This window comes from Phragmites australis, chromosome 7, assembly GCF_958298935.1.
Source record: "Phragmites australis chromosome 7, lpPhrAust1.1, whole genome shotgun sequence".
NCBI classification, from domain to species: domain Eukaryota; kingdom Viridiplantae; phylum Streptophyta; class Magnoliopsida; order Poales; family Poaceae; genus Phragmites; species Phragmites australis.
In genome coordinates, this window is record NC_084927.1 from 27,094,719 (window position 1) to 27,157,155 (window position 62,437).

Consider the following 62,437-nt stretch of genomic DNA (forward strand, 5'->3'; position numbering starts at 1 on the left):
GATGCGGCCATTTAAAAAGCTCACCGCTATCACTGCCGTGCTTGATAGGAGCTGGCAGATGGCCTACGGTGCAGCGCCGAGAAGGCTCTGGCAGGTTTCATTGCTCCCCCACGCTCTCTCCTTCCACAGTTGCTCAACCTGCTCGAAGCTCAAGCCCTTCGTCTCCGGCACGAACAGGGCCACGAAGATGAAGGCCAGCACCGCGATTCCGGCAATGATCAGGAAGGTCGGGCCGGTCCCGACCAACCTCACGATCGACAGAAATGTCTGCGCCACAATGAGGTTGGAGATCCAGTTGACAGTGGCTGACATGCCCCCGCACATTCCACGGTATGCCTCCGGGTAGATCTCGGAGTTCACAGCCCATGGGACTGGCCCCATGCCTGGAGAGAAGAAGGCAATGTACAGGGCGAGGCCTGCCACTGCAAACCAGCCTAGTGCGCCTTGGCAGGTGCCGTTGATTGCATCCATACAGAGGCTGGATGATGACTGCAGTATGAAGGCCATGGCAAGAATGACAAGGGAGATCACAACGCCAGACAAGCTTGTAAGGGCCAGACGGCGGCGACCACAACGGTCGATGAGGTAGATTCCAACAATGGTTCCAGCAGCGTTCATGGTAGCGATGATGAGGGAAAGGAGCAAGGCTAGCTTGTTGTTAGTGAAACCAGCCATCTGGACTATCGTGGGGCTGTAATACATGACAGTGTTGATCCCAGTAAATTGTTGGAAGGCCTGCATAGTTTGGATAGCCTATGTTAGAAAGAGACATGCAGTTGCCTACTCGATGCATGAATTGAATCTAGATGCAGAACTTGTAGCAAAGTAGAATATCGGCTTCACAGACAACTGAAAGCGATATATCATGAGTAACAGAGGAAGCCAGAGGCTGAACACCTGAAGACCGGCTCCAGCGAAAAAAGCTAGCCTTAATTCCTTCGACTTGAAGATGTCCAAATAGCTTCCAGTATTGTCAGACTGGAATTCATGCATGGAAGACGAAGCAAGCAGCTCTACTTCTTCCTCTAAACGATCGGAGTCGTAGATCTTCTCTAGGACAGCAATAGCTTTTGCCTTCTCATCCTGTAAGAAAAATTGTGATAAGATGCCACATGAAAGAGACAAAACATAACTGGACCAAAAAGCAATAACCTTCCAGTAAAGCCAACGGGGAGATTCTGGCAGAAAAAGCATCAGCACAAACTGTATAATGGCAGGCACAGCAGCAACTCCAAGCATCCAGCGCCATGTTCCAGGAACCTATTCCATGAAGCATGCATATCACCACAACAAAGTACTAATTTATTGACAGCTTATGAATAACTCCAACAGAAGTCTCTTCATAAAGAAGGTTTGATATTCGCATTTTATTTTACTTGATAAAAGTTTGTTTACTTAACTATAGTGATTAATGACATTTAATGGCATCCCAAGCTGCAAACCATAACAATGGTCAAGGATGAGAGTTCCAATCCTATTGGCCGATTGGCCATTGCTATGAATGTTTCACATTAACTACCCAGCACAAATAGAGACCATGCAAATTCAAATGTCTCTTCAATTTTAATCCTCTAGGTACATTAATGCGTAGTTATTCACGAGCAAGCTGTGGAATAGGCCATGAAAATCGCTGTAGTGCCAGGCCTCTTTTTGGGGGGCAAAAGCAGTAGAGGATGAGAGCCAAACAGTGCTAACATATGCATAAGCTGAGTTATTCACCAACATGCTGGAGTTATCGACAGAGAGGAAATATCAGGTGCACAAGACTATATTGGTGAACATATGCACAAGCTCAATCACACTCCTCGAATCTAACCTGAGCGGCCCTTGTTGGAGGTGGAGTTACCTCATTCCACTTGGGCTGTCTTAGGCCCAATATGACTTGGTCAATTGAAGAAAGTACATAAGTGGAGTGAGAGAACTTCCACCTTCAACTTGGGCCATTGTGATTAGATCCACCTTCAATTGAAGAAACTACATAAGTAGCTGAGTCAACTCCTCGGGATTTCCCGATCCAGAAATCCCGAAGGCGATTTTGAATCGCCTCCGCGCCCAGTGTGCTCCTCTCCCTAGCGGCCGACGTGGTTCTTATGAGTTTGTATCAGCTTGGTAAAACGATGAGAGTCAATAAAGCTTCCATTATCGAAGCAAAGATGAGATTAAGTTTGTGCATATCTTCACCAATATAGTCTTGTGCACCTGATATTTCCTCTTGACAAAAATACAAAATAATGATGCAGCTAGTTCAATGCACGTCCAAAGCAAAGAGATGGAACATTTCACCAACACCAAAGTTTTTTTTAGACCAACACCTACACCAAAGTTGGTCACCGAACAACACCTCGTCGGTAATACATCCATTGCTGCTGGCAGGCAAAGGCAGACTCTTGTTCATTGACAGTAAAGAGTGCTATGCAATTAACTAGCATAAACAAGAATGTTAACGCCATGTTAGGATAAATTTGTCACCAATGCTGAAAACATTTCTCATGAGAGACAAGAGTTCCATCTCGTATATAGCATAACAGATGCAGCTTTTCTACATGGTTCTTGTGCAAGCGCACCACACTCAAGTATCAGTACATGTAAGGAGATTGTCTTAACTTGCTAGCAGTGTGTACAGTGTAAAGTCGCATTCAATAATCAGGATAGCTAGATCCTGCAATGCAACTGAAACAAAAGATAGTTGCTTTATCTTACCAAGTTTAAAGATGAGATGCAAGCTCCCTTAATTTCCAATTGTCTCTAAGTGGGAGAGGCTAAGGCTGAGAACTATTTCAAGGGAATAATTGAATAGAGGATGATGAGCGGAGGTTGAACATTACCTCAGTAAAGCCGAGATTGATAAGATAGGAGAAGAATTGGCCACTAGTAATCATGAGTACATTAGTTGACACCAAAGCTCCCCTAATTTCTGAAGGAGCAGCTTCAGCAATGTATACTGGTGCTGTGACTGATGCTACACCCACACCCAAACCAATGAGGAGCCTTCCGAGAATCAGAATGTAAGGACCGCCAGCAGCACACATGACAAGTGAGCCAAGTGCAAACATCATATCAGCAAGAAGAGTAGACTTCTTGCGACCGTATGCATCATTTATCCAACCACCCCCAGCAGCTCCAAGTATAGCTCCAACTAAGGCCATGCTAACAATTGTTTCCTGAGGAAGAAACCAAACCCAGACACTCAATACATATCGGGGAGTGCCATATTGTAATGACTAGTAATTGGTAGACTTGAATGAACCTGTAAGAAGTAATTGTCTCTGACAACTGGAAATTCATCGCGGATATACAAAAGGGCTCCAGATATGACACCTGACAATAGAAATTTCTCAGCTACAAGTGCAAAATTATAATGTTATTTCAGTGGAGTTCCGCAAACTCTAAGTTTTCCAAGTATACTTAGCCAAGGTGGTGCTCAAAAAGGCTCACACAAAAATTCGCTTCAGCTCCACTCATGAGCGGACCTGCCATGATTCATGGGTATTCAGCTGAATACCCATTATTTTCACACAAAAAAACAAGTATATGTAAGGTATATACATGTGTATAAACTGAGATTGGTCGGATTCAGTTTCGAGCCCATCTTAACGGTCCAATCTCATCCAACCAGCCTGCCCATAGGCCATGAGAGGCTCCACCGGACCGGCAAACCATGACCTCAACTCCTCAAGTCGTATTCTCGTCGTCTCGTGACTCGCCTCCATGCACCAGACCGTGTCACCGTGAGCTCATGCCTGGAGCTAGGGTTTTAGAGGCGGGCAGTAGGTAGCTAAGCGTCCAAGCGGAATCGCAGGCCCGCAGTGCGCCCGACGTTGGCGGGCGGCGGTTGGACCAGCCGAGTAGCGGGCAGGCAGGCGACGTTTAGGCGTCGGCGGCGGGCCGCAGGCGGACAGACGATGTTTGGGCGGCGCCGGCTGGTGGCTGGCAGCAAGACTAGGCGTCCAGCCAACCAGTCGTGACACGTCCTGCCGTCCAGGGCTCCACTACTACATGTGGGGCAGATGGGTAGTGCGGCGAGGGTGCACGCCGCAGGCAATTGGCTAGGCGCTAGGTCAAACTCCAAAGCCGAAACGAAAAGTGAGCTGGTTTAGCATCAACACATTCTTAAATTTTCCACTCTAATGTTTGTAATTTTTTTATGCTCATCTGAATACACGAGGTTATTCAATTAGATAGCTTACTTTTGTGCTGAAATTTCAGTGTAACGTGCTGAAATCAGATAGCTTACCATAAAGACCAGTCAAGTTTTGCTAAGATCGCTAGTTGTCAGTGCTGAAGTTTCTATGTAACGTGTTTATACAGGGTGGTTTTTTTGTGCAAGTCAAGGAAAATGATATCATCGAGGGTTTCCAAGCCATAAAGAAACGCTAAGTTGAATTGTAGTTTTCTTAATTATTTTGTAATTTCTCTAAATTAGCTAAGATATCGCTACCATGAATAATTTGTGTACTTCAAATATGCTATTATAAATTTGTGATATTTTCTATTAAACATTTTTTAAGTTCTAATACCCATTTTGCGAATCCTGGGTCCGCCGCTGTCTCCACCTCCACTGGGAAAATGCAATCGTGCATCTTAGGAGTAACAAATTATTCTGAAACGATATTTGCTGTTTTAAAGGTCCATTTCAGTGTACAATTTATATATTCCAATCATGTACGAGGATCTATCTATCTAAAGAAAAAGACTTGAAGCATTAAATTCAACGAAACTAATATTTACGACAAACTCCATGCCAATTTTTTTTTATCATATGTAATGTCCCAAGATCACGTCCCTACTCCCAACCAACCACAACTGTCATTTCCTACAATGAGAAGATTCCTAATAAGAGCGACCCCGCAACAGCCGTTAATATCATCGATTGCTCAAGCAAAAGTTGCAAAGAAATTGCACCGCATGTACCTGTGTCGTAGCCAAAGAGGAATCCGCCGATGCCGGCGGCGCCCGTGAGCGTAAGCACGTAGTGGTTGCTGAAGAACTTCATATCCCTCTTCCCCACGGCGGTCAGGAGCCCGGAGCTCCCAGGCATGGACATGTCAATCGTCATCTTCGCTCCCACAGAATCTCAATGAACCATCAAAACTCTCCCCAAAATCCAACCCCGGCCCTTACCTCCCAGAGGTCCCGAATCAAGGAAGCACCCCCAAGAAAACGTCCCCCAAATCGCTCAAAATCCAATCTTTATCCACCAAGATGCAAGCTCCGGCTCCAAAATCAAACCTCGGGGTTTTGGAACGGTGGAGCCACCGGACCGAAAGAAAAACACGACAGAAATTTCTGGAACCGGAGAGGGGATTCATGCAATGGACCTAGGGAGGAGACCAATATTTGAAGCCAACGACGCCGGTCTTAAATAGGGATGATTTTGCTCATACGGCTGGGCCGGGTTGGTGGATGGATATCATCGGAGGAGAGGGAAGCTTGTAAGTTTGGAATAAATTGTTTCTTTGACGGTGGTTTCCATGGAAACCGGAAGCGGAGAGCTTTCTCGGTCGTTGTCGAGCTTTTTCACTTCGCGTGTTTCGCTCGTGCGTAGTAAAAATAGCACATGAGCCTGCTAAATCGACTCCCTTTCCTCTTCTTTCGCGGGTGGTAAAGAGGGTGAAACTACAAAAAAAAAAGTTGAGTTGTAATGGAGATGATCGGCTCTTCTTTCATGCAGTCATGCACAAATATTGCCATATGGCTAAGAAATCACACGCGAAAAAGAATACAAAATGAATGGATGATGTACCAGTCGTCCTGGTCGATGCGATGAAAACTGATGCGGTCGCACATTTGAAGAGCACTAGTGATTTGCGCGCGCCCTCGCGCGCGAGCAGTAGCAGTGCTGGGAAGTGTGAACCTTTATATTTTTTTTATATGCTGTTTTTTTGACAATAGCGCATAAGTATTTTCTGACAGTAATTGTGTAGAGTTACAAGAGCAGCATTGGTGTTCAGATGTTGGTGCAAGCCGATTATACATTATGTAGCTGTACATGATTATGGCTGGAAGAAGCCGGTGGGATCCTGATGTGAGTATTTTGTTATAGGTGTACATGGATTTCTTAGTACCATCTACATGAGTATATTACATGAAAGGTAATTGCAGCATTGTTTCAGTGTTTGACAGATCAACAGGCTGGTTAACACAGTTTCAAAAGCTTGAGCAAAAAGGGAGAAGATGGTGCTTCATTGTGTGGCAAAAGACCAGCAGTGCTTCAAAAGCCAAAAGGTGCTCGTTGTGCCTGGAATTGGAAGTGGAAGAATCAGCAGCTTTTTATTTGTGCCAGTTGTAAGACAGTGGATGTTAAAAAATGGCATGTAGCTGGAATTTACCTTCAAGTATTGTTTTTCTGCGTGTGTGAAGCAAATGGATCGGCTGTTGGTTTTGGAGTGTCATTCTTGGTTTTTTTGTGGGTGTGGCTGTCCTCCTAGGCAAGGAAACAGGAAGTTAAAAAAACAGAGAGATGTAGGTGTGAAAAAGTATGGGAATAGAATTGAATGTAACATAAATTCATAGAGAGTAATTGGTTGTTGCAGTGATAAAGAAAGGAAAAATGTAAGGCAGTGAAAGTTTTAGGTTTTTATTTTATTTTTTGTTTTGTTTGTGTGTAAGTGTATGAAGTGAAAGCTTTTTTTTTTTAATTATTTCTAGAGGGATGAGGCACCTAATAGGAGTATAAAGTTTGTTGTAGTCTGGTGTAAGAGTAATTTTTAAGTATGGTTGAAAGCTAATGGATTTGGAGGCTCTAATAATTGTTTAGGAGGGCTGTCTGTAGGAGAAGCAAAAAATGAGGTAATTTCTGTAGAATTGACAGCTTATTAGCCTATTTTATCTTTTTTCCCTTTGTTGATGATGTTTATTATATGCAGCGGAATAGTTTAGCACTTTTATATGGGAAGCTGTCTAGTATGGGGGAAAAACATTAGACAGTAGCTGGTTTGTGTGTGTGATGCAACAAACATAACAAGCATGATTCCATAATATAGCTGTTAGAAGTATTATGTTAATTGGTAAAGTATGAATAGTAGTTTGCAGTAACAGCAACAAAGGGCAAAAAATTGGTTAGTAATATCATGCATAAGATTGATGATAAGGTCTCTATGTTATTTTGCTATGTGTGAGAAGCATTTGTTTATCTTTATTGTGCAGTTGTTAGCGTTTATATTGTTTTGAAACCGCGGTTTTATTCTGTAGCTAAGATAGATAAACTATTATGAGTCTGTAGATAATAATAGATGCTGTTTTGGTATTTAAATGATGTCACATGGTTAACTATTTTACCATTGAAATATAGTAAAAGAAAAACTTGTGGTTGGATTGGCAAAGCTAGTATGTTTTAACGGCTTTCATCGAATTATGGAAGAATATAGAAGTTGATAGTAACAGTGTGTTCCACCGTTGGTTAATTTAGAATCAGGAAAATTTAGCAGTGAACTAATCTTGTGGCAAGGTTTGTAGTGTATTTTTTGCTTGAAGTTGTATTTCAGTGATCAGCAGCTATGCCATTGTAGTTCTAATATTGTATCTCTTGCTATTTAATATTCTGAAAATTCTTTCATGGAAATAACTCAACTATGCATTAAGGATAAGTTGTATGAAGGTTTTAAGGATTTGAGATGGTCTGTGCCTGTATAGGCATTGATTTTTGGTTTTTTGTGTTGATGACGATGCTAGATACATGTATGGTGATTTGACACCAGGATAAGTGGTATCAGGTATGGTTTTAGCAAAGATTGTTGTTGATGTTCATATTGTTCGTTTGTAATTTTTCTTTGAACTTATATTTGAGTGATTACCAGTTATGGTATTGTAGTTCTAGTATTGTATGTTTTGCTATTCAATATTTTGAAAATTCTTTCATACAAATAAGTCAACTATGCATTAAGGACAAACCTTATGAAGATTTTAAGGATTTCAGATGGTCTCTGCCTATATGCACATTGATTTATTTTTTTTTTGTTAATCAAGATGCTAGATACAGGATGCGGTGATCTGGCACCAGGATAGGTGGTATCAACTGTGATTTTAGCAAAGGTTGTTGTTGATGTTCATATGGTTTGTTTGTAAATAATGTTCTAAGCTATGTGGCAATTTTCTAACATGTGAAAGAGAACAAAAGGGTTATGATATATAGAGTATGAAGAAACATCCAAGAATATAAGATGACATATGTGGCACAACAGTGAGGTTTTTTTTTTAAAAAAAAAAACTTTTTTGTAATACAGCATCAGGTGTAGTTTAGGGTATCATTAGTTATTTGGTAGTGTTATAATCATGAGCAAGAAGCAGTTTACATAGCATATGAAATAAATTAATTGAATGTTGAAAATTATAAGCAAAGACTACTAATTGTGAATGTTCTGAAAATAATAAATAGCTTTGAAGGTAGTTTGTTTATTAGCAATTAGAATGTTAGAATGAAAAGAATGCAATGTGTTAGTTTTGGGAGTTTGAAGTGTACCATTTTTGAAGTATCTGTGCTGTCTTGGAATAGTCTCTTGCGGGTAGCAGAGTGTTTAGCCGCAGTGGTAGTGTCTCTGCATGTTGAATAGATAAGTAATTAGGATATCATATAATAGGTTTATAAATATTTTCACTTTGTACGTATTGGCAGTCAGTAGATACAGGAATTCAGTTTTTTTGAGTGGGGATTCATCTTGTGATAGTGAAGGTGGAGGCGTCTGCAATATCAATTCAATATATAGTATGATTAGATGATAATAAGATAATATTGTATGTGTTTGTATGTATGCTTAGTAGACTTTGGTAAGAAATGTATACTTACAGTGTTTCCTGGTGTGGCTTTGGCACTTGTTTTTTCAATTGGTTCTTGTGATGGAGACGCAGTATCTCTCGATCCAGATTGTGTGGTTGGAACAGGATTAATGGCATAAGGATCGATTGGATGACTGTGTGTTTGAGATGTTGCCTGGGTTGTTGATGATGTTGGATGAGCTAACAGATGCAGTGGTTGTTGGGAAGATGATGAGCATCTATGCTCGTGGCTTTTTGTGTATTGAAGTGTGTGCTGTTTTCCATAGGCGGTAATGACAGAATTAATTTGGTATGATTTGTGGGGGTTGTAATAACTTTGTTCTGTTAAGGTAATTCCAAAAGTAAATTTCAAGGATACTATGCCTGCAATGTCTGGTGGGGTGTCACTTGCAAATCTCGCTGTTCGCAGCAGTTGTTGGACTGGTTTGCCTACAATGCGGCGCCCAACCTCTCCAAAAGCTATCATTTCAGCCTCAGCTGTGCCATCATTTGCAATGAAGCACAGCCTGTACCTGTGCAAAATCGATTGGCATAGTGTATTAATAATTGACCTTTTATTTGTATGCAAAGAAAAGGGAAAAGCTGCTTACTTGAATCGGTATCCTGTGCAAGAGCATGTATTGCATTTGTAACCGTCGCCATCTGGCATGCAAGCTCTACTGCATCTATTACATGATGGAAACCACCAGGGACTCGTTAGGACCAAGCGACTGATAGTCACAGTACAACGGCATCCACCTTCCTGTTGTTGTAATTAGTTAGTGATTGTTAAAAGACAGATGTAATAGTAGAAGCAAAATTAGTTGCGTTGTGTTGTTGAGAGATAGGTGTTAGTATTATGGTAGGGAGAATGACTGCGAATAGGTAGGGAGAATTATAAAATCCATGTTGTGTACCGGGAAGTCGTATGGATCGATTGCTTCTAAATCACTGAGATATTTATCTTCTAGCTGAAGTGGTGCTCGCAGTGATGTTTTTTCTTGCGGAGGAGCAGCGATACGATTGATTGGCAATCGGTGATTTGCAATACTGGGCACTCATGTGTTTGAACAAATGTGTTAAATATGTGATGAAAAGTGGAAGCTAAAGTGATATCATGATGTTACAGGATTATGTCTACTGATAGTAGCATTGCATACCTGCTGTAAATTTCTTTTGCCTCTGGAATTGTAGGATTGAAATACCACCGACATGCAGTGTTCCCACTTAGATATTCTTCTCTTGTTTAAATAAAGCAATTAAAAGCAGTATTATATGATTTTCAAGTAGCAATTTTCCTTAAGACCTAAATCGTGTTTACCTCTGTATGTTTTCATAAGGGTGCCAACAATAAGGACGATAATTGGGGTAGTTTCTTCTTCATTGTAAACTTCATCAATGTTGAATTCAGTGGCTCGCTGCCCCCATAAAGTCAATTTGATTTCGGCGCTGCTGCAAAGAAAGAGGGTTTTTTTTTTGTATCTTCATTGGCTGTATTTGTGGTGCACCAGTTGAGGAATCGACATATAAAGTGTAAAGGGCAAATTGGTTACCTGAGATCCTTGAGCATCACATCTCTGTTTAAAGTTGGCTTTGTTTGGTTTGGAAGCTGCACCAAGCGCGTGTCAGAAACAGCAGTGATTATGCCAAGGACATCTGAAGCAGTTGGCATACCAATTTGTCAAATTCTTGTAAGAAAAGTCAAGAGATAAAATCATTGGTTTGTAGATACTAAAATACTGACCTAAAATTTTTTTGTTCTCACCAGCATGGCTTCGTAGGTCACTGATTGTTGTAAGTTTGTAAATATATGCTGGAAATGTTTCTGTCACTTCTTTTGCCGGTGTTATCTTGGTGAAGCAGGTGAGTTCTATCATGTAGGGTCCATCAACGGGCCTGTACAGGGATTTAGCCTTCGATACTCTGAAGCGGCTGATTATATAGGTGCCGCCCTCTTGGATCAAAGTGCTTTTAGTGTCAACCTCAGAGTTAGGTATTTCAGCATAGATGGCATTCCCCTGTGTGTCCAAAGTTACAGTAGGGAGTTAAAGTATCAAGGAAGCATTTTAAAACTATCTGTGCAAATCGAATGATGATTGTTGTGAAAGGTACATTCATATGTGTGCTGCAACAACATGCAAAATATGTAAAGAAGTATGCTAAGTTGCGTAACTGTCATAGAAAGCAATGAAAAGTTTGCTTTTTTCATTTTTTTAATTTTTTGGATCAGGCTAATATGAAATTGTTTTGTAAGCAACAGTTATAGTTTCTTCGTTTTTTGTAATCATGGGTTGTTTATATTTTGCATATTGTTGCTGTTGCTATGTTTTTTATATCTGTAGTGTTTTTGCTGCAGAGGATAGAATCAAATGACAGTCTAAAAATGGATAGAGTATACTTCCTTGCTATAGTAATAATATATTTTTGCTATTGTCTATTTGTAGGTAAAGAGAGGAAAAGTGTAAGGCAGTGAAAGTTTCTCTCTGTTTGATTCAGAGGTAATGGATCTGGAGGTTCTAATAATTGTTTAGGAGGATTATTTATGGCAGAAGGAGCAAATGGGATTATTTCTCGAAGCCTGATAATTTATTAAGATATCATATTTTTGTGATTCGTATGAGTTTTATTGTAGGGAGAAGAATAATTTTGTGCTTTCATATGAGAAAGTTTTCAAATAAGATGACAAGAAATACTATACGGTTGCATTTTTTTAACTAACATGTAATAAATATAATAAGCATCATTTCATAGTATGATTGGTAGAAATATTTTCTCCATTGCTATACTATGCATAGCAGTATGGTGTGATAGGCAGCTATAGAGAGAGAGAGAGAGAGAGAGAGAGAGAGAGAGAGAGAGAGAGAGAGAGAGAGAGAGAGAGAGAGAGAGAGAGAGAGAGAGAGGGAAAAAGTTAAAAAAGGGAATGCATAAGATTGCCAGACATAAAGTTTTCTATGCAATGTTGCTATGGGGAAATTATTTAGGGATTACAATAGAAGGAAGTTACATTTTATTGTAAATGATCATCTAAGCCATGCGGTAACTTCCTAACACATGAAAGAGAAGTAAAAGATTTTAATGTATAGAGGTACAAAGAACATCTAAAATATAAGGTGATATATGTAGGATAACAATAGTGATTACCAAAAAAATATTGTTGCGGTATAGTATGAAGCACAACCTAGGATTTTGTTATTTGTTTGCCATTATTATAACTACGAACAAGAGTCGGTTTGCATAACATATGAAACAAATAGAAAGAATTGTGGAATACAAAAGCTAATTAGATAAGCAAGTCTAGTGGTAGAAGTTGCTTGGAAAGAACACTGTTAATACCATGGAAGTTGCAAATTGGCGTGACACTATTCAACCATAACGAAACATTTATCATTCCTGTTGGCATGTTTTTAAATCATGAAAAGTTTCCTTGTTAATATTGTAATTATGAGCAAGAGTTGATTTTTTTGCTGTTGCTACATTTTTATATCCAACGTTTTAATCTGTGATTATGGTTTGTTTTAATTAGCGTTAATTAATAGTGTGGAGTACAGCGAAATTTTAAGCCCTAGAATTTAGTCGCTTCTGAAGTTGAAGGTTTCCTCTTTGCTCCTTCTTGTAAAATAGTGTATTAGTGTAGCCAGTTTAAAGCGTATCATGTGTGAGTACAGTTGCTACAATGATATGATAATAAATTTTTGTGGTCTAAGAAAAATAGTGTGTTTCCAATATTAGAAAGCGTGGTAAAAAATAGTATGTATTCAGCGATGTAAACACGCTGTTTTTTTTTTTTTGAAGAGTATTTATAAAAGAGTTGATTAAAAAAAAAGCTAGCTGCGGAGAGAGAATTGATTTGATACATTTTTCGAAGCTAGTAATATCTAATGAAATTTGTAACCCAAGTCATTTTAATTCTATAAAAGAAAGGCGTTCAAGATATTATATGCATAAAAACATTGAGGAAATGATATAATTCAATAGGATCTGCACATTGTTGGTGAAAATGTTTATGTATCTTAAAGAGGCTCCTAAAGTAGTTTTAGTATATGTTTTAGAATTAGGTGTGCTGGGAAAGCCGCCATTTTATTTTATTTTCAGATCTGTTCTAAGTGATGCAAATTGCTGATAAATCGTTTTAGAACGTGCATATACATTCAATTATAATCGTAGGTAAAAGGAGCGGTCAATTGTGTGGTAGAAAAGTGTGCTGATTATGTAAAAGCATATGGTTATTTTATCTATAAATGTTATGGAAATAATCTAAGTGTTAAGCAATGATTCTAAACCTCGCACATATATTCGACTAAAATGGTAGATAAAGAGTATGGGAAATCATATGGTAGAAACAGTGTGCTGAACATGTAATAGAATGTGTTGTCACCTTTTCATCTGCAAGAACAAGATCCACGTGCAGTATAGGGCCATCATCAGTGCCACCACGATATTCCCATTTACGCGAAACGCGTACACAAATCACCCAGTGTTTGGATTTTGGGTGTAGTGTGGGAAGCAGATCAAATGCCATAGTGAAGGCCTGTAGGTTAAACATCATTGAAAACATAAGATTATAATAATTGTGCTGTAATAACTAATGAATACAAATTATGTGCAGCAAGTAAATATAAAGAACAGGCATGGTTGAAGAATATTGCTTTATAAATATTTGTCGAGGACAATGTTTGCTGGATCAGTAGTTGTATATATAAAAATGGCTTGTTATTTAATTTACGATGCTGCAATATACAATTGTAGATAAGAATCATAGTAAGGTTCAGTTTTCATGCAAAGCTACCTTTTATGCGTGGTGGGAGAGGGATAAGTCTGCTTTTTTTTTCCCTTGAGCGTTTGTTGTGTGTTTGTCCTTTTTCGCTTTCTTCGCTATGCAAAATATATGCTCGTTTTATTAATATATGTCAATACTTCTTTGTAAACTATATTGCGTGTTGTGGCACTGCAGTCCCCATCGTCATCTTGAATTAGTATTTTCAGGCCACGTTTTGAAGTAACGCGAGATACTGCGACATATAATTGACCATGAGTAAATACAGGTTTTCTTAGGTAAACACCTACTGTATCCAGTGTTTGACCCTGACTTTTATTTATAGTCATAGCATAGCATATTTTTATAGGAAATTGGCGACGTTCAAGTATAAAAGGCAATTTAGGATTTTTTTTTTAGTGTTAAAGAAATGCGGGGGATCAATACAGTTTGATCTGTGTGAGTACCAGTTATTATCTGTGCTTCAATAATCATATCACCCATATTTGTAACTATTAAACGTGTTCCATTGCATAGACCACCAGATTGGTTTAAATTGCGAAGCAACATTATTGGTACTCCTTTTTTTAAGATTCAATTTATGTTGTGGGAAATTGTTTCCATTCAATGAGTTCAAAAATTCAATGGGATACAATAGGTCATATGAATCGTGGACAGCCTGTGCTTTGGATATTTTGTCGCAGCTTAAGTATTCTTTTTCATCACTGGAAATAAGTGATACTATATGTGTGTTGATTTGATCAGACAATTCATTTGTTGGAGTTAGAATAGCCCTTGCACGAAGGTATCCAATATCAGAATAGTTTTTCTTTAGGTCTGTGTATACAGCATCAACTAAGCAAGTGATTTTATCATCATTGGTTATGAGCAATAGCTCTTGAGGTATTTTTATCCATGTCGGCTCTAGTTCACCTTCATGTGCTGCTGCCTCTAATTTGCCTTCACCCAGGTCTAGCACCCATTTGCTAAATTCAGCAATTTCTTGTTGAGCCTGCGGTTCTAAGTTTGAAGAGAGGAGCCTCATATTTTTTGTTAATGTTAAAATAGTAACGTTGTTCCAAAGGGGCGAGTTAATTATCGTTGCATTTACGATTTGTGCCCTAGTGCCACCTTCAATGACTGGTAAGGTTTGCCTAAAATCACCTCCAAGCACAATAATTTTACCACCAAAGGGAATTTGTTTTATATGTGGTGATTGGTATGATAGCAGATCTCGAAAGGTTCTATCCAAAGTTTCAAATGCTGCTCTATGTGTCATTAAGGCTTCATCCCAAATTATTAATGAGGCTTCTTCAATGAGTTCTGCAAGCATAGTTCCTCGTTTAATATCACAAATGGTTGCATCATCTATATCACCAGGAATTTTAAATCGGGAATGCGCGGTTCTACCACCTGGCAATAGTAATGATGCAACACCAGAAGAAGCAACTGTAAGAACAATTTTTTTACGCGCTCGCAAGTATGTGACTATGGCATTCCATAAATAGGTTTTACCAGTACCTCCATAGCCAGAGATGAAGAAAAATTCAGGAGTATTGTTGAGAACCGCGTCTGTTATACGTCTAAAAGCATGTTTCTGGTCATCATTAAGGCCTGAGATTAGTCTATCAGATTCAAGTTGTAGTTCATCAATGTCATATGATAATTCTTCATCTATGAATCTATTGTAACACGTTGTTTCAAAGTTGTTTGATTTGTGCGGTAAGTTATAATCTCTAATTCTGCCACCATTCTTTGCAATTAGGGTTGAAAGGTCGTCAAGTAAATAATCTTTTAGATCAGAATCACGCATCTGATAGTTTTGATTACCAATGGCCTCTCTAAATCTATATTGGATATCATCAGCTAACGTTTGCCAAACCTTTTCAAAAAATGTGTATTCGTCATTGATCTCACAAAATAGCAACATTGTAACAAATAACTGTCTAAGCTGCGTAGAAGTAGCCCAGGTTGCTGCCTCATCAAAAGCATCATACCATTCTTGATCATCACCAAGAAGGCCACGGGAATTGCATGCCTCTTTAAATGTTGTATGTGTAATACCATTGTATGTTCTAATATCATCATAACTTTCTGCGCCTTTGACAATCATTAATAACATTCTAAGATAATACCGCTCGCCAACAGATGGATGTACATAGTATAAACAGCCTATCTTTGAACCTAGTTGCCTAGGTTGCCACGTTCTTGATGTGTCATCCCACCGCCACTTTGAAGGGAATTCACAGTATGTCAAGTTTTTTGCTTGAGGATATATTTGGTTAGCACTGAACCATTCAGTTAACATGGTTTTGCGCAGGAATTCTTGAGAAACTATATCAGCTAAATCAGCATCGGCATTGTATGTTATATTATTTTCATGTGGCAAATGTACAGGGAGTCTTTCTACCGCTGGAAAGTGTCTATGAATATCAAATCCAAATACGCGCCAACATGCGTCTTGCTCACAAATATAGCGACAATCCAAATATTCTTTGACTTCATTTGTAGTTTGAGTGTTATTATCGTATGGTGCATCTTGGCCATTTCTTATTCTTTCAATGTATACTTTGGCACAATCTGGACCTTTTGTTACATATTTAAATAGATATTTGATAAAAATAGTTTTATTGCACCACTCTACATTGATATGAGCCTGGAATTTTTTAAGCAAGTATATGTTGTAAGGGACTATCCATTGGTTGTTCAGCTTTTCATTTCCTTTTTTAATGTATCTGTCATTGATTTGTCTTCTATATATTGCAAAGCCATTTTGATCAATTGTAGTCTCAGGTTGGAAAGCTTTAGGGTATCCTTTGGAACATTTGTTGTTTTTCATGCATGGACTATCACGATGATTTTTACCACAAGGGCCATGAGTCATATGCTCAGCGACTAATGCATATCCTAGGGGATCAGTTTTTGGATCAGGAATTTCTGCCGTTATATATGAATCGATGAATGCAGCCATTGGTTGTGCAGTATCTTGAGAAACCCATACAATAATGTGTGCGTGAGGGAGACCACGTTTCTGGAACTCAACAGTATGTAGAACTGGCAACATGCGGCGACGTTCGAGGTAATAAGGGAAAGAGTAAACAATATGAGTATTGATGCAACCTAGGTGTAAGAAAATAGAAAGGAAACATAGGCGGAGGTAGAAGAAATTGGCTTTAACTGTAATACATACTTGCAACAATGCCGCCGAAAACTACACCCTTTTTTATATCTTCTAAAAGCTCCTCGAGCTTCATATTGTACACTCGCACAACAATGTCAGCTCTATCTGTTGCTTTTTGACCTGGTTCGAAACGCAGGGCTTCAGTAATCTCTGGCCATTTTGAATCACATGTGAATGTTATAAAAAAATCTGGTGGGCCATATACTCTACATATTGCTATACTGTCGTGATAATTTTGTATCATGTAGCGTCTACCACCAGTGTGTGATGCTGGTAGTATGGTTTTGCCAACGTGATTACCATCTGTGCAACCGCGACTAACAGCATCTGCTATACCTTGTAAGTTTTCTATCCTAAGCTTACTTTGATTCTTAAGAATAAACCATAATCTTACTTCGTCTATACAAGCGCGGCTGTCAACTTTTGCCTGACTGGATAAAGAACCATAACAGAGATATGGATTTGGTTGATTTTTCTTGTAGTGAAACATATAGCGGTAGTAATCTTGCATTGTCATTTTAGCACGGGCTCTTCTGTCAGTTGCATTGGTGTCGTTGTATGGTATTCCAATTTGGAAACCACGTTCACCATATGGGAAAAGGAGCGGATACTGAAGTGCCATAAAAGCAGGATGTAACGAAGATATTTGGTGCAGTTGGCCAGATTGAGCTTGTATTACTATATCTCGCTTGAATGTGTCTAGTGTGAAGTCACCAACAATAAGCATTGCAAGCTGATCAGTCGTGGGTAAATTATATTGCACTGGATCACCTTCTCTTGCGCCTATGATTCTAATGATGAATTCCTCGTTGTCATATTCTTGTAGCCTGTCTCTAGCAAGCCTAAATTTCATTGCAAATGGGTTGTGACTATCTAACATCTTTATTAAATTTTCAATTATTGTTGGATCTAACGGATGAGTGGGCATTTCATCTGTATCTAAAGCAGATAATCTATTTCTAACTTCATTAGCAGTATCATATATGTATAATTGGATGAACTTAGGAGGCGTTTCATCATGTGGAAGTAGGGATCCAATGCGATGATGAACTTGACCATTGATTTTGAAAACAGGGGGTCCTCGACCATCATTCATAGAACGGTCTATATGTGCTCCCATTGATGTAAAGGCGAATAAGCAATTGTATTGGCGTATATTTTTAATAATTTTTTTGCAAAGAGCATCGCCATTGAATCTGGTCAGGACATTGAGAGGATTAGGGCGGTCTCTAAAAGCTGGTATACAAATTTTGCCTCCTTTGCAGCAAGAATTGTAGATGATTCTATTGTTTCTTATTGATGAGTCAGATTTAACCCTTTCCCCAAGCCAAAATATAGCATGGCAATATCTGCATTCGTAATCAGGTGATCCAAAATAGGAGCGTTGAGGGTAAGAAGCTATGTAGCGACATTTTTTATATTGGAATATTATGAATGTCGCACCATTGCAGGGCCACGTCGTAGTAGAGCGCCAAAGAAAAGTAAACCTGATTAGCTAGCTAATAAAAGGTGTTTCAAATATGCATGATATTCTCTTTTCTTTTCTTTAGGGTGGGAATTGTGGAGGGAGGAGGGAAAAAGACGGGCAAGGATTTTTTTTTTTTTGGTTGGGGTGGGTGGGGGAAGGGGGGGGAAGGAACAAAAATAAGAAGAGAGGAGTAAGGTACATAACAATAGTATAGAAAATAATGGTATAGGGTGATGAGCAGTCGTACCTTTTAATGCGTCAATATAATCTTGACTAAACCGCCCACATTCTATTGATGCGCTATCGTTATTTAACGGTCCTAAAAAAGATGGCAGCAAACATGACTGAAACGGTGAACAAGAGTATTCTTATAAGTAGCAAAATGTATTTTATTGTGCTAAAAGTTCCTGTTAAGTACCTGTAAGGGCTAGTCTTTGTTGGTCTAATAGTCTGCGACGCTTATGACGGCGTTCAGCTGCGCTTAGAGTTAATGGACAGTGGTATGCAGCGACTTCTTCGGAGCGTCCTATTTACCAACGATGAATGTATATGTTTAGTAAAAAAATAACTGTGTCTGTTGTAATATGTAGTAACAAATAGAAAGAAAACATACTTTGTTTTCTCTGAGCTCCACTTCTAGGTTGCGTGTGGTCAGCAGATGAAGATGCTGGATGTCATTAAAGTGGTAGCCATGCAAGACATAGGATCCAGAAGGAGGGACGAGAAAGGTGGTGGTGATGGAGGGGGCCAACTTGGTGAGGTTGGGAATAACATCTAATAAATATTCTTAAAAAAGCCAAAAGATGGAACGAAAAGATGTCTAACGCACATGGCACATCATCGGTGGTGTTATGCGGCTGGGTTGTGCGTGTCTCCATCGGCTACCAGCGTGTGCAGCATCAATTCACATCGAGATTGTTCAGAAGAGGAATTAAAGATTAATTAAAACAAGCACAACAACTTAGACTGGTTACTGAGATAGGTAATTGTTTTTTCACTTTTTTTTTTAGCATTTCGCCTGCTTCCCCTTGTTGCCTTCTGTGGTTGCCATTTCTGTATTTCTCTGGTCATAATTTTTTTTATTTTCCCTTTGGTTTTTTTCCTCCTTCCCTATTTTTTTGGTGTGTGGAAGCGTATAAGCATCCTGTTATCTACTTAGCAATATTGCACCTTTGGTATGGAAGCGTAAGCATCCTCTTATTTAATTATCAATGTTGTCACAATGATCAACAGGCCATATGCACAGAATGCAAAACAAATCACGGAAATTATAGTTTACAAACAGTACCTAAACAAGCAAATCTAGTAGCATAAGCTGCTTTTTAAAACAGTACGGCTGCCATGACTCTACAAAGCATTGAATGGAATGGTTGCATTTACACTTGTTGCTTCTACAAATTAACGCAACACGGTTTTTTTTTCGCAGAGGACTAACGTTTCAAAATTATAATCAACCACTATGAAACCGTATATGCTTTGGAGACAACAAACAGCCTCAAAGGCGGCTCGGTCATAAGCAGCCATACACTCTACATTAGTACATGACCAGAAAAAGAGCCGACGTGGGACAGTTTGGAAACTCAGCAGGGGTAGTTCTATTTCTACTCCGCAAAGCACACTTCCATCATCAACCAGCTCACAAAGCAGTGAGGTGTATGGCAAGTGGCATCTAGCCGCGACAGCTTGCAAGAGGGAAATATAAGAGGCTATAATAACTAATATGGCTAGTGGTTGTTGATCTAACTATTGTATCTATTTGTTTTTTTTTTTTTGGAAAAAAATTTGGTTCCCGCAACCACATAGACAAACAAGCAGTGGGCAATTGGAAAAGAGATGGAAGAAAAAGCGAATGGGAAAAATAAAAGTTAAGGAGGAAAAACAAAAATAAAACAAAAAAGGGAAACATGTCAGTTCCTGTATAATCTATATTAGCATAATGTAATAAGCATAACACAAATATGCGTAATAATGTCGCATATAAAGCAGTTGGTAATAAGATCTTTGCATAACACGATACAGGGAGATGGAGCAAGGAGACTACATCGTACCAGGAATAGCTAATTGAACCGTGCAGTGAGGTCGTTATCGCCGAAACAATATTAAAAACTTCAACAGTTGGAAACCTGTATAAAAATATACAATACCTGTTAGTTTAATTACCACATAGTAGTCAGATAATGAAATTAGAACAACGTCTGTATGTCTTATTCAAATATCAAACAAGGATAGAGTGGATAGCAAATAAAGAGTGTCTAACACTAGGGGGGGAAATATGGCAAGAGCAGTGAGCGAAAGATGACTAAATTGTATCGTCTGTCAATACTCTTTTGCTGCACCAACCAGAGCAGCATAGGAAAAAAGAGAAAACTTAGCCGTAATGCGATATAAACATAAGATAAGCATGAGTAATAATCTCGCAGATAAAGCATTCGCTAATAAGATGTTAGCATAATACGATAAAGGAATATGGAGGAAGGGGCCTAGAACTTACCAGAAAATAACTAATTGAACCGTGCAGTGAACTCGATATCGCTGGAACAATATAAAAAACTTCAAGGGCTCGAGACCTGTATAACAAGGTACAACATCTGTTACTTTAACTGACACGTAGAAATGAGGTAATGAAATTAGAGCAATGTTTGTGTGCCTGATTCAAATATCAAGGAAGAATAGAGTGGATAGCAAATAAACAGTCTGTATAACAAGGTACAATATCTGTTACTTTAATTGACACGTAGCAATGAGGTAATGAAATTAGAGCAATGTTTGTGTGCCTGATTCAAATATCAAGAAAGAATAGAGTGGATAGCAAATAAATAGTGAATAACAGTGATGAAAGAAACATACCAAGAGTAGCGAGCGAAAGATGTTTAAAATGTATCCTCTGTCAATACTCTTTTGCTGTACCAATGAGAGCAGCATAGGGGAAAAAAAGAGAAATCTTAGTGTCAATTTGGATCGCATTCCTCAATATAAGAGATAGATATAGCATATCAACTATTATTACATGGATGGCAGCATCGTGTGCCAATATCAAATTGTTTTTTTCCCCTCGCCCTTTCTTTTTCTTTTGTTTTGCAAAAAAAAAAAAGCAATGCTTAATAAAGTCATGCATAAGATTCCTGATAATCAGTTGTTTAAGTGATACATATATCATAGTAAGAAAAAATGAAAAAACATTGTTATTATAACATAATAGCAGGTATACCGCAGTAGCAAAGAGGAAGTCTAAACAACCAGTGCAATCTGTATACATCCAGCACAATACAGATAACAAAAAGCATTGGCATGGTAAAATGTGGACCACAGCACAACAGGGATAATAAAAGGGCAGCATAATTTAATGCATGAATCGATAATCCATGCGGCACAATGTATTGGAACCACTATAGAAAAAAAGTTGACAGCACAATGCACAACCTAATGGCTGATAAAATGTCCGCACAGTATACATATAAATCAACTGGCATAAGCCATTGCAAGAACGTGGCTACCTTTTTTTCAGAATTAAAAATATTCGGTACCGCAGCGACTAAGTAACGTAATATGATATAGATCATAACAGAGAGCAGCAACTCTCTAAGAAAGAAGACGATATATTCAGCATGGAAAAACAAAAACGTTGTCGCAATAGAATCCAAGGAACTGTATAACAGGGATAATACATGGATGGCAGCATGATGTGTCAATATCAAATTCTTTTTTTCCCCTCACCCTTTCTTTTTCTTTTGTCTTAAAAAAAGGCAATGCTTAATAAACTCATGCATAAGTTTTCTAATAATCAGTTGTTTAAGCGATACATACATCATAGTAGGAACAATAAAAAAGCACTGTTATTATAACATAATACCAGGCATAGTGCAATAGTAAACAAGAAGTCTAAACACCCAGTGCAATCTGTATACATCCAGCACAATACGAATAACAAAAAGTATTGCCACTATAAAAAAAAGTTGACAGCACAATGCACAACCTAATGGATAATAAAATGCCCGCACAGTATATATATAAATCAAGTGGCATAAGGCATTGCAAGGACATGGCTACCTTTTTTCACGATTAAAAATATCTAGATCATAACAGACAGTAACAACTCTCTAAGAAAGAAGACGATATATTCAACATGGGAAAACAAAAAACCTTGTCGCAATAGAACCCAAGGAACTATATAACAGGAATAATAATAACGCAGTGAAATCTAACATATACAATGCTGATATATTGATCGCGATATAATATACGACACTGGGAACAAATTACTGACACAGCATACAAGCTAATAACCAAATCGCTGGAAAAACGATACAAGCAAGTGGCCACATCGTACCTGCAAAAGGGGCTCAATCTCACCACAATTTACTCGGGGATCAATGAGTGCGAAGAGCTACAAGAAGTAGACACCTGCATGAAAGAAAGGATGGCCGCTTGTATAATAAGCCGACACTAATATATCAACTGAGTAACCACGATGACTTGTATATATCAGTGATTTGCTCCTTTTCCTGTTATGTTCCTCTTAAAAGGCACTAAAAATAAGCGAAAACAAACAAAGGAAAACAAGCCAGAAGGAATTAAAAAAAAGAGCTGAGGGGAGCCGGAGGGAGGGAAGAAGACCACAAAGAATAATAATCAAGCAAGATGTCAGTGAATCATAAGGAGGCTGCGATCGAAGAAACAAAATCAGAATATAGCAGAGGTGCGCTATAGCAGAGCAGCGCATATAAAAATGTTAAAGGAAGCCAGAATGCATCAACTAATCCCATGATAAAATAAGAATCAACAATCAGGACCATGGGGAAAATCAATGAAAGGAACCACTTAGAACCAATTCCAGGAGAAGAAAAAAAGCAAAAAAACAACAAGCAACATCATCTCTATATATATTTTTCTTGTCCCCTCTTTCTAATGACAGAAGAACAAACAAACCGAAACACCGATAGAAAAAGGAACATAGATCTAGCGATTTTTCAAAGTAAACAACAAGAATAGCTCAGATCTCTGTATGCGCGTATGCACACATGTGAAAGAGTAAACACCGATAGAAAAAGGAACATAGATCTAGCGATTTCCCAAAGTAAACAACAAGAATAGCTCAGATCTCTGGATGCGCGTATGCACACATGTGAAAGAGTGCGAGGAAGAAGGGGGGGGGAGCGAAGAAGGAAGAGCGAGGGGCGAAGGAGAACCGAAGGGTCCATGACCGAAACACTCCCAGTAAAAGCGACACAAATGCAACCGAAACACTCCCAGCGAAAGCGACACAAATGCAGCCATTTTTAGAAGGAATCACCACAGTAACCGGAGTCAAACAGAAGAGCACGAAGAAGAGAATGGTAGAAGGAAAATCCCACATAGAAGCACATCCACCAATCAGAGGAACCAAGCGAAAGCAAGAGAGCAAAAACCAGCACTGAGAATCCAAGGTCCGGACCTTGCGGACAGCAGGAAGACGGAAAGGGACGAAAAAGCAGGAGGACCCAGGATTGTATCGACCAACGAGCACATTACCAAGTAGGCAAAACGCAACCGGCAGGAGAAGGTAGCCTGACCGACGCGTGCCCGACGCGAGCAGGTCTCACGCGCGCGGCTTCCAGAGATATCGATGGGCAAGGTGCGCAGGAAGGACCGGTCGGAGCGCTCCGCGCGCGATGAAGCTTCCACGATGCGCAGCAAGTGGCGCGCGCGCGGCTTCCAGAGGCATCGAGGAGCGGCAACAAACTGACACGCAGGTCCGGCGCGCAGCACAGGGCGGAGCACTCCGCGCGTGATGAGGACTGCACGATGCGCATCGGACGAGCGAAACTTTTTTCGCGGACGTGGACGCGGCGGCTGGCCGGGAAGGCGCACGGCTCTAATAATAACTAATGATGGGTTCGTTGCCTCACATGGTACGTGCTGGTCTTGTCGTGTACTTAGCGATATTATACTTTTTGTTATTGGGTTGACTAAAAAATCTGAAGTATTGTTTAGTTGTCACCGTTTTTACTGTAGTAATTTTGATTTTTCGTTTTTTAAAAAAATTATATATATATCTAAAACTTTCGTATCATTAGATTCATCATAAAATTATTTTATTAGTATTGTATACTTTTAAATATTTGTAAATTTTTTTTAAAAAAATGTAAGATTAAAATTGGGACAGTAAAACCTGGTGATAAGTAAATGAAAAAGGAGATAGTAATTTTGTTAAGAAAAAATAAACTAAGTGTTATTGCGTACATATTTGTATTACCAGAAACTTTTATGAAGAATTTGTAAACACCCGCTAGAAGCTTCGTGATGGACGGCTGTGGCCCCCCGGGTGACATGGCGTGCTGCGACACGTACGCTTTGATTGAGCCGTTCGAGTTCGGCGCCGCAATCGCCCGTTTAATTTCCTTTCTTCTTCTTCCGTTTGCCTCGTGTAGTCCGGCGTGTCCGTACGCATGCCCGTTTGTTAGGATTGGCACGGTGGGGGTGGCGGCGTCGTCGACCGGGGCGGGGCGGGTCCCGTCCAAGAAAGACGTTGGTCTGTCATCTGTGGCTGTGCGGGAACTGTGCGTCCTCGTGTTTCACATTAATTAAATGTCCGGACAAAAGATGACATGGCGGTGTAGTTAAAAGAAGAGAGAAAATAAGCTAGTATATGTACTACTTAAAAAAATATAGACATTATTCATAGACACTATGCACTGGAGTGTTTAGTTTTACACACCAGTTTAATGCATTATCTCATCTCTAAGAAATAATCGTAAACATTGTGCATCGGAAGTGGCCTAAGAAAATCTTAGTGTTTGGTTTCATTTGGATTAGGATCGTATACAAATTCGAACTCACTCCTCGTAGCAAATTCCCTCTTCCAAACAGCCCTCCGACCATAGTTTATCATGTTGGGAGTGCGACGATTTTCCTCAAGTTCTACCGAAATAAACTATTCCCTCTGAAATTGGTGCCGAATTCGTGAGCTGTTGGTTTCTCCTCCTCGTAAGTTGGTTTACGTTCTCTGCACAGGACAAAAAAACTATTTGCCTTCCTTTTATGGGCCTTTTTTTTTTGCGCATAGTAGGTCCTAATCCAGAAGGGAGTGTTTGGACTGCACAAAAATGCTCAATTTTCTTTATTTTTATATTATTATATTCTAATATTTGTAAAAATACATGATCATTTAAAAATATTGCACATCTAAATTACTGTCGCTAGTTGGATGAGCGACACCAAGATATTATCCTTACAACAGGCAATAACTTAAAAAAATAAAAATGTCATTCATTCAACGGACGATACCTTTAAAAAATTCGATGTGTTTCATTGCTCTCAAAATTCTAAACAATATCAAAATTTTCATAAAAAATTCTGAAAAAAAATGTATGTCGTAGGAGATACTATAATCTAGCTTAAAAAAATTATACAAATTTGTACAATGAGAAACAAAAATGATAAATTTTATTATAGCCAAATTTTCATAACTATTTCGACATTGTTTCGAATTTTGAGAGTAATAAAACGTAGTATTTTCTGATTTTTTTAAAGGTGTTGTTCATTGGAAGGGTGACATCTTGATGTCGTCCATCCAACGGGCGACAATAGCCTAGAGGTACAATATTTTAAAATGATCATGTATTTTTGCAAATATAAAAAATAAAAATAAAGAAAATTCCAAAAATGCCTTCTGTCTTCCATTTATGGGCCTGGTATGGTTGTGATTGTGCATAAGCCCAAACCCTGATGGAATAGTTTGGACCGAGGGTGGACAAAACTTCCATCCCACAGAAGGCCGACACGCTTGGGCTATCAAAACGCGTGTGGGCTTTTGCTTCTTAGACGGCCCTTTTGAGCAGCTGAACTTGTTCATTTTTCACATCTTGTTTTCCAGCATTTTAACGGGACTACCGTTGGTCGGTCGGTCGGTCTGTCATTGTAGTGTTAGGAAGAGGCGGAAGGGTCAAAGCATTTACCCGGTTCGAATCCTTTGCAATTCGAAAGTCGCAAATGATCCGAGCGGGGCAGAAAAAGAGGGTTCTGGTTAGGCTTTCCTTCGGTATTTGGTAACCTTGCTTCCGCTCGACGCTGGCACACTTCATTGGGCAGGACGGCAGAACGAACACAATAAAATAGGGACTTCGATAAGACTAGCGTGGGCATATTAGGTGCTCCCACCCTGTGTGCGGTTCCATGCTCCCACTCTTTTAAAAAGTAAATATAAATAAAATAGTCAAAAGTTTTTTTGAAAAAATTAGACAACAATGGTCCAAATTTAATCTACCATGCCATGCAAAAGGAATCCCGAATTCCATGTATATAGTAAAAACAAAAGGAACAAATTCCGCAAAAAATGAAACTGAAAATAAAAAAAAAGGAGTAAAAGAGAAATGCTACTGTTCACTAACGTTTATCTTTTTTGTTTCTCCTAAAATACAATGTATTTGAAGTTAAACTTTTGGATGATACTTAGTCATATCATCCACAATCTAACATAATTTTATCAGGGTTTTTCATGACCATTTTCACCGTTTTTAAAAAGTTGGAGCACGAGAGCGCGTGAAGGGGTGGGAGCACTGAATATGTTCTCCTAAACTAGCTTATCGTAAACTTTTACTCTTCAAATAATAAAAAAAATGGAGAGAGAGAGAGAGCGCTTACAGTATACTTCATCTGCAAAAAGAAAGATTATATTGTTAGCTACATTTCATGCAAAAACATTCCTATTTGTATATGTTAGAGTTCATCGATCCTTGGCAAATGCTAAAAATATGCACAGGAGAGTGAGAACAAAACGAGTTATGTATTTTTTTGTGGAATAAGATAGCTTTCGACATTCAAATTAAAAAGGTCCTGATAAATCTACTTTTTCTTGGGTTTTACATTCTAAAGTACTAATTACTAAATTAACTATTTAGTGGCTATAGTAGTCCTTTTGGACAATTCAATGAAAGAATATTAATCTATTGATAAACCAACTCGCTCTTTCGTAAACATCCAATAATAAATTTTACCTTAGACATCTGTTTAATTTAGCTGAACTTAGCTAAAACCCCTTGAATGCACCGAGCACAAGCCACCCCTTACCCTCTCTTTCTCCTTGCATCCAGGTTCTTCACCAAGCCCACACGCTCCTATTATTAAATCATCATATGTTTTTTGTAGGCTTTGTCTTTGTTGACGGTTTGTGAATAACTTTTAAAATATTTATAAGTAAAATAAAGATATCTACATATCATAGAAGAATATCGCAAAAGGAGATACAAATATTTATACAGATTTGGACCTCTCAGATGATAACATTACTAGTTCCGCCTTACCTTAATTGATTTTAGAAACAAATATTAAAGTATGGGGGTATTTGGATCTGGTCCTAATGATCTAATACTTGTCCTCAAAATATGTTTTTTCTAATTGAAAGCTTCACTTTAATACTTGAAGCTGTACTTTAATACTCCAAAGCTGTTATCCTCCCAGGAAGAGGTGAAAACCGGAAAAATGGCTCTAACAGATATTATAGTCGTAGCATAGGTGCAACTTTTCCATGCTACCCGTAGCCAGGGTTAACAAATTCGTCGATTACTGCTTAAAATTCGTGGTAACTGATCTTACCGCTCCGCTCCGATAATATAAACCGATCGTTTAACAAATTTGAATTTAAAAAATTTAAAATTCAAAAAATAAAAAATTAGAAAATATCTAAAAAAAACTAGAGACAATTTTAAGAACTTCTATGAAAATAATTTTCAAAAATAATATCGTTTGTATCATATTTTATAGGAAGAAAGTTTGAAAAAAAAAGAAAAAACTTGAAACGAGTAGCCCATTTATTAACTCATGTTAAGGAAAAGCTTAACATACAAATACTCATTTTTTTAAGATATATCTTAAGAGGATCTTTAAAATTGGTTTCATTTTAATTAGAGTTTTATTAATTTCCTATAATTTTTACAAAGTTCAGAAGCATAAAGTGAATATATTAAGAAACAACATTGTAAGTAATTTTTTCATGTCTCCCATTATTTTTTCTACATAAAGCATAGTATAAGTAAACTAATAAAAGTATCTTCACTACTTTTGGAGATGTGACGAGTTAGTTATGAATTAATCTAGTTACAACATATTTATACAATCCTGTATATTACAATAACTATTTCACGAGTTCATGTATTTTTAAAAGACATAAGATCATGTAAGAAGACTAACAAAGTTGGTTTCATGATTTTTTATTAGAAAAGAGTAAACTATGCATTTAACTTGGTTTAGTAAATACATTTTCTCACAGAAATATTCAATTTTTTATGATTATAAATACTTTTATTATGTAGATCATGTTAAAAGGAAACCAACAAATTTTGTTTCACTTGATTTAAAGCTTAGATGGATTGGTTATTGATTTTACAATACTTTTAGTTTTTTTTATATCACTGAAATTCGAGAAAACCGAGCGGTTACCGATAATACGAAAAATGCGAAAAATGTGCTTGATAAATCGGTGAAACCGCTCGGTAACCGGTGTAAACTGAGCGGTTACCGTTTGATCGATTCGGTCCGAATTCTCGCCGAATATCAAATTTGGCCGAATAAATTTTGAGTGAATTCTTGTCAAATTCCGAGCGGTTATCATGATGACCGCATTTTTTCTGTTTCCATCGGGTCTCAGTTTTCATGCTCCAAATAGTTTTGTAAACATTGCCCGTATTTAGTAGAAAACCATGATCTTTTGTTTCTATGAGAGGAATGAAACCCATGAATCAGTGAAATAAAACAAAACCAAAGCCAGCTAAAAACACGGAGAAAAGCTGTAAGAAAAAAAAGAGAAATGGAGAGAGGAAGTAGACATAACTAAAAACAAAAGGCGCAAGAAAAGAGAAATGGAGGAAAAAGGTACAAGAAAAGGAGGGGAATGCCCTCATTCCCAGCTTCCTCTGCGACCGAGCGAGCGAATCCAACCCAACTCACCCATCCATTTCTCCCTCCCTCCCTCCCCATTCCTTCGCACCTCCGCCCTCCCCCCACCTCCGCATCCGCCAGCCCCCGAATCCGCGCGGGCGCTTCGCCACCCTACCCCGATCGCTTCCTCCTCGTGGTGGGCGCCGCTCCGATCCGCCCGATCCGCGCTGCTTCTGGGGCTCCTGCGCGCGTCGGCGAGCGGCCGGGGGCGGCGTAGGGACGGGGGCCATGGACTCCGAGGACGACATGCATGACGCCAGCGACTCCGCCGCCGACGACTTCTACAGTGGCGGGGAGGCCGGGCTCGCCGCCAGCGATGACGGGGACGCCGACTACGACTTCGCCGACCGCGACTCTGACGACTCCGCGGAGCTCCTCTCCCACCGGCAGCAGGTGATCTCGGTCTCCCGTCCTTGTGGGGATGCGATGCGTGCGTGGGAGTGGATCCGCTTCCGTGCGAGAAATGTGGGAATTGGGGGGTTGTAAATCCAGGCGACGGTTGAATGAGGCGTTTGTTTCGGCATTGCACGTCTAGGATATAGCCTTCGTAGTTTAGTAGGATAGACTGGGATGTGACTCACTGGCACGAGTGAGTGTTCTTACATTTGTTGTTACCCCCATTCGAATTCGTGGTGGTGACACAAGCTAGGGCCTCCGAGAATCAATTGTGCATTTGTTTTTTGATAGGAGAAGTGTTGGATCCAGGAGTGCTGGTTTAGCGCGGAGCGAGCAGTGTCGTTGATGCATACAATACACTTATACACGTCAGGCACTAGGCAGCCACATAGCGGTAGACAACTAGATGCTTTCCATGAAAATTATGTACACCAAATGACAATAGTATAGAATATTTGCGATGGGGATTTGGAGGGAGTAGTAATGCTAAATTTTATTGCTGGCATGTAGCAAGTCATGACGTTAAAAGTCCACCTGCTTGTTGAATGCCAAATTTCGTAGAGTATATGAACTACCAATTCCATGCAGTCTGCGACAAAATGCATACTTTGGGATGCCCTAAGAACAACTTAAGAGGAAAATTTACCATATTTCCATGCCCAAACTTATCAAAGTGCTTAGCACTTGAACTAGAGCAGTTAACTTAGTCACCTGCTGTACCACAAGAGCAGAATCGGTTGCAGTTCCATCTAGTTCTGAATTTTTTTATTTTTATTTTTGTGATGGACAGACAAAAGAGATGATGGCACAGTAAATCTTACTTCATCTGTTTCTTTGTTTTCCTTTTTTCTCTGGCTTTGCATCTTGTTCTGCCTAATGTACAAGTTGTATTTGTAGTATGTTGGCACATCATCAATTCGTTTGGGGGCTGTGGCTGAGATAGAATAGCATTTGGGAACAGAGAGTCCAATCCGAGTTTACTTGGAGATCCCTTTCCCCCCAAAGGTGCCAAGTTGGACACCCGGATCCCCGAATCCAAGTCATATTATGATACATGTGTCTGTGTGTCTGAGTAGTGTTCTTGTGTCTGAAAATAAATCACCAAATCGGACACGAATTTGGGTTGGATTCCAACACCCTTGTGGCCTTGTCTGTGTCCAAGTAGCACTGGTCCAGTATCCTAGTTTTGTACAGCTTCAGTCTGACAATACTTGGTTTGTTTATGGTAAATTACAAAGTTAAAACCTGATGGGCACAACAACAGCTAGGTGTTTATTGTGTTTACCTAGATGTATGTACAATATTCTTGTGTCTTGCTTATTTCATGGTTTGTACTGAATTTCCGTTCTAACGACTACAGATGACCAAAAGACTTGATAGATACGATTTCATGGGTGCTTGACACTGATGGTGAACTACTATAGTCATTACTTGTTGATTACACATTTTTGTGTTCAACTGTTGGTACATTGCCTAGAAGATGTTTAATTGACATACTTCTGAACTTGAGTAGCTTCTATTGTTTCAACTTGTTTCCGCATCTCCTTCCCAATGCCCTCCTTGTTTCCTTTCAATCTGCATTGATTGGGGGAGTGCTTTGGGGAATAAAAGAATATAATTTGAGAAGTTATTATTCATTTGTTGAGTGCCTTAATGTTCTATGCTTCTGGCTTTCCAAACATGTAAAAATACTGAAAAAACTATATACTCTGGAAGACAAATTTACTACTAAGCATGTTTCGGTTTTAGCGATTTTTCGCAGAAGCTGGCGCTGTCCTAAACAAACTGAAAAAATGTCTTCTTAGGGAAGCTATTGCCAGGCCGTAATTGACTTGTATATAAGACAAACCAAACATTTCATGCAGGTGCTTTAAACATGACACTGGAAAAGAATACATTGTTTGCCCGCCTCATAACAATGTTCTATCTCCAAGTGATGTGTTATTTCTCTAATCGTGTATATTTGATTTGTTTAGCCAGAATTTGTTGCTGAAGAATTTCATTTGATTATTTTTGGTAGTCAATGTTTGATTCTCTTTATGGTAATCTACTGATCTTATGAAGTTTAACTGATTTTTACACTAGATCAAGTGATCATCTACCGACATTCAGTTTTACGTGTTCCTTTGTGCTTGCTAGACCCCTCATGGACTGCTGTTCTTACAGTCATTTGTTTGTTTGTGCCCCAGCAAAATTACAGTATATTGAGTGAACCTGATATAAAGCAGCGCCAAGAGGATGACATAAATAGGGTTTCAACTGTTCTTTCAATTTCCAAGTCAGAAGCATGTGTTCTTCTTCGCAACTATAACTGGTACAGTCCTCACCCGCCATAAGATTGCAACCGCACTCTTGTAGTTTGCCCCTTCTGGTGTTGTGCAAAATCTTTTCATGGCTTCTAGATTATCATACTTAAGGTACTTTATTCGTTATCCAAGTGACATTTATGTGTGGGCATAATTGTGTTTCATGCATGTTTATACAATAGGCTATTAAGATTCAAGTTGTTGGAATCTGGCTTATGGGGTTGCTGTTTTATCTACAGCTTATGCCTTATAGTCTCATCTTCATTTGCATAAGATTACGCCATACTGCTTTAGCCCATTAACAGTAGTACACTCTGTAGCTGTATGAAATCAATTGCTTCTTATCCAAATCAGTGTTTTGAAAACGGGTCTACTAGGCCATGTGCTCAGCTGTGTACACGGAATGGGTGCCCCTACCTGTTAGGCCGGTTAGGCTGCATAATAAGCCCGATTATACTGTACAACCACTACTAGTTGGGTGACCGGTCGAGTACCGTTTACTGGTTTTCAAAACCTTGATCCAAATGTGCTACTTCATTGTTCCTTCCGTCTGGATTCAGAGCACGAAATGCTTTGTGTGTTGTTGATTTCACTATCTCATTTTAATATTCACTCTACAGGAGTGTTAGTAAGGTGCATGACGAATGGTTTGCTGATGAAGAACGCGTTCGTAAGGTTGTCGGTTTACCAGAGAAGCGCATTGGAATGCCAAACGACAGAGAAGTATGCCCATGCCTCATTTGTTCCACCTGTTCTTTCAGTTGCCTAAGCATATTTCCTCTCTCTGAATAATATAATAATCCTTGGGGATTGCTGTTACAATCACTCTATACTTTTTAGCTATGGAATGTTGCTCAATTCTTTGCTCCTTTGTATTTCTGTTGTTAGATATAGATCGCGTTCTAGATAGAGATAGAGTAGTTCGAATCTATTGTAATCCTAGCACTAAAAATAAAGGGTGTGTGGGTCTGATGAGATCAATACGCAATTATTCTCCCCACACAATTTCACTTGTCTTATGCATTGTTAGCAGCACGTGCATCTGCCCTTCCATTTCTCTTGCCTGTTCTCGGTGGCTTCCACCGAACCTTGATTAGGACACCTGATACTCCTGAATAGTTCAATGCTTAACTCCTTAGTCCTTACGCATTTGTTCATCTCATAACAGGTGACATGTGGAATATGTTTTGAAAGTTGCCCTCGTGCATCGATGAGTGCTGCTGCATGCCGCCATCCTTTCTGCGGTACATGTTGGAGAGGTTTGTTTATTTGGGCCTCAACTATTTATATGTATACGAACCTTGGATTCCCATTTGTGTGGAATCAACGTCACCTATTCGTATTGAACCAAACAATTGGTCCATGGCAACTGCTCTTTCTCCAGCCTTAACACTTGGGTGACGACTGGTGGTAGTTAACGATACCATTTGTTCTGCTACTATACTTTTTGCTGGCATTGTCATTTCTGCTTCACTTTTGCAAATACCTCTTTGACTGATGTCATGGTTACCTATAAAGCTTGCTTAAACAAGAAACTGACAGCGGTTTGACTTTGAAGTGATTGTCTTCAGTTACATCTTTGTTATACCGTCCAAAGTTATTACCAGTTGTTTCAAATAAATGCTCAGTTTGCTAGATTCCAGTACTTTACCATTCTATATGTTGTATGTTTATAGTCTAGGTGAAAGGCTAATCCCTTAGATTACTCGCTGACATTAGTGTGAGATTTATTTCATTTGCCTCTTTATGTGCTGCATTTCACCCTTACATGCTCACACTGCATTTGGATGTAATTCTATTTGGGAAAAAATGGATTACTTGAGTAGAGATTTATCAGAATTTTCCAGAGCACAGAGGAATTCTGCTGCTTTGCATGCACAACTTTATAATGGCAAATTTTGCCATAGGGTACCCTCACTTTGTGGCTTTTGCTGAAAGACACTGAAAAAAATTTATATTTGCTGCTGGACACTACAAAATTGTGTATATTTGCTGCAGGACACAATCTAGTGTCTTGCAGCAAATGTTGAAAATTGTGTCCTGCAGCAAATAAACACATTTTTATAGTGTCCAGCAGCAAATATCAAATTTTTCAGTGTCTTTCAGCAAAATCCACAAAGTCAGAGTGTCCTGTGGCAATATGGCGGGCAAGTGGCGTTATTCCATTCCTTGGTTGGTTGTTTTAATTTGTTGCACTTTTGGTCAACTTTGAGGTGTTATTCTGATATCTCATGGAAGCAACATGCTGTAAACTCTAGCTTTGAATCTTACTATGTGATTGACATTTTGCTATTATATTGGCAGGTTACATTAGCACTGCTATAAATGATGGTCCAGGATGTTTGATGTTGAGGTGTCCTGATCCGTCCTGTGCTGCTGCTGTTGGACAAGATATGATAAATTCACTGGCTGATGACGAGGATAAGGAAAAGTACGGGCGATATCTTCGCAGATCTTACATTGAAGATAATAGAAAGGTAAGTTAATGTAACTCGGTATAGAGATATTGGTATCGACTATAATACCATGACAATTAAAAGCTGTGCAGCTGATATTTAGATTTACTCACTTATATAGAATATCTATTTTATCTTTTTGGATAATTTGAATAACCATACCTGTTGCTTCATATTCCCCTTTTTTCAAAAGAAGGAAGTCGATATTTTCCATGCATTTTGAATAATTGGACATTGTGTTCTCTTTTCCCCCCACAATCGAATTCTTTGTATGGTGTCAATTCAACTTCAAAAATGATGTTGTTGCTCGGTAATTGACATGATTAACCACCATATTTAACTAACTCTTGAGTTTGACACTTGGCATATTTTAAATCCATGTTTGTTAAATTGGGTTATCTGTGGAACAGACAAAATGGTGTCCTGCTCCTGGATGTGAATATGCTGTAGAATTCGTCATTGGCAGTGGCAGCTATGATGTTAATTGCAACTGTTCATATGGGTTTTGTTGGAATGTGAGTACTCGACTCATTAGTTTATTTGTTCTGTAATCAGCAGACCGTAGAATATTTATTTATTTTTTGGCAGTGCACTGAGGAAGCTCATCGCCCAGTAGATTGTGCCACTGTCTCAAAGTGGATCCTCAAGAACAGTGCGGAGTCAGAGAATATGAACTGGTATAGCAGGGATATAGCACACCGTTTTTATTACTAATGCTGACCTTTTGGTCATTCTCAATTTGGAAGTGAAATTTCTCTTTACCTCGTTCTGGAAATATTAAATATCAGACCCCCTCCCCCCCCCAAAAAAAAAAAAAATCAAATGATGCTGCTGCCTGCAACCTACTTGGCCTTGCGCACCTCCCTGAACACCTGCTAGCTGCAGGTGTGGCCCCAGAACAAGCCCATGCAGACAAATGGGCTCTGTACTATATTGAACCAGCGTGTCATTACATTTCAGACTTTGCCTTGTTTGATCATACATGCTTTTTCTTATACTGATTCTGTTCTATTTCATGTTCTACATTTAGATGTATAGTGGGCCTTGTATAAAAAGTTCAGCTTAGTCGATGTTCTTTTACTGGCATAATGATGTTCTAAAACCACCAGTCCCACCAATATTGGGAGTTGTGAAAAATATGGTTGCATGATGTGATTCTTAAGAAGTATAATTTATTTTTTTGTTAACCTCAGTTATTTCAAGTGTGAACTGTGTTGTTGACTTTCAAACTGTTGGTTATGCTTTCAGGATACTGGCTAATTCAAAGCCTTGTCCTAAGTGCAAGCGGCCTATTGAAAAAAACCAGGGATGCATGCACATCACATGCACTCCTCCCTGTAAATTTGAGTTCTGCTGGTATGCAATCTTTACTTCCTTTGTACGTTCTATTCTTAGTACTTGCAAAGCCAAAATGATACTTGCACTATCCCAATACAGGTTGTGTCTTGGTCCATGGTCGGAGCATGGAGAGAGGACTGGTGGATTTTATGCTTGTAACCGCTATGAGGCTGCAAGGCAGGAAGGAGCGGTAGTGGTTCTTAGCTTCTGATCTAAGATGTTTCCTCCATTACCTGCAAATGTTAGCTTATGTACTAAATTTTCTCACTTCTTGTGTTGCTTTGTTGTGGCTGCAGTACGATGAATCTGAAAGGAGAAGAGAAATGGCAAAGAACTCCCTTGAGAGATATACACATTATTATGAACGATGGGCAGCCAATCAGTCGGTAAGTTATCGAGTGTGAAAAAAGTGACCTGAACAACATTAGATCTTCACATTAGCAGGGAGTTTGGACTGACAATTGATGCATGCCAAGTGTTCTTTTGGTTAAAAATACTGCTGGTTGTGTTTTTTGTCAGATATCCATCATTGTTGGTTGACAAACAAAAGAAAAAGGCATGCACGATAAAGAAAAAAGGCAGCTGTGTTGCGCATGTAAATAGTTGTTGAGATATTGGTTCTTGTCTGCTTAAACCCGTACAGATGACAAAACATGCTGCTGGTTGACATCGCAGTTTTTGTATCACTTGTTACTGTTAGAACTTAGAACACGTTTTCTGGTTACTTTTAACATCTTTTTTCTTCATGGTGCAGTCGAGGGCAAAGGCATTGGGGGATCTTCGAAGTCTGCAGAATGACAAGGTATATGATGAGTATATGACACTAGCCATTCTTTATCTTCTTTCCTTATTTCTCTATTCACATGAAACCGATGAAACCATATACGATTTGAATATTAACCATCTTAATGTTTTTCTTTTCACAACCCTATAATGTTTCTACCTCTGTTCACCTATCCAGAACTTCTAATAACAATAACTTTTTCAAATCTTTCTTCAGCTTGAAAAGTTAAGTGACATACAAAGCCAACCTGAGTCACAGCTGAAGTTCATCATAGAGGCATGGTTACAGGTATTATTTCATTAGTGTTCTAAGTTTAATTTTATCACAAGTCTTGTTGCGTTCTCATGACCTGTTTATTTTCAATGTGCAGATTGTCGAATGTAGAAGGGTATTGAAGTGGACTTATGCCTATGGATTTTACCTGCCAGAGCATGAGCATGCCAAAAGACAGTTCTTTGAATATTTACAAGGTTTGCAGTTTTGCTTTCATAAGTAACATGTATAAACTGCTGTTCCTGTTACTGAACTGGTTTATTCCTGGTCCCTATTATTTAGGTGAGGCAGAATCGGGTTTGGAGCGGTTACATCAATGTGCAGAGAAAGAACTTCAAGTATACCTTGAAGCAGAATCTCCCTCAAAAGATTTCAATGACTTCCGTACAAAGTTGGCTGGATTAACTAGGTATATATATCACTTCTTTTCATGTCATCTATTCTTGCTCTGATGCTATGTTGTATCCCGTGGAAGTTTTTCTTTGCTTCATCATTTTTTCTTTTCTTTTGAGGGCTTGGTCATCCCTAACTATAAACAGATGATCACTTAGCTTTTTACTATATCCTCATTTGACATATTTGTTTATTTTACAGCGTGACTCGCAATTATTTTGAAAATCTCGTCCGGGCTTTGGAAACTGGATTAAATGACGTAGGTCCTTCCACTAGCCATGGCGCATGCAGCAAAAGCACAACTTCCAAGGGCCTTGGTGGTAAGAGCAAGAGTGGCAAGAACAGGGCATCAAGTACCAGCTCCAAATCTGGCATATCAAGCCGTGGTGTGGATGATAGCAACATTTGGACGTGCGATCAGTGCACATACGTAAACCCCAAATCTGCCAGAGCCTGCCAGGCTTGTGACCGCCAACATCGATAGTGCTAGTCAGTCTTCATTTGATGTCTGGACTCCATTCATTGAGAATCCTCTGGTGTTACCCCGAGATACACAACATACATGAAACTGAAGTGTTAACTGATCTCTGGTGGTAGTGCGGAGGTATTAGGAGGAGGGTTGCTGCATGCAGTTATGCAAATGAAATAGAAGTTCGTGTATCCCCGATTGTTTGTCGACTGGCAGCACCCTTGAAGCCTCAACTCATCATCCAGTTCGATGTGTATATAAGTATATCCATATCTGTAATAGTGTTTTGTTTTATGGAAGTAGAGGCGCACAAGAGGGTGCCCGCCGCCAAATGAACTGAATTGTTGTAGTGGGATGTTGTAATGTAATAATGCATTGACCAGTTTTAAAGAAATTTAGTCTTTACGTTATTGAATTCCAAGAGAACTCTTGGATACAAGGGGGACATTGTGAACAAGTACAAATGTCCTAGTTTTCTTTTGCTTAAGCTTTCAGTGGTTGTGGTAAGCTGTGACGTTCCCTGTTCCTATGGGCCTACAACAGAGGACGCAAGGATCTGGGTAAGGGATGGATAGTAATTGTGCGATATGCCAACTAAATAGACTGGCAATTTGTCAGGGGGATTCGTCTATTTCGTCTTCAGAAGGAAAGTGATTATGTGATATATGCCAACAATAGACAAGCAATCAACCAGATCCCTATTTAACCGGAATTAATCATGCGATATGATGTCATTGTTTCCTTCCAAAAGCACACATTGTTTCCATGTTCAATTTTCCAGTCCTTGGAATGAAACCTTAGATTAGTGACTATATATAAGTGCCACCCCCGGTTACAAGACACTAGGTGCCTATGATTCTGTAGCCTCTCGGCATGGCTGCGCTCATCGTGCCAATGGCCGGGGTGATGGCACTGCTGCTGGTTGCGCCGTCCACAGCGCACGCCGTTTATCACGCGCCTGGTCCTCTCCACCATCCCCATGCTGATGCTCCGAGCCCTCACCACCACTATGGCCATCACGCTCCGGTGCCGGCGCCTGCTCACTCACTAAAGGCTCCCTGCCACGGTGGTGCCGACCATGCGCTGGCACCAGGTCCTCACAGCGGTCATGCTCCAGCAACGGCGCCGGCGAACGCTCCAGGTCCACATCACCATGGCGTCCATCACGCGTCAGCGCCGGCGCACCAGCCGACGCACGCTCGAGGACACCATCATGGCAGCCACCACGCGTCATCGCCTGCGCCGGTTCATGGTCACCAGCCGGCCCACGCTCCAGGTCCGCACCACCATGGCGGATGCCACCAGCCGGCCCACACTCCAAGTCCGCACCACCGTGGTGTCCGCCACGCGTCAGCGCCGGTGCCGGTTCATGGCCACCAGCCGGCGCACGCTCCATGTCCACACCACCATGGCAGCCACCACGCGTCAGCGCCGGCACCGGTTCATGGACACCAGCCAGCCCATGCTCCAGGTCCACACCATCATGGCGGCCACCATGTGTCAGCGCCGGCGCCAGTTCATGGCGACCAGCCGGCCCACGCTCCAGGTCCGCACCACCATGACGGCCACCATCCGTCAGCGCCGGCGCCGGTTCATGGCCACCAGCCGGCCTACGCTCCAGTTCCGCATCATCACGGTCACCATGCTCCGGCACCGGCACCACTTCGTGCCAACCAGCCGGCCCATGCGCCATCTCCGCATCACCACGGTCACGACCTCGCTCCGAGATCTCAGTACCATCACGGTCGCCACGTGCCTGACGCACCGTCGCCAATCCAACCATCCGCTCCTGCTCCGAGTCTCGACAGCCACGAGCGTGACGGACATGATCAAGCGACAGCGCCGGCCCCGGCCCCTGCCCGCGTTGGTGAAGAGGCTCCCCCACCGAGTTACTACGCTCATCCGCCGGCTACCGATTATCCCGACTACCCCTGGACAGCGCCGGCGCCATCGCCGGAAAGTTCTTCAGCTCCCATTGCTGTCGCCGGTGGATCAACAGGGTTGCTCTGTGCGATCGCCGTGTGCGTGTGCGCGGCCGTGCTGCTTCTTTAGTTTAGCTATGGACAATCTGTCAGCTATTTAATAAGTGCGCGTGCGTGCATGATGGAATGCAAGTCTCATCAACTGATCCTGTAGCAGAATAGCAGGAATAGTGCAATGCAAAACATTTTTTGATTATTTTTTCGCACTTCCTACATCTCGGGCGCCGGTAAGGTTCCCTATGGGGGTTTGATTGGGGGTCTTCGTCGCTGGCTTTAGAGGAAGATTTGGAGGAGGAAGGCCGACCCGACAGAGGAGGATAGCTGGTGGGGCGGGAGAGCGTAAATCGGTCTGGTTAGTGTAGCGGACGCGGATCTGATGGCGAGGCCGTCGGAGAAGACTGGGGGCGGGCAAGAGGCATGGGAGCGGCGAGCGGGATGGGCGCGGGCGAGAGCTAGTGAGAAATTTTGTAAAAACAGACGTTCGAAGAATAGCATTTGCTTTTTTTTTTCTTGAGAAAGTGGGTTTTGCTTTGTTGAACACGAATGTATGTGACTGTGAGCATCTTGGGGAGGAGATATATATGTGTTTCCATATTAGCACAAAACATAAAATATTCTTGAAAGAACAATGGAAAACAAACAGTTCTATACGGACGGCAGAATAAAATTTCAACACTCTTTTCGTCTCTGAATTTCAAATTATAATATTTTAATGAGCAATATTGTAGCAAATGACTCTAGTTTTACATTGTCTATTAGTGAATTATTGATTTGGCAATGTTCTCCAGCAAATGCCTTAGTACCTTTTCTAGTAGTGTAATAGTACTAATGTTATGGAAATTTACTATTTTTGCTGTTTGCTTGTGTGTGGGTGTAATTTATTCTTGTGTTGATCACATTCACATCAAATAACTAAGGAGAAATTCTGTTGCGTTATGAATTTATTTGCGAGTTTTGACTAGCACTAAATATGCTCAAACTAATCAAAATATAGACAATCACGATAACCATTTATTATAATAGACAATAAAGTTATAAATAAGTTTTGTAGGCGTCCTAAGTTATAAATATGAAACTTCAAAGTTAAGAGGTATCAAGTTTTATTAATTTTGTAGTGTCAAGTGAGCTTTGGAATTATTTTAGGAAAAAATACTGTGAGTTTCAACAAGTTATTAGGTGTTTCGAGTTTCAAAGATAATTTTCTAGTATGAAAGCAAGTTTTGAAAGTGTTTCTAGAGTGAAGAGTTCAACTTAAAAAAATATTAAATTTGTAGTATCAGGTGAGTTTCAGAATTGTTTCATAAAAGTTGACATTTTGAATTTCAACAAGCGAAAAGGTGTTTCAAGTTTCATACAACACCCAATCCTCGAACCACATGAAAGAAAATCTAATAAAGGTGCAACTTCAAAAAATAAAGTTTGATAAAGCTTTTCTTACCTCAAGAAATGTGTGAGAGAAGGGCGAGAGAAGACGAAAGGGACAAAATGTTCCAGATGTTATGAAATGAACGAATTCACAGTTGGATAGTTATATTTTGAAAGATGCACGGATTGGGTGTCATATACTTTAAGGCGTGTGAGCATTAAATACTGAAACTTCCCTAGATTTTAGGTATATTTCATAAAAAAAGTTCAAAGTCTTAGGCAAAAATGAAGTTTCAAACATGCCGATTTGAATTTGGAACTCACTAAAGTGAAGATAAAGAGTGTGATAAGAAACCAACTTGTTAGTTGTCAACACTGCTACCTCCACACGCTTTTTGCTCTCGTGAAGAAAACCACCAGAGAAACGCTAAAGCACTCCTTCAGTTACTATTGGCCAGTAAGCCAAATAGCCAACTCTGTCTAAGCGTTTTTAGCCATCATTTCGTTTCTCCATACAATCATGACGATTGACATGAGGCAAATGAGTTCTTTGGTGTGATCTCCATCACATCGCGCCGGGCTTTGCAATGATCTTCACTGTGGCGTTGCACGCATGTTACTGTTGCTTCCTTTTTTGTGCAATGTTGGTTCCAAAGCTTCCGTAACACCGGACAGATGACCAACAATGAGGGGCAAAGTCCTTGCCGGTGTGCTTCTGTTGCACCTTCCATCGCCTCTCGTCGGAGCAAAAGCCAATGCTAGAATAGAAGAGATGGGACGAGAGAAAAAAGAAAGAGGCAAAATTGTCCTAAGTGCCATGAAATAAAAAAGTAATAGCCGGAGTGTTATATTCTGAAAGACGCTCAAATTGGGTGTCATGCGCTATGAGTTGTGTGGATTGAGTAGATAGAACTGAAGTCCATACAACCATATCGATTTCTTGCACTGAGTTTATCGTACTTCTCGATAACAACAGCAAGAACACTAAAGAAGATTAGAAGCCACTAAACTACTTTCCTGCTAATTTCTTGCAGCACGAAGCTTTCAACTTTGCAGCACGGACCGGATCCTTTCTCCTCCAAGGATCCGTTCCCAGAATGTGTAATTTTAATTACTTAAGCTACTGCAAGTACACATTGGTGTTTGCACATAAACAAGCACTCAGGGGCAAGAATGCACCTGTGGGCCTCCATGTGCTCTCGAGATGGAATGTATTGGCCCAGTAGCCCATCGTAGGTCCGTAGTTGTGCTAACCCTAGTGCGGCGCGTGTGGAGTGGAGCCGTGTCATGTGCGTCTGATGATATATTTTGCTGATGGACACTTAACATCATGTATATCTGTTATTTGATCTTTAGTAAGATTACAAGACGTGTTGTAATAAACTAAAAATGTACTACTCATTCTGTATTTCTATTGTTGGTTTCTAGCTTTATTTATCATGTGTGGAATTGTGGATCATTTCTAATCAGTGGATATTGCTATATTTTCATACACTGTCATGGACTTGATGATGCTTGTTTGTCTGATGATATGGACATATGGTCAAATTGTTTAGTATTATTGCTATGTGACTATTGAGTGCTGCTGTAGAACTCTTTACTGTTTGCTAGGTAATACGAGTTCTTCACTATTTGTCAAATTCTAAACTATTGTTTGTTCTTTACTGTTTATTGTTCTAATATGGTCAAATTGTTTGTTGTTCTGCTGTTATACTTGTTCAAACTTCAAAATCATATAATCCATAGATCCCTGTTGAATTTCGGATCCCCACTAAATTTAGATTTAAGAACGATTTTACACACATCAAATAATTCAGATTCGAAATAGATTTTTAGTTTCGTATTTTAGATCGGGTGCATTCTTACTACACCCGACAACGGCCCGACCCCGCCCCGTTGCCAACCTACAACCGATGATACTACTGGGTCAGTTTGCGGAACTAGATGTTTTTAACCTTTTCTCAATTTTACCTTACTTATTTAGGTCCTCATAAAGGAAAAACGATCTAGGTCTCCCACGCCGCCGCCGCCCTTGCTGCCCGCACCCCGCCACTGCCACCTCCCCTTTCCGCGTGGGGAGCTCCTTGCCGGAGAAGAACCGGCTGCGGACGCGGCCACACCATCGGGTGCCAGCTCGAGGCGACACGGCAGTGCTTGTCTGCCGCCACCCTTCACCGGCAATCAACCCTCCCCTAATCCGCGCAGCAGCATTAGCATCACGAGATGGCGCGGCCGGAGGAGAAGCTGCGGTGCACGAAGGAGCCCTTCATTGAGGACGTCGGCACCAGGAGAATGTAAGCATGCGCGCACCCTTCCCGTTCTCCGCGTTTCCATTAGTTCATTTCAGAAAGAGCATTACACTGACTTCGCCGCTCCCGATTCGGTTGGCGGCTGTTGATTTCAGAAAGAGCATACGGTTCAGCGTGTTATCGGGCAGCGAGATACGCAAGTCCGCGGAGGTGCAGGTCTGGAACAACAGAATCTACGGGGAAAACATGAGTCCGGTGCCCAATGGGTTGCTCGACACGCGAATGGTAATAATCCGCATCGGCTTTGGTGTGTTCTCGCGGTTCCTCACTGAGTCAGTATATGTTATTTTCGTTATGTGCATTTTGGTTTAGCAATCGGAGTTGCTATACTGAGATCTCTGTAGCGTAGTTGTAGTTGTTGCTGCTCCTTTTGTTATGGCTTGCATAATTTCTTTCATTGTGTCAAAATTTCAGGGAGCTCCAAACAAGCTTGGGGAGTGCAGTACTTGCCATGGTTCATTTGCTGAATGTCCTGGTCATTTCGGTTACCTGAAGCTGGCGCTTCCAGTTTTTAATGTCGGCTTCTTTAACTGTATTCTGGATGTGTTGAAGTGTATCTGCAAGGTACTGCAAGGTACTGCATTGAAGAAGTTTACACCATGGGCATGTCAAATCTGTCGTGATACTTATTCTTGTTCTCTTGTGCCTTCCCAGGGCTGCAGCAGGGTTCTTCTTGTGGAGAAAGACCGTCGAGAGTTTTTGAAGAAGATGAGAAATCCCAGAGCAGATGCGCTACAGAAAAGTATTACCATGAAAAAAGTGAGGGACAAATGCAAACTATCCTGCTGCCCCCGTTGTGAATACAGAAACGGTAAGGTATCCTATATTGTCCTCATCGCTTCTAATTTTTTCTTAGGAATGCCTGTTAGTGAACACCTGACTATTGTTTGGATGCTAACATTTTAAAAATATCTTTCAATTCTTTCTTGTTTTTGTTGGAAGTACAGGTGTAGTTAAAAAGGGCAGAGCAGGCTTGATGGTTATGCATGATTGTAGCAAAATTTTGGATGGACATACAGAAGAACTGAAGAATTCATTACAACGCAAGAAAGACAAAGTGTCCATTAGTTCAGTTCGCATGTTAGACCCTGCAACTGTTCTCTCTCTATTCAAAAGAATGACTGACGAGGTACATGCTCTTTTTCATTTTTCAAGAGTCTTACGTGTAGGGAGTACCACAATGTATGAGATCTAGGGTTATTTGATGTGTTCTGCTACTCAGTCTCTTAGCACTCAAGAACACTAGGACAGTCATGTGAGCTGAAGAATAACATTAGGCCTATCTAACTAGTTGTCCCAAGTCCCATTGTTGGCTTCACATTGGATGCTATTCTCCAATCTGGACACCTTCGCAATTTCATTGACCTAATTTTACAATTTTCTTCTGTCATGTTTCAATATTCTGCAGGATTGTGAATTGCTAAACCTTGGTGATAGACCAGAGAAACTTATTGTTACGGAGATTGCAGTGCCACCAGTACCTATCCGGCCTTCTGTTGTTGTTGGTGGTAGTAGAAGGTTTGTTTTTCAGTTTCTAATTTCTTAAATTACTCTTATCCTCATATTTGTTGGTGATCCAGAACAGCCAAGTGAGTTGTAATGTCATGGATTGTCTTGCTTATTGCAGCAATGAAGATAGCATTACTGTTATATTGATTGTTTTGCTTATTGCAGCAATGAAGATAGCATTACTGTTATATTGAAGAGTATTGTTAATACAAATTCCATTCTTAAGGAGACCCTTCAAACTGGTGGTCTGTTCACCAAGTGCTTTGTAAGATAATTCAGAGCTCCTCACTTGCGTCTGTTTACATGTTTCCTGAAATTTTCCTTTCCTCTGTTATCTTTTGTAGAGGTCTACTTTCATATTTTTTTGAAAGGGAAACAGTAGGGGAAGCCCCTACTGTGGTATAATTTTATTGTATATGAAGAAAACAGTCTACTTTCATATTTTATTCTTTTTGATCATTTTTAGAAACTAGAGTATCTTCTTTGTGTTCCTTGTAATCCACAAACTAGTTCAGTATGTAATTCAAATTTTGGCTGGATATATGGAAGTGCTATTTTAGGAAATATGATGGTTATCCAAAGAATAAGTTGTAGAAGGAAGAAATTTAAGCTAAAATGATCAACTATTTTAACCAGTAGGTCCAATCATGACATCCATGATTTGCACATACGGGCTGCAGCATTATCAACATCACAATCCAAAGTGTTATAATATAAAAATCTGACATTCAAGTCAGATCTTCTAGATATATTAATTAGTTAACGTACTAAATTAGATGTGCAAATATTGGACAATTGTCTTTAGAGCCTTGGAACTTCTGACTTTTTTCTGCCTGCATAAAATTTTGTTTGTGATTTTGATTATTTAAAATGTTGGGATTCACATTTTCAGATCACACAATTTGTATTGCTTTCATTTCCAATCTGCTAACTTAATTGAATCAGACTGTAAATTTTAGTGAGATCCTTAGCTTACTTGTGTCTCTTTCTTTCTAGGATTGCTGGCAACACCTTCAACTTCAAGTTGTTGAATATATCAATAGTGACGCACCTTCTCTTCCTGACTCACAACATCGTGGCCTTGTTCAACGACTCAAAGGGAAGACAGGCCGATTTCGTGGTAACTTGTCTGGAAAACGTACTGAGTACACCGGAAGGACTGTCATATCTCCTGATCCAAATTTGAGAATAACAGAGGTATCTGTTCATGTTCGATTTATGTCCTTAATTTCCACTTTCCAATCGTTTTCACCATTAACTGATGTTTCAGGTGGCTATTCCTGTGTTGATGGCTCGAGTCTTGACTTATCCTGAAAGGGTTTCATACTACAACATTGAGAAGCTGCGTCAGTGCATTCGAAATGGACCTTACAAACATCCAGGGGCAAACTTTATTATACAACCTGATGGCACAAAGCTGTAAGTAGTAAGTTGATGAACTTCTGGGTTGTTATTTAGCCCAGCCTTCATCTGTTGTTCTTTTCTGCATTTTCAGGCACTTAAAGTATTGTGATAGAAGGATTGCTGCTCGGGATCTGAAGTATGGCTGTATAGTTGAAAGACATTTAGAAGATGGAGACATTGTCCTCTTCAATAGACAGCCGAGTTTGCATAGAATGTCAATTATGTCACACAGGGTATGAACATTTCTATACTTCATTGTGCTTTCTATACTTAAACGTTTGCCTCACATTTGGGCGCTTGCTTTTGTATTTGAATACAGGCAAGGATAATGCCCTGGAGAACACTGAGATTTAACGAGTCTGTTTGCAATCCGTATAATGCTGATTTTGATGGAGACGAAATGAATCTGCATGTCCCTCAGACAGAGGAAGCTCGCACTGAAGCACTTATGCTAATGGGGGTAGCACTTTCAAATTTTCTTTATTCTAAATTTATAATTGAGCAATTTTTTATTGCATGCGCTAGCACAATTTTGATAGCTGATATTTATCGTTATCATTGCCTTTTCAGGTTCAGAATAATTTATGTACTCCTAAGAATGGGGAAATACTGGTTGCTTCCACGCAAGATTTCCTGACCTCATCTTTTCTGGTTACAAGAAAAGATACTTTCTATGATAGATCTTCCTTTACTCTTCTGTGCTCATATCTTGGTGATGCAATGGAGAACATTGATTTGCCAACACCAGCCTTGATTAAAGTAAGATTTTTGTACCGAGTGAGTTTTTTTGTATAGCAGTTTTCTTGATCCAAAGTTCTTTGCAACTGTAAACAAACTGGTTCTAAAAAGTTACTAGGTTATATTATTTGAACATGGCAAATTAGGTGAGTTGCTCTTACTTTTTGTAAAACAAATTTCAGTATTTGCATGTATAATAAAACATAGCAAAAATAGCATGATTTTGTTTATTCCTAAATGAAATCCACGCACTTATCTTTCATTGGTATGCATCTTTGTACACATTATCCTTCTTATTAGGATACTGATCTCATTATGTGGATTCTATTTTTGCAGCCTATTGAGCTTTGGACTGGTAAACAACTGTTCAGTGTGTTAGTGCGACCTAATGCATGTACAAAGGTGTTTCTGAATCTTACTGTTAAAGAGAAAATCTATACAAAAAAAGGGAAAAGGGAATGGGAAACAATGTGTCCCAGTGATGGTTTTGTCTACTTCCGAAACAGTGAACTTCTATCTGGGCAAGTTGGGAAGGCCACTTTAGGTGAGACCCCCCCCCCCCCTCCAACACGCGCACAATTCATCTAAAAGATCTTTGTGAGATTAGAAAGCTGAACTAATACTGTTCAGAATTTGATTAAAATTCCCTAGTGAATTGTTTTGTTTGTACACAATGAATATTAATGGTTCAAATTACTTTAAATGCCTTGAAAATCTTATTCTTCATTGATGTTAGAAGGGTAATATTTCATTTTGGCTGTGTTATGAGCTATGCATTTCTACCCTAGGCAACTGTAACCGTAAAAGTGAAACCATGACTGATTACAGTCCAACTTACCATGATTTGCTTTTGCAGGATGGTCGAACTTTACTTTGCAACAATACACATTTGTTTCATAACCAATCAAATCTTTATATTTTTTTGGTTACATTTAAGATGTAATTTGAAGGCAAAATTTGCTCCTGGACACTACCACTTCGTGGTTTTAGCTCCTGGACACCGAAATTGTCGATGTTTGGGGGAAGACACCACAAAAGTGTGGTAATTTTCTGGTGGACACCGCGCCCCTTAAAATATGATATTTTGCTGATTGGGAGAGAGAAATAACTAAGATTGCCCTCAATACCCCTATCAGTTTGTGGGGCCCACGCGTCAGCCTCCTCTCTTTCTTCCTTCTTCCTTTTCCCTTTCCATTGTCGCTTCCGGCAAATATGAGCCGGGCAACCATCCTGCTCAAGCTCCGCTGCGCAGAGGGACAGCCGCGCCTTGACGATCCTGTGGGTGGACTCACCTTGGCTGCTGACGCATGGAGGCGCGGAGGCAGTTGAACAATGGAAGCGGCTGAGGAATTGGATCTCATCTGCCTCACACTCCATACATTTCTTCCTTGGCTTTGACGGAGGTTGTTGGGTGGTCGATGGAGGTGGAGATATCTATGAGGGATGGATTTTTGGAGGGGATTTCTCTTCTGTTGCCTTGCTTGGTCGTGGGAATTGAGAAAAAATTTCTTTGGTTTGGCTCATCTAGGATTGGAGTGCGATGGATTGGAGAAGACGATAGATGGAAGGGTCGAGGAGGTAGAAGGAGACTCGGCTCGGGCTCACCTTGGTGCTGCTCCGCCTCTGCATCTCGTGCTGGGCGCTGGTGCCGCATTTGAATCCATGCAGATATGGCCTGGGATTGGTCACGTTATGTGCCGCCGAGATGCAGACGCCATCATCTGCTGTCCAAGTTCGCCGACAGGCCATGGGCGGCGTCGGTGGCACTAGAGATGACGCGGCCGGGTGCGTGATGCCGCCGTGGATAGGGAGATGAGAAGTGAGAGATTAAAGATGGTTTAGACAAGCTGGCCCCATATCTGCCAAGGGCAAAAGTGACATTTCATCATATTTCTCACTGCTATTCAGCTGGAAATGAATATTTTAAGGGGTGCAGTGTCCACCTGCAAATTACCACACTTTGGTGGCATCTTCCCCCAAACAGCGACTACTTCAGTGTCCAGGAGCAAAATTTGCCTAGTTTGAAAAGTTAAAGATGGGACCTTAAAAATGTAATTCAAAACGATTTGGTGTATGCCAAATTATATGCTGTAGGCTGTAGCAGATTGTAGTGTATCTGTATAATTCCTTCTTTTTCGAGAGCATTAGTGTGGACAAACATAATTCTGATGTGCTTTACTCATGAATCTCTACGCATGCAAAATATTATAAATGATGTGCATTTTTACCAATGTGCTAGTAAAAGTTTTGTTCACTAGTTCTAGTTATCTGTAGTTTATGGCCCCTCTTGTTATTTTTGTATTTCTTGATAGATTTGGAAGCAATAAAAATATTGTTTGCCTTTTATCTCCAGGTAATGGGAATAAGGATGGCATTTACTCGGTTCTTTTAAGAGATTATAATTCTCATGCTGCAGCGAGCTGTATGAATCGCTTGGCAAAATTTAGGTGAGACACATTCTAGGCTCTGTATAATGTACAACATTCTTGTTACTTTAGTAAGAGGAGATTAATTTATAGCCGCTTTATCCCATTAAGTTTATATGCAGGAGAGTTTGGGCCTGTTTTGTTTATGACGCTGGCCAACCCAAACTTTGGCCGTGCCAAGGAAATTTGGCTTCTAATTGGTTTGAGGCCAAATTGAAAAACTTTGGCCGGCCAAAATTTTCTATGGCAAACTTTGGTAAAATCTGGGTGACCAAACACTATTTTGTTTGTCCTGAATTTGGCATGGCCAAATTTTTCCTTGGCTAGTTGGGAGCATAAACGAAACATGCCCTTAATGGGCCATATGGGCCAAGTTAGCTAACCCTACACTATAATTGCCACGAGGGCAAGTTACTATACACATCGCATATACTTAACACTTCATAGTTTTGCAAAATTAGCGTATGAAAACTTTGTTCTGGTCTGAATTATGTATTTTCGCCTCTGCAGTGCAAGATTTATAGGGAACCATGGATTTTCAATTGGTGTGGATGATGTCCAACCAGGAGAGCATCTGAGTCAGCAAAAGAAAAAGAAAATAGATGAAGGATACAAAGAATGTCATGATCTTATTTCCTTGTTTTCCAAAGGTGCGCTCACATTGCAACCTGGCTGCAACGCGGCTCAAACATTGGAGCTTAAGATAACTGGTGTATTAAATCAAATCAGAGCAACAGCTGGAAACGTAAGTTCTCACCAATTTTCATGTTCTTGTTTATTTCCTTTGCCAATTAGCATGTGAATATTCCTAATCTGATCCTCTTTGCAGTATTATATATGGTTGACAAGTTAGGAATACCATCATTGTCATTGACAAATGGTTGCATGCCCCACAATTCAGCCTCACGTTGGATACTATTTTCCAAATGACACATCTCTCTAGTGTTACTTGGGGTAAATTTCCTTGTAGGGATGCCCTTATTACTACTCTAATCTGTAGCACTGGAATTCTGAAAACATGGTTGATGCAGTGATTTGGTCAAATAACTAACCAACACGTCCACCCTGATTTTGTTTACTGGTAAGTAGATTGTTGAATTACTTGGGATAAAACTTATTTTTCAGGTGTGCATGGATACGCTTCACTGGAGAAACAGCCCATTGATTATGTCTCAGTGCGGATCTAAAGGTTCTCCAATCAATATCAGTCAGATGGTTGCGTGTGTTGGCCAACAATCAGTTGGAGGGCGTCGTGCCCCAGATGGCTTTATAGATAGAACTCTTCCCCACTTTCCTATAAATTCGAAGACCCCTGCGGTAAGAACGCCGGCAAAAGAAATGTGACTTGTTAATTTGTGCATCGGGTATTGCTAGCTCTGTTCAAATAAACTAATTCTGCAAATTTTGTGACCGCACTGGACAGAATGACTGCAAATTGTGCATCTTCTATACTGTTTAAGTGCTTATAGAAAAGTGCGGAATTAATAGCAGCTTACCTTTTGTTTCTCAATTCCCAACGTACAACAACCATCAAACTTTGCTTATTGATTACATAATTGTTTATTTGTTGAGTCTGGTGATTCTATTGTAGTATGCCATGTAGAAAGATTGGAGCTTTTGAAACATTCTGTTTTTGTAGTAATATCTTGGATATAGAAAGATAGGTTCCATTTTTTTTTTCTGCTCTATTTGTGACATCTGCGGATTTGCCATTTCGTTTGAATTTCAATCATGAAATTGACATATTTAAATAATGCACATTTCAGTATGTTCTCTTCAGATAAGGTTGTGTCTTCCGTTTGCAGGCTAAAGGTTTTGTTGCTAATTCATTCTATACTGGTTTGACTGCTACTGAGTTTTTCTTCCATACAATGGGTGGACGAGAAGGTCTTGTTGACACAGCTGTATGTCTAAATTTAAACATGTTTTTTTTATGTGTTTAATTTTGCACTATAGTCCCCCATTGCAGCATAAAAGATGACACATTTGTTCACAGATGCTTAAATATGACTTGCAATGCATGTTACTCAGTTGAATAAGCGGAAGCGAACAATGATGATATTAATCCAAAATATGTAGTCCAGCGTGTCTTCCTGACCAAATTGTTTTCCTCAATGACTTGTATATAATTTAGTAACTCTAATTAGACAAGCTTAATGGCTCAATCAAATAAAACCAGATCATGCCATATGAGTCTTTAGCCTACTAATTATTACAGACTTAAGAGTGAAGGAAAAGAGTAAACCAGCTGTTATGTGCATGATTACTGTTCACGCGCACAAATATCAGCTTTCTCAGAAACGGAGATACAGTTAAAAGACAAATAATTAGTCTCCTGACGCATGGCATACAGCAGAACTTGGCTTTTAAGATCTGCCTGATATGGCTAGTAGATTGAAGTAAGGTAGCAATATATGGAAGCGTACTTGCCCTCTCTAGGAGGCTCTGAGCAGCCAGTTTATGAGGAATCAGGTTTATTCTTGCTTGCCAAACCAATCTCCCTGTGCTCATTATATAGAGCCGGCGCCTAACAATGCAAAGCTAACAAACTGACTAAACTAATCTTTTTCTTTAATCAAAGCAAACTTGATTCTTAAGCTAATGATCTTAACTAACTAGAGATAAAGAAGATGCTTATCTCTAAGCCTCTGCTGCGGTTGTGGGCGCCGAGCTGGCCTTGCCTAGCTTCTTGCGGTGATAGGTGCGGCCCACAAATGCGTCCACAACATGCCGCAGATATTGCAACATACCAACAAATTGAGAGATTGACAACTACATAGTTGCTATTACAGAACAATGATAGATCATCAAGTAGAAGCAAAAGAGAATCTCATTGATCACATCAGCGTTATTACAGAATCATCCACACTTGACCTTTCTGCCCTCAGAGCAGTGTTGATGGTTATTTTATGTGCATTTCTCATTCAAAAAGTTTAGTGGGGGCCTGATATCTGCTTGTTTCCTTTATTCTGAACTTCTTATCATAGGTCAAAACAGCAGAAACTGGGTATATGTCCCGCAGATTAATGAAGGGTTTGGAAGATCTCTCGGTTTTCTATGATCAGACAGTCCGTAATGCTAGCGGCGGTATAGTTCAGTTTGCCTACGGAGATGATGGCATGGATCCTGCAAAGATGGAAGGACACGATGGCATGCCCTTAAATTTGGATCAATTGTTTATGAAAGTCACGGTTAGTTTTAACTTATAGAATACTTTGTTAGATTGATAACGGAGGAGTGCTCTGATAATTTAACTTTAATAGGCCACATGTCCTCAAAGGGGACATGATACATTATCTCCAGAGGATATCCTACAGGTGTTAAATGATAAGCTCTCGGAACATGGCACCTCATCTAATGGTGGTTGTAGCCAAGAGTTCAAGAAAGAGTTAACAAAATTTCTTGAGGAACGTATAAAATTATTGAAAAGCACAAGAAGGGCACTTCATCTAGATGAGGATCATGTAGGAAAGAAAGATTCTTGCATAGAAGAATTCATCGCTGCTAATATTTCTGGTATATCTGCAAAACAACTACAGGTGCGTGTTTATAACCTTTTTCATATACCAGATTACCAAATTCATCACTGCTTTGACAAAGAGCTGGAATCTCAGCCTTTTGCTACTTTCCAACTGACTTGCATGAAGTGCTAATTTTCTGCAGCAAATGTACCATAGGATATATCAATATGGTAATTTGTGCTTCTTGAGTGACTATGAATTTGTGAATGTACCGGTGTTTAGAGTTAGGATAAGTGCATAAGATGCATTCCTAATTACTAAATAGTAAGTTCATGACTTATGATTTCAATTTATGTCATAAACTACTTTTCAATTTATGTCATAAACAAGTTCATGACTATGAATTTTTTTTTTTTACATATAGCATAAATGGAATATATTACTCTTCGGTGACTTGGGATTTGATGTGATCCTTGGTTCACATAGAGATAACTACCATGCTGAAGATGGCCAGACGGCATGGCTTGAAGGGAATTAGGGCATTGGAGGAAGGAGGGGGGCGGGGTGGGGGGGGGGGGGGGGGCGCAAACTATAGACTGGGATGAGAAAAATTTAGATTGGGAGACTTAATTCTTCTTGCTTGATTAATAACAGATACAGGCTATCCCTTTTATAGGGATGACTTGACTTCCAACTAAAACCGCATTGGTGTGGCAGATGAATAGTAATCTCAGCTGCCACAGTAGAGCCTCTGGGTGAACAGGAACATCGTGCTACAGTACCTACGTTGCCGCCAAAAGCTGGATCATCCTTTCAGAGGGTTGAATTCATTTTTTTACTGGAGCTGTGGTCAATTGGGACTTTTAATCCCTCACTTCTTCCCTTCCTAGATAGTTCAACTATGCTTTTAGATTTAAGAAATTTTGCACCAGTGGTACCTGTAGTTTTCCTCTTTTGTTAGATTACCACGTGTTCAAGTTGGCAATTACTACCTAATCTTTGAGAATAAAAAAGCACGTGCATTAAAGTATTAAAATGAAAGTATAGCCGGTAAGCTTAAACTTCTCAAAGTACAGGCAGGTATTTGCAACAATTCAATACTACATGTATGTCTGCTGCAATTTCCTCTTAGATTTATCAGTTTTAGGTTCAAGCCCGTGGCTTGTTCTTCCTGATCCTGTGGATCTCTGTGTAATCCAACCTGTGCATTTTGTATTATTCTTAATATATTTTGAGTCGGTCTCTTCCCTACTGTCTCTGACAATTTTTTTCTTGCCATACAGAGTTTTCCTTGTTCTTCTGCTAAAGAAATATCGGACTAGTATAAACCACTCGTAAATAAATAGCAGCCTCTTCAAGTGTAAACATTCTTACCCTCATATGGTCAACCAACAACTTGCCTGTGCAACACTCCGTATCTCTAGTTTGTTGAGACAAAAAAATGTTTGCTTGGTGATCCAGTAACATAGGCTAAGCTATGTTTTAACTTTAAGTCTGCTCCAAGGGTTGTTTTGTCAGTGGATTTCTTCTTGTGTCCTTCGATTATATGGTTTATTTTCCTGGCTCAGGTTTTCTTGGATACCTGTTTATCTCGCTATCACTCGAAGAAAATTGAAGCAGGAGCTTCTATTGGAGCAATCGGAGCTCAAAGTATTGGGGAGCCAGGGACTCAGATGACACTGAAAACATTTCATTTTGCAGGAGTAGCTAGCATGAGTATCCTTTTTACCTCTGCTTCAGGAAAATGTTAATTAACTCTGTTTCATGTTAATCACTGAAGTTGGATGCTTCAGCTTATTTTTTAAAATCTATCTACTTCAGAGAGGCACTGCTGTGATTTAATATCTCAGGAAAATAATACAATCTTTCAACAATTTGTACAGAGAACCTTTATGCCTCCATCAATCTGACTCTCTTCATTTATCACAATATTGGCATACAAAGTGCAGAAACAGAATAATATGATGCGAATCCGCTACATAAATGTCTTTCGCAACTTGTTTCCTTAACAACAAAAAAGATGTTACTCTTGGGGTTCCTCGCATCAAGGAAATTATCAACGCTGCTAAAAAAATAAGCACACCTATTATCACCGCTGAGCTTCTGTCCAGGCAAGATGTGTTGTCTGCACGTATTGTTAAAGGATCTATGGAGAAAGCAGTGCTGGGCGAGGTGAATTGCCATGCGCTTGATTTTGTTACAGATAATTTATTATCTTTCATTTTTATATGCATTTAAACGAAGCTGGCCTGTTTTCCATTTTTCATCTGGGTTTTGTTAATCATGAATTTAATATTCATACTTGCAAAGAGTGGTTGCTTGGTACCAGGCATGGAAGGCACATCCACAACTAGAACTGAGAGAGTTTCTCTGTCGTCTTAGTGTGTGCTATGGAGGCTGAATCTTGCTTATCTGTTTTTATGTGATACAATAAGTAGCAAGTATACTAACTGCCCTTTTCATCTGTGAGTTCCATGATATTGTTTGTGATAGAGGCCACAGTTATAGTTAAACAGCAACTTTCATACTATTGTTTTTGAAAGAGGCCACAGTTATAGTACTATATTGGTTTGAGGTGGAAATTATTCAATGATTTGTATTGGCTTTAGTTTTCATGTATCTCTTTGTTTGACAATAGCCTGAATTATCAAAAATGAACAAAGAATGCTCTTTGCATACTTTGTACCCAGTGCACAACTGATAATTTTGTTAGGGTTTGCCTGACTTGATTCTATCCACATGTTACTTTATATTCGCCCGATATGCTTCATTTATGATGTCTTCAATCTTTTGTCCAGCCACAACTTGATTAGATTTTACATAGTTGTTTTGGCACTGACTTTTGGATCGATGACTTGTGTGTTGATTAGGTTGCAGCAGCCATAAAGATTGTCTTGAAATCAAGCCAGCCAAGCTTGGTTGTCAAACTTGATATGCAACGAATAGAAGCTCTGCACATGGGAATATCTGCTGACTCTGTGCAGCTGTCAATTTTGAATCATCCAAAGATAAAGTTAAAATCCGAGGTATGAGCAAAGCTCCAGGTTTGACTATGTTGTGTGATATTTTTTTTACTGTGGTTGCATTTATCTTACATGATCTTTACAGCATGTTCGAGTCATCGATAGAGCCAAGTTGAGAATATATCCAGCTGGAACGGATAAGTGCAAACTTCAGCTTGAGCTGCATAACCTCAAATCCATGCTTCCAAAAGTGATTGTGAAGGTGAACAAGATGTCCAATGTTCAATTTTCTGCCATTGTCGTTCATAAAAATATTTCTGCCACTATTATGCCACCACTGACCTATCTACAACTAAATTCAGGGTATTCCAACTGTTGAAAGAGCTGTTATCAACAAAACTAAAGACGGATACAACTTGTTGGTTGAAGGGTAAGATTTCCTATTTATTTATGGCTTTAACAGCATGAACTTTTTACTTTCTAGCTTTGTTAACCTTGAATTGTTTGTGTAAACTAGTTTGTGGATCTTAGGACTGCAGGATCTTAGGACTGCTTATACACTTTAGCATGACTTGTGCAGTACCTGTCTGACATGACATATGCTAATCAAAGAACTGTGTAATTACAGAACAAACCTCCTGGCAGTCATGGGTACTCCAGGAGTTGATGCTATGAAAACAAAAAGTAATCACATCATCGAATTGAACAAAACACTTGGGATCGAAGCTGCAAGGAGATCTATTATTGATGAAATTCAGTATACAATGAAAAGTCATGGCATGAACATTGATCTGAGACATATGATGCTTCTGGCAGATTTGATGACATACAAGGTATTACCGTATGACCTTTGGTGCACAATGATTATTTTTTGTACCCTCATGTGCTTTATATGTTTGAAGGCTTACTGGTGCTAATGCTCTGAGCAGGGTGAAATTCTCGGCATTACTAGATATGGCATTGCAAAAATGAAAAGCAGTGTTCTGATGCTGGCTTCGTTTGAGAAAACTTCGGAACATCTCTTTAATGCCTCGTACAGTGGTCGTGAGGACCAGATAGAGGGAGTTAGTGAATGCATCATCATGGGCATTCCTATGCAACTTGGCACCGGTATTCTCAAAGTCAGGCAAAGGTATTTACACTTAGCTTATTACACCGTGCTATTGTGAAAACGATGCACCAAACTTTTTCATCCGACGTGTTGAAAAGTTTGCGATCTTATTGCACTAAAACTTTTCTGAGGGTTTACGATTTTCTTAAACAACCACATGATTCGTTGATGAGGTGCCGTTTCCCTTGCAGGCTCGACCATCTGCCTGAATTCAAGTACCAGCCTGACCCAATACTCACTTGATACATACATGTGGATCTGAAGCTGGAACTCTGTACATATATAGTTGGAACATACATGCATAGCATAGGGCAACCGCGGCGGCTGTAATTTTGAGGCGAACATTTACCTAGCCTCATTCCATGGGGGCAAACATTCGGGCAAACTAATAACACCTTTTTCAGCGGCATTGACAGATGCAGAGAGTAGTTTGAGGCCTGGGAATCGTTGTTTTTGAACCCGAGGTTTTACTGCACTTCCTTTTCAATGGTTTAACTGCAAGTCCCAGTAATGCAGATGTCGTGTCCCTTTTTGTTGATATCCTCATGCTTGGCTTTTTCTGTTGTCAACCACACGATTTTTTTTAAGGTTGTCAACCACACAATCATGCATCTAGAACTCTAGAAGGGAGCTGTGGCTTTTGTTGGATTTGCTCCACCTGCCGTGTGAGAGTAGTTGTATCCTCAGTCCTCACCTACTCCCCGTTGTCTTGTCACGATCCTCCACGCGACCACGACCTGTCCTTCCTTGGTTGGCAAGGGACCGTGCGTGAAACAGGAGCGAAACAACATAGCCTTGGCTGGGTAGATAATGGTGGTGCTCGTACCATTCCCATCGGATGGAACTTCAGGTTTGCTTCTTATGTCTTATTAAGATAAAAAAAATTATTGGTAGACAACGTTGACAGCGAGATGTTTAGTGTGCTTTGTCAATCTCGTGTTGTACTGGGTTTCAAAAAACATAGTTTATATTGAAGTCGGAACATTGCAAACAGGGGAAATATAAAAGGTTGTTTGGAGCGTTTGGGGTACGCTTTTCGTTTGTTCAGACGTCGTCTAACAGAGAGCGAGAGAGTCCGAAATAATCTCGACAAGGTCCCGGATAGAAGAGGAGAAAAAAAAATAAAATGCGCATTTTGATGCGTCTTTACCTACGGCTGCTGTCAGCTGTCGCGTTTGGAACTTTCTAAGCAAGACGAGCTACAGGTATATGCTTGGACGTTTTCGTAGAATGTACAATGGAGTACGTACTGGGTGGAGCGCACTGCGCGTACTCTGACTTATTTGGTCTTTTTTAAAATATAATTTTTACAGAAATTTTAAAAATATTGTACATTCAAAAATTACAAAAATAACCTACTATCGCAAGTTCATTATGCGAAATCTAGTTTTTCGCTAATTCAATGCGCAAAAAGTGAAACTTCGCTAATTCATTATGTGAACTAGTGAAAACTAGATTTCGCTAATTCAATACATGAAACGTGAAAATTTGCTGATTGAAATATAGAAAATATTTTCCATGATTCAAAGTGCGAAAATTGATGTTTTTGCATGCGAAAACTTCATTTTCGCAGATCTGTTATGCAAAAATGTTTCCCCACAATGAAAATAGAAAAAAAGTTTTCGCTTATTGGTTATATGAATTTTTTTTTCATTTTTTCTCTTATAGTACAGAAAATATGAAAATTAGTTTAATTCTTTTTATGCATACAAAAATTATCTTTAGTGACTAGTTCGACAAAAAAAATTGTTTTTTTTTTTGCAAATAGTTTGTCCAAACGACAACACGAAGTGCTTAATTTTTTTCTTAATTTTTGGTTCGATGTATATTTGACGATATTTCTTTAATTATTTGATGTAAAATTGTGCGAGTAATTTTTTGAGTGAAGTAACCTTGTGAGGCACTAATTTTTTTTTAATAATGATAGTTGTGAAGCATAATTATCATTGAACTCGGTACATATGTTACATACGCTGATGAACATTATATGAAACATAGGGATTTTTTATCGTAGTACGAATGGACTCTAAAAAATAAAGAGTTGACGACAACAAACATTGACATGTATGGTACGCCTAAAGATTAATGTAATAGTGTGTCGCTTCTAAATCTAGCATGCCTTAGGGAATGAAAATAGACTAGGTTATAATAGATGTTCTACTAAGTGTGCTTAGAATATTTGCACTTCATGAGGACATTGGGGTCTGCCGCCTTAGCGCGGCGGGCTCTCTCCCGTTTTATTTGCCTGTCAGCTTTTCGCCTTACCATACAAGTGAAACAGACTATACCTGACCCCTACCGTGAACCTATCCCGGACTCTGCCTCTGGCACGCTTTGGCCTGCATGCTGACGCTGGGACAACTGCCTCCTTCTCCTCTCGAGTATGGTTTTATGCGGACGGTATGTACCAATTTGGCTCGCGACGCTCGCGTCTAGGCAACTAGAGACCGTAGGTGTCTTTCGTCTCATGTTGCGTAGCCTGAGTGGGTGGAGGTGCACCGTACAACTGAGACTGGCCGATCACTTCGAAGGCCCCTCCATAGTCAAGCCACGGGGAACTGCCATGATCGCCCCACCTTGTCGTTGTCACCTCCACCCTCGTCCTCATCACCGTCATCCACCTTATGCGCGCCAGCGCCCTCATCTGTGGCCTCAGTCATTCGTGAAAGAGGAAGAAGTACTACGTGGGCCGACCTTAAATACATGAGATGATGATTAGTTAAGATAAAAAAAATGAAATGAGATTATGTAAAATTGAACTATTTGTAAAACCTGCTAAACCTGGGGGTGAAGTTGTCAGTCCCTCATAGGTGCACGAATCCGCAACACATGAATGTTCATAGGCCCACGTGTTGCGTGTAAGAAGTCGCGGTGACGCTGGTCAAAATCATGGTCCAAAAGCTCGTACGATGGCTCCATTCCTGCAAAAAAAGGTAGCACATATGTTACACATAGGAGGTTACACAAATAATATAAAATGAGGATAACACATTTACAAACTTTAAATATTGAACACAACTATTACACACGTCATAACACATAGTTTTACATCAGGAACATGAATAAGTTCTTACACCAAGAATATAAATCATACACAAATATAGAAATACATAATTCCTATGTTGCATATACCTCATGGTCTGCCCTAATCTCATGCATTGCTTATCCTTCACGTACACCTCTCCCACGTCGAGTACCGGTGGATGGGCCTGCTCCAGCATCGCTGCTCCAGTATTGTGACCAAACTCATCACACTCACTGCATCTCCTCACAGGCTTGCCAATTTCAGCTTCATCCATATCGTTACGAATACACCTAATATGCGGCCGACCACCTTTCTCATGGACATGTCTAAGCAACGTCATAGGGGGCAAACATATCGGTGCATGTCTGTCATAAATTGTGAAGTCACCTTACGCATTGAATCCATGGAACTCCCCTGCCCGGGTCTGCACCACGTTTTCCTTAAGGTAAAATGGTGACACATATAGGGAGGTTCCCACAACACATGAGAACATGGGACATGTACAAGCTTCGATTTGTTGTAGGTGTATTCGCACCATTTGTTCAAAATTTATCCTAGGTTCACTTTATGAGTGACAATTTTGGTATCGCTCTCCACTGCTCCTTTTGATCTTAGGGTTATCTCGAAGCAATGTTCATTGACGCCCATGCTGTGAACCATGTATTCTACTGACTTCTCATTTTTATTCTGCAAGTGTTCCATCATTCTAGTGGTATACGATGTATGCACTATTGTACAGTGAATAACAACAACATCATATCTGTTTTGGTAGTACCCAATAATACTGTACAATATGCTCTCAACGATTGCAACAAGAGGGAGTCCACATAGCCCCCTGATACCCAATTATAAACCTCTTCTATGTTGATAGTCATGACGTCATATTTGCCAAATTACAACAACAAATAACATAGTTATAAACTATCAAATATATTTGTTCATAAAACACATTTACGATAAAGAGGTGGCCTAGTAGACGAACCTAGCACCTCCGATGTCGTATAGCACGGACCACTTCTCCTTTGGTTCCGTCTCAATCCAGTGTGAGAAACATCAACCCCAAGAGGTGACAGCGCCTCCGGTACAGTGTCATCAACCATAAGTGGCTTCTTACTTCTGTCCTACACTTGTGTCATTGTGTTCTTATCCAATTCTTTTCATAAAGCATCAAACTTCCGATTTTGATTCTGACTGCACAACCTCTTGAACATATCCATAAATGCCTTACTCTTGAATTGCTTGTAGAAATTCGCTCACATGCAATATATGCACCACCTGTTTTGCAGGTCAGTCCATGGGAACGACTCAATTGAATCCTCTTACGGTGTCTTTATACCAGATAATATCCTAGCATGCTGGTCATGTATGATGCAAATGTTAGGTCGATAACTAGTAGCTTCAACCTTAAGATGCCTAAAACCCAGAGCCAGCACAACCTGCTCTCACCCTCAACAAACGCAAATGCCAAATGAAGTATTTGTTTATCCGCATCAACTCCAATTACAGTGAGAATCTAACATTTGTACTTCCCAGTCAAGAATATGCCATCAACACAAAGCAAATGATGTCAATGCTGGAAGGGCTGAATGCACTGCCCCAAAGAAAAAAAAGCACGTCGAAAAATCCTGGACTGGTTTTCATCGATCTCAATCTTCTTGGAAGTGGTATATGTGCCAGTGTTTCTTTCCTCAAGAATATCAAGCACACGAGGTAGGTTGCAATAAGAAGCTTTATAGGTACCCTACCACTTCTCTAATGTTTTCTGCTTCACACTGAAAGTACATCTAGGTTCCTAAGTGGGTTTTGGTGATAATGATAAAATAATTAAAGAACTAATGAGTTTTATGAAGTATGGACATATGTAATTTGATCAAATAAAAATTTGACACATGGTGATCCCCCTAAAAAGAAAAAGGAAAGCGACACATAGATCTTATAGTTTTAAATTCATTTATCTTTTAAACAAACAATGTTCAAAAGATCAAACAAACCTATGAAAAACACATCGAACACAATACTTGCACCTAGGTTAGTCCTAATCTTTTAAAAATGTGCAAATGCGGAGTGTTCGTATTTTTGTTGATAGCTAGCATTTTAGCGGAGTTTGGGTTAACTAAGGGTGTGCGGAAGGACTGCACTTTTACGGAGAGTCCGTATTTTCATAGGTGTAACGGTTAGTTTTTGAATGTAGAGTATTTATACCTCACACCCTCTCTCTCTCTCCAATAAAACGTAGCTCATTCATTTCAACATAACTTGACACAAGAAGGTCAAGAGCATTCAAAGCTCCTCTCTCCACTTCTCTTTGTGATTCTAGGTGAAATCTTGTGTAAGATTGAGTGAGAGAAAGGAGTAGTGCTAGTAAGATTCAAATCTATCTTTTGAGCACTCGTTTTCTTTGTCAAGCCGGTGATTTCACATTTGTTACTCTTTGTGGTTTATCCACGTAGACGGCTAAGCGTCTCCCGTTGAGCTCCCAATCTTGTGGTGAGCTCCGGGACATTTGTATCACCCCTGTAATTTTGAGTAAGCAACACTAGCTCGATCTTTGTGGTCGCTTGGGTGAGAAAAGGGTTGAAAGAAATCCAGTTTTTTGTGAGCACCTCAACATAGATGTAGGCACTTCTTTGTGGAGTGGTCGAACTTCGGTGAACACATTTTT

The 62,437-nt window shown here is 39.8% G+C and overlaps 5 protein-coding genes across 10 annotated transcripts in view; 2 read left to right on the forward strand and 3 right to left on the reverse strand.

Moving 5' to 3' along the window:
- The window catches only part of LOC133924481 (inositol transporter 1-like), a 5,923-nt gene extending 182 nt beyond the window's left edge, over positions 1 to 5,741 (reverse strand). The window contains exons 1-6 of one of the 5 annotated variants that reach the window (XM_062370042.1): positions 4,912 to 5,740; positions 3,248 to 3,339; positions 2,826 to 3,161; positions 1,153 to 1,260; positions 898 to 1,083; positions 1 to 735 (exon numbers count right to left, since the gene is read on the reverse strand). The exon at positions 1 to 735 is cut by the window's left edge and continues 181 nt beyond it. In XM_062370042.1, the coding sequence (XP_062226026.1) occupies positions 64 to 735; positions 898 to 1,083; positions 1,153 to 1,260; positions 2,826 to 3,161; positions 3,248 to 3,339; positions 4,912 to 5,056 (1,539 nt within the window). In that variant the 5' untranslated portion in view covers positions 5,057 to 5,740 and the 3' untranslated portion in view covers positions 1 to 63. Of the gene's footprint in view, positions 736 to 897; positions 1,084 to 1,152; positions 1,261 to 2,825; positions 3,162 to 3,247; positions 3,340 to 4,911 lie in introns of all 5 variants that reach the window. The other 4 variants (XM_062370043.1, XM_062370044.1, XM_062370045.1 and 1 more) reach the window with 4 other exon arrangements.
- A 2,772-nt stretch (positions 5,742 to 8,513) lies between these two features.
- Positions 8,514 to 13,273, reverse strand: LOC133925527 (replication factor A protein 1-like). Its single transcript, XM_062371424.1, has 7 exons — positions 13,130 to 13,273; positions 10,517 to 10,769; positions 10,305 to 10,407; positions 10,073 to 10,203; positions 9,445 to 9,514; positions 9,131 to 9,284; positions 8,514 to 8,534 (listed from the first exon to the last, which is right to left on the reverse strand). The coding sequence occupies exons 1-7, from the start codon at positions 13,271 to 13,273 to the stop codon at positions 8,514 to 8,516; spliced, it is 876 nt and encodes a 291-aa protein (XP_062227408.1).
- A 15,733-nt stretch (positions 13,274 to 29,006) lies between these two features.
- On the forward strand, positions 29,007 to 37,897 carry LOC133924483 (probable E3 ubiquitin-protein ligase ARI8). The gene is made up of 15 exons (XM_062370047.1): positions 29,007 to 29,460; positions 31,653 to 31,777; positions 32,390 to 32,492; positions 32,938 to 33,028; positions 34,074 to 34,246; positions 34,636 to 34,740; positions 34,814 to 34,902; positions 35,474 to 35,581; positions 35,663 to 35,753; positions 35,860 to 35,949; positions 36,318 to 36,365; positions 36,564 to 36,635; positions 36,718 to 36,817; positions 36,903 to 37,029; positions 37,215 to 37,897. The coding sequence occupies exons 1-15, from the start codon at positions 29,296 to 29,298 to the stop codon at positions 37,495 to 37,497; spliced, it is 1,770 nt and encodes a 589-aa protein (XP_062226031.1). The 5' UTR covers positions 29,007 to 29,295; the 3' UTR covers positions 37,498 to 37,897.
- A 468-nt stretch (positions 37,898 to 38,365) lies between these two features.
- LOC133925528 (oleosin-B3-like) lies at positions 38,366 to 39,265 on the reverse strand. Its single transcript, XM_062371425.1, has one exon. The coding sequence runs from the start codon at positions 39,263 to 39,265 to the stop codon at positions 38,366 to 38,368; it is 900 nt and encodes a 299-aa protein (XP_062227409.1).
- Positions 39,266 to 42,807: 3,542 nt separating this feature from the next.
- Positions 42,808 to 57,290, forward strand: LOC133924484 (DNA-directed RNA polymerase III subunit 1). Of its 2 annotated transcripts, XM_062370048.1 has the most exons (27): positions 42,808 to 43,123; positions 43,234 to 43,363; positions 43,553 to 43,702; positions 43,793 to 43,949; positions 44,086 to 44,267; positions 44,547 to 44,656; positions 44,813 to 44,912; positions 45,644 to 45,844; positions 45,918 to 46,066; positions 46,143 to 46,284; positions 46,371 to 46,511; positions 46,622 to 46,810; positions 47,126 to 47,333; positions 49,143 to 49,236; positions 49,726 to 49,960; positions 50,341 to 50,532; positions 51,021 to 51,119; positions 52,203 to 52,406; positions 52,479 to 52,754; positions 54,245 to 54,392; positions 54,697 to 54,848; positions 55,547 to 55,702; positions 55,785 to 55,901; positions 56,002 to 56,069; positions 56,268 to 56,472; positions 56,569 to 56,771; positions 56,942 to 57,290. In XM_062370048.1, exons 1-27 carry the CDS (start codon positions 43,053 to 43,055, stop codon positions 56,991 to 56,993), a joined length of 4,131 nt encoding a protein of 1,376 aa, XP_062226032.1. In that variant the 5' UTR covers positions 42,808 to 43,052; the 3' UTR covers positions 56,994 to 57,290. The 2 variants fall into 2 exon arrangements, with proteins under 2 accessions (XP_062226032.1, XP_062226033.1); XM_062370049.1 differs by lacking the exons at positions 42,808 to 43,123; positions 43,234 to 43,363 and having other exon boundaries at positions 43,573 to 43,712.
- Positions 57,291 to 62,437: the final 5,147 nt, after the last annotated feature.

Coding starts and splice junctions, on each gene's coding strand:
- LOC133925527 (XM_062371424.1), bottom strand. CDS start 13,273: ATGGCATTTGATCTGCTTCCCACACTACACCCAAAATCCAAACACTGG. Junction 10,204..10,304: donor GTGATGCTCAAGGATCTCAG/GTAACCAATTTG, acceptor CTTTCTTTGCAG/CAGCGCCGAAATCAAATTGA. Junction 9,515..10,072: donor CCTTATGAAAACATACAGAG/GTAAACACGATT, acceptor TTACAACAACAG/GAAGGTGGATGCCGTTGTAC.
- LOC133924483 (XM_062370047.1), top strand. CDS start 29,296: ATGGACTCCGAGGACGACATGCATGACGCCAGCGACTCCGCCGCCGAC. Junction 33,029..34,073: donor CTGCGGTACATGTTGGAGAG/GTTTGTTTATTT, acceptor TTATATTGGCAG/GTTACATTAGCACTGCTATA. Junction 36,636..36,717: donor TCATAGAGGCATGGTTACAG/GTATTATTTCAT, acceptor TTCAATGTGCAG/ATTGTCGAATGTAGAAGGGT.
- LOC133925528 (XM_062371425.1), bottom strand. CDS start 39,265: ATGGTTGGATTGGCGACGGTGCGTCAGGCACGTGGCGACCGTGATGGT.
- LOC133924484 (XM_062370048.1), top strand. CDS start 43,053: ATGGCGCGGCCGGAGGAGAAGCTGCGGTGCACGAAGGAGCCCTTCATT. Junction 52,407..52,478: donor AATTGTTTATGAAAGTCACG/GTTAGTTTTAAC, acceptor TAACTTTAATAG/GCCACATGTCCTCAAAGGGG. Junction 55,902..56,001: donor TTCCAAAAGTGATTGTGAAG/GTGAACAAGATG, acceptor AACTAAATTCAG/GGTATTCCAACTGTTGAAAG.